This window comes from Delphinapterus leucas, chromosome 2 (genome assembly GCF_059928025.1).
Source record: "Delphinapterus leucas isolate spDelLeu-1000000601 "Yukka" chromosome 2, BTC_Dleu_Yukka2, whole genome shotgun sequence".
In the NCBI taxonomy this organism is placed as follows: Eukaryota; Metazoa; Chordata; class Mammalia; order Artiodactyla; family Monodontidae; genus Delphinapterus; species Delphinapterus leucas.
The window spans coordinates 64,845,109-64,906,056 of NC_143130.1; the positions used below are offsets into that span (position 1 = coordinate 64,845,109).

The 60,948-nt window shown below is 50.5% G+C and overlaps 2 protein-coding genes across 2 annotated transcripts in view; both read right to left on the reverse strand.

The window, feature by feature from the left end:
* Window positions 1-4,409, reverse strand: part of ISLR2 (immunoglobulin superfamily containing leucine rich repeat 2) — a 5,558-nt gene extending 1,149 nt beyond the window's left edge. The window contains exons 1-2 of the mRNA XM_022580004.3: window positions 3,757-4,409; window positions 1-2,317 (exon numbers count right to left, since the gene is read on the reverse strand). The exon at window positions 1-2,317 is cut by the window's left edge and continues 1,149 nt beyond it. Coding sequence (XP_022435712.1) covers window positions 66-2,309 — 2,244 coding nt within the window. The 5' untranslated portion in view covers window positions 2,310-2,317; window positions 3,757-4,409 and the 3' untranslated portion in view covers window positions 1-65. The remainder of the gene's footprint in view (window positions 2,318-3,756) is intronic.
* Window positions 4,410-15,939: 11,530 nt separating this feature from the next.
* Window positions 15,940-60,661, reverse strand: PML (PML nuclear body scaffold). Its single transcript, XM_022579998.3, is given in 10 exon segments — window positions 15,940-19,669; window positions 19,671-20,407; window positions 21,464-21,614; window positions 30,413-30,465; window positions 31,945-32,203; window positions 32,612-32,731; window positions 38,854-38,924; window positions 40,452-41,032; window positions 58,244-58,710; window positions 60,444-60,661. Coding segments are annotated over 10 exon segments (2,616 nt in total). The 5' UTR covers window positions 60,573-60,661; the 3' UTR covers window positions 15,940-19,621.
* Window positions 60,662-60,948: the final 287 nt, after the last annotated feature.

The following is a 60,948-nucleotide window of genomic DNA, read 5'->3' on the forward strand; positions in this document are numbered from 1 at the left end:
CCAAGGCTTCTGCTCCCAGGCACCCGAGGTGGGGGATGGGAATGGGCTGCCAGACGGGCTGGGGGTCAGCCCGCTGTCTGCCTGTAGTTGCCGTTAATCTCCTGGGCGATGTTGACCGCTTCGGCACCCAGGGGCAGCCGATCACTGTACTCGGAGCCCGCCTCGAACTCCTCTTGGTTGGCCTTGGACTGGGATTCCACCAGCGAGCAGGCCGCCAGGCTCTCCTCCCTCTGCAGGTCCCCACCTGGGTCCCCCTGCTCTGCTTCTTCGTCAAGGCCCTCCCCGGGGGTCTCCTCTGGCTCCTCGCCGCCCGCCTCGCCGCCTGCAGGGTAGCTTTTCTCGGACTCGAGGTAGGAGGCACGCGGGTCGAAATCGGCGGCGATGCGCTTCTCCATGGGATCCGGGGCCTGCGGCCTCAGGATAAGACGGTAGGGCTTGCCCGGGTGTTTGGCCAGCAGATGGCAGCAGGCGGCGCCCAGCAGGGGCACGGTGGCCAGCACCAGGAGGAACACGCTCACCGCCACGATAACCAGCAGTGAGGGCAACTCTTTCTTGGTGGCGAACACCACTTGCACGTGGCAGGCCTCGCCTGCCAACGCCAGGCACACGGAGTAGTTGGTGCCGGGCCGCAGGCCACGGAACCAGTAGGCGTTGACGCCCTCCTCTACACGCGACCACTGCACGGCTGCGCCGCCCCCCGCCGGGCACAGATAGAGCAGGCGCAACGGCCGCCGTCCGGGCCGCCCTGCTCCCGCAGCCCCGCCGGGCCCAGGGCCCCATCTTGCCGCCAGTGGCGTCAGCTGCACCCGCGCCTCGCGCTCCGCCACGTCCAGCGCGATGACGCCCAGCTCAAAGACATGCGGCTTGAGCTCGGCGCTCTGGTTGAACGCGTGGTTGGACACGTACCGCGAGGGGTCCCCGTGGCCACAGCGCTGCTCCTCCACCGGGTCAGCAGAGACCTGATCTTCCGTCTCTTCACCCTCACCTGCCTCCTCGTCCCCCTCCGGCCTCGCCTGTGTCTCCCCGAGGACGCTAACCCGGCCCAGGCCTTGGCTTTTGATTTTGCCCTCGGGCTTGGAAGGTAGGACACTGTTGCCCCGGGCTTTGGCTGTGGACTTACGCTCAGAGGTTGGAGCCTGCCCATCAGGGTCTCCCCCTGCGCCAGGAGCGTGCTTTGGGGGCCCTGCAGCTGCCACTGCCACGCGAACTGACGTGGAGTTGGCACCCAGCTCGTTGTGCGCACGGCATGTGTAGATGCCTGCCTCCTTGGCACTCAGGAGGGGCACCAACAGGGAGCCATTTGTAAGGGCCAGGAAGCGCGGGGTAGCTGGGGGCGCGGGCCAAGCGGGTGCTGGAGCCGGGGTTGGAGCCTCTGTCTGCGTTGGCCCGTCCCCATCTCCTTCCTCCTCACCGTCTTCCCCTCCATCCCCGTCGTCCTCCCCGCTCAGGATCGGCGGCACTAACACTACGGTGCCCCCCGGAATCTGAAGCTGCCATTGCAGGCGGGGCGTGGGGTGTCCTTCGGCGACGCAGTGTAGCATGAGCGTTAGGCCGGAGCGCAGGGGGCTGCCCGGCGCCTCAGGCGGCGGCTCAACACTCAGATGCACACTGGGAGGTGCACAGGACAGGGCGGGCAGGCGGTGCACCGGCACCCCCTGCAGAGCAGGAGGAGAGGCGCACGCGATGGAGTCGGGCTCTGGTAACGAGACCCGGGTGCTCGCCGCCCAGGCCTGTAGCCACACAAGGCTGCAACCGCAGTGGAAGGGGTTGTGATAGAGTTGCAGATGTGACAGCGCGCTTAGCGCATCGAAGGTGCCAGGAGCCAGTGTACGAAGCCGGTTGTTGTTGATGCGTAGGGAGCGCAGGTCGGGCAGTGCACCGAGTGCGTCCCGGGGCAATGAGCCCAAGCGGTTGTGGTTCATCTTAAGCAGCTGTAGAGCGCTCAGGTTACGCAGGTCGCTCCATGGGAAGCTGGATATGAGGTTGTGGCTCAGGTCGAGGTTCTTGAGCTGGCTCAGCACCGCCAGCGAGCCCAGCTCCACGGTGCGCACCTCATTGTGCGCCAGCCACAGCGACGTGACCTGCGTGACGTCGGCGAAGGCCCCACGCCGCAGCACGGTGATTTTGTTCGCCGACAGACTAAGCGTGGTCACGTTGGCCGGTAGTCCTTCCGGCACCTCGCGCAGCTCCTTGTAGGCGCAGTCGGCGAACTGGTGCGCGTACTTGTCCACACAGGCGCACGGCTCTGGGCACGCTCCGGCCACTCCTAGCAGCGCCCAAGCCAGCCACAGGGCCCTCAAGGGCACCATCGCGGATCCTGCAGGTGGAAGCCGGGGTAAGAGAGGAGAAGGTGACTCACTGAGCCCCAACTTCCCTTCCTTATCCATCTGCCTCCTCCGTAAACCCGTCTAGGGCAGGTCCCAGGGCTGCGGTAACTTTCTCCTCTGTGCCCAGGAGCCTCTCTTAGGCACGAGTTGGAGCTCAGTAAAAGTCTTGGGATTCAATGCTTGCTCCCTCTCAGGGCCCTGACTTCCTTTTCTAGCCGCCTCGTATCTTGCTCTTTTTTCTCTACCTATCCCATCAGCCTGGGGCTGAGCCCTCCACAGAGTGGGCCGCTAGCAGATCTGCCCTGGGCTTTGCATCGAGCCCTGACTATGTTTCTAAGCCTTCGTTCAACTCAGTGAAAGGGATACATAGAAAGGGTATTTTTGTCCGTGACCGCCTGTCTTCCCTTGAACTCTTTGTCCCATGGCACGGCACTCGCCCACACACGCCCATACACGCCCATACAAGCGCACAACAATACAAACACACGCCCAGGCACCTGCCATCAAACCAACAACTTCTGCAGGGGCTTAGGGGTTCACAACACATTTCCTAGACATACAAACACAAAGACGCCCAGACACAGACACAATATATCTGGAGACCTCATTGTTCTCTCAACTGAACACAGCATTTGTCCAGCATTCTCCACCACGGGGCAAAGTGCTTTCCTGTTCATTGTGAGAATTGACAGACACCAGGGCACAAGTCCTCACACAGACCAACCCACACAGAGGGACACAGGCGAGCACTTGCGCCTGTACACAGCCCTCTCAGACTGAAATCCCAGCGGATCAGCAAATGCTGAGAACTTGCTGCAGGTGGCAAGAGGCTTGTGACCGGGGAAACAGACTAGTCAGGTCCCTTTTCGGCCGCAGCTGAAGCCGCCTGCCCTGGGCTGCAACTCCTAGGAGGGGAAAACCATCAGGGCCCCTCGATCAACCTTCCTTCTGAGGAAGGAGGTCCTCCGAGCTGGGACCAAGAGCAATGGAGGGAGGTCACTAAAGATTCTCGCTCCCCCCTCTGCATCTTCCCAGACGGCTCCCATGGGGGCAGGGGAGTCCCTAGCCGATAGGTCAAGGGGGCTGCCACTAGCTAATCAAGTAGAAGGTTCAAGATTCTGCCTCTTTTCTGCAGCCCACAGTGCCTGAGGACAAATCCCCCCCCCAATAAAAGATTCGTATCCGCAGTCATACAAACGCACTTACAAACAGAGTCTCCGCTCCCACTTAGGGCTCCTGGCAGGTTCGGCAGAGCCCCTCCCACCCTCTGGTCTTTGGGACCCGCGTTCCCCACTCCCTCTCGCTCCGGAGGGAAGGACCCTCCCCTCTTCTCCCCGGTCTTGCCTAGAGAGAGCCGGCAGGGTCTGGCGCCCTGGACGGGATTTACCCCCATCTGGGTCAGCGTTACGGGGTGGTCTCCACTGCTTACCCGCTGCTCGCGACTCTCCACGCGCTGCCCTCGGGCTGCAACCCCTTCTCCAGACTTGAGGTCGCGGACCCAGGACGACAGCTTAAGGGCGCTTCCCACATCTGTTGCTGCGACTGTGGGGGAGATGGGGGAGAGGCAGAGAAAGGGACAGGTAAGTTGTGGACTCCCCTGGCCCTGAGGTCCCACTTCAGTTTTTCCTTTCGCCTCTGTTCCCCCCACCTCTCACTGGCTGCAGATTGAAGAGTCCTTGCGCGCTCCCGGGCTCAGCAGGGACGCGCACAGCCTCTCCCACCTCCCGCATCATCTACATTTGTTAAAGCCATAGAGACTTCCCCTGGCCAAGAGACGTTGGTCACAAAGGGGCGCCCCCACGCCCAGCGCCCCGGCTTGGCTCTTTCCAGTTCACCACACTCCCATAACCCTCGCCCCCCCCATTTACACATCTGCAGACATTGTCACTACCCCTAATCACACGACTCCCTCCCCATTCAAACGCGTTGGCACAGACACAGACCCTCGCACCCTCCACACAGTCGCTCTTCATATGTTAGAATTACCCATCATCATGTAATAACCGCATCAATGTGTTGAGATCTCGCTACGTTCACACACATTTTCAAAGGCACACCTTCACCCGGGACGCTCAGCATTCCCCCCTCCTGCACGCACACACATTCATGCGCACTCACCCTCACGCGCGGGTCCCGCCAGAGCCCGTTAGCTTTGGTACTTAATTGAATGCGAGCCTCTTTTACGCCCCGCAACACGTGAGACAAACCATCTTTAAAGAATTTGGGGGAAGGAAGAGCTCACGCCTGAAGGGGGAAAGCGTGTCTTTGCCTTAAAACTCTTTTTGCAAAGGCAGGCGGTGGCGCAGAGAGTCCTCGCGCGGGACCGGGTGAGCTGCGCGCCGCAGGGGTCGCGCGGACTCTTCCTTCCCGCACCCCCGCTGCTAGCCGCCTCCTCCCCGAAGCCACGTTCAACACGATGCATAATTGATAGTGTTAGCAGAGCGCCTCACCCTCCCTGCTATTTTTGCCTGGCTCTGGGCAGCTTTGAGCCCTGGTTTCCCCAGCTCCCACCTCACCTCTTGCCAGTCCAACCTGAAGACTAGAACGCACCGCCCTACTGGGCGCTGCCCTGCCCAGCCTCCTCAGGTCGACTCTGTACGTCTCGCCTTTTGTGGCTAAACCAGCGCTGGAAGCCCACCGCCCAGCTCGAGGGCCCGTGCGCACCGCTGGGTGGGGCAGGGCGCGTTGGTACCAGCCTCCGCTCCCAGGAAGCCGGCCCGGGCGCAGCCAAGCGCCTCGCCCTCAGGACTTGCCAGCTAGGGGCGAATGGGGCTCCGGGGCTGCAGCAGGCGGCGGTATGGAAAGGGATGGTTACAAAACGCCTGCTCCTTTTGAGCACTGTGGGTTGGAGACTTCAGGCTTGAGCATCTCTCTCCCTCCTCCGCCCCCGCCATCATCTTCACGGTCTAACGAGCAAACACACCATCAACCCCACACACTATCCCGCAAAGCCTCTGCGGCCCGATACCGCCCCAATGTTTCACACCCTCACACAACAACGGGCCCCAGCAGACTCGAATATTTGCTGTTCCGGACTCTCGCTTCCTGTCTCTGGCGAAACCCCGATATTTCTTTTGGTGACAAAGAAGTGGAAGCCCAGGGATGTCGAGGCATTTGTATAAAATACGATTTATGTTCCCCCTCAGTGCCCATGGCAGCCCTGGAGACAGAGTTGCTGACCAGAATCGGAAAAGGGGTGCAGGCTTCGGGAAACACGCAGAGCGCCTGCCTTCCCCGTTTTTTCCATAGACACTGAGCGCTCCGGGTGCACGTGTCCCCCCCAGCCCTCACTCGGGCTGTGGCAGTCTCTGGAGGTGGGTCGGTTTGGGGCCTCTGAGATCAATCTTCCGATTTCGGTGTTGAGCATTTTAATGAGCTGGGGAGGTGGGGGAGAGAGACGGGTGAGGAGCTCTGCCTCTAAAGAGACCACCCGATCGGGGTTCTGAGGAGCCTTTATAAATTAAATATGAACAGACTGGCGCACACACACTTCGCATCCTTCCCTCTCTTCTATTCCTGCAGTCGCTACAGGCAGCCCAGCCATCTGGGACCAGCGCATCTCGCTCAACCCAGAATTCAGAACCCAGAACTTCATTCCACCTGCCTGTGCCTGTAGTTCCCACAGACGCCCCGGGGGAGGGGCGCGGGGGCGCCCTGAGGGAGAAGGTGTCTTCGAGGAGGAAGGAGGAGTAAGAGGATCTTGACCGTGCGGTGGGGCCAACGAGAGCAGGTCCCGGGCGGTTTGGGCCTGACTGGGCGGGGGAATGGCGCGGCCGGCTGCCCTGGCACAGACTCTTTGTCTGCGGAGCAAGGGGGGCGTCCTGGCTGTGTTGTCCACGCGTCTTGATAATCCTGAAGGGCAATTCGAGGAGCCTTGGCCGAGGAAGAGGGATCTGGGGAGCCGGGGGCCCAGCAGCGAGGTTAGAGAATAGGGTCCTGTATAGGGTCCTGGAGACTTTCCCTGGCGGGGGGAGGGGAGCCTGGCGTAAAGGCAGTGACCGAGGCTCAGGCACGGAGGCGCGCGACTTGTGGACCCTCCACCCATTTTTCACCTCCCTTTATTTTGTGTGTTGGGGGGTTCTCTTTGCTTTCGGCTAGGAGGCGTACAGGGAGGCAAGCAGGGGATAACTTGGAAGGGTTGAAGGACTGGAAGACAGAGGCTGGGGAATGGAAGGAAAAATGAGCTCGCTCACTCTCAGTGGAGAACTTCCCGGACCACAGGGACCCCATCCGCCCGAGTCCGGGGAACCTTTGGGGCCCACTTTCCTTGCTCTTTTGCCGGGGATGCAGAAGCCAGGGGAATTCTGCAGGGAGACAGGGCGTCAGGCGCCTGGAGGGCGACTAAGGGCGCAGTGGTCACCCAGGCGAGTGCGCCGACTCCCGCGGACCCCCGCAGCTCCCGCCCACTCTCCAGCAAGCGCTTTTGTTCCCCAAGCCTGCCCTGGGGGGAAGCCAACCCTTACCGCCGCCTTGGACCCTGAAGAGGTCAGTGCCCACCCTAGCAGGGCTAGACCCCGAGTCGCCCCGGGCAGAATCCGCCGAGGTCTGGGACGGGAGGTACGACTCCAGGATCAGCCTCCGAGCTCAGCTAGAAGACTGAGAGCATCTCGACTGGCGCCGCCGGGCGCGCAGGGGCCTCTAATGTCTGTAATGTTGATAATGGTACAGTTACTGAAGGGCTGGGGAACCGGGAACGAAGATAGCACCCCCACCGCCGACCAAGCCTTTGATGGTTAAAGAAGCAGACACCTAATTAGGTGTGTGGAAGTAGGGGAGAGGAGGGATATGAGGTTCCAAGACACCAGCGTGGAGGGCCCAGATTTGGAATCTACAGAATCCGGGCTAAGGCTTTTTGACCAGGCTGGGGTGCCGACCCTAGATACACCCAGGGCGGAGAGCTGGAGCTCTGGGCAGCTTTTTGTGGACCTCTAACTTCGACCTTGCCGACCCGCACAGTCCCGAGAGTAGGGCGGGTTAAAACCCCCGGATCCCTGCACCAGCTACCCGGGTTCTGTCTATTCAAAGTCTCGGGCCTAGGCCTGGTTCGCGCGCTCCCCCTGCTGGAAACCGCCTGCCGGGCTCAGAGGCGCGTGGCAATGGCTGGGGTACCCTGGGCCCCGAGGATGGGCGGCTTGAGCCCGGGACCCAGGCGTGCACTGCTCCCGGCTCTGCATCCTGTGGCGCAAAGTTCCGAAGTGGGAGACGCTAAACCAAGGCACCGAAGCTTTCCTTCCCATGCCCACCCAGCGTGTGTCCCAGGAATCTGCAGCCTCCTCACCCCTGCCCAACACAGGCACAGCCCCGGCTTCACACCCCACTGTGTTTTCAACGCCCAGGGCACAGGGGGCACCCTCTGGATGCTCGTTGAGCAAAGCCAGTAAGTTTAGTTCTCCTGGGACGAAACCGTCCTGTACTCCTCCCCAACCTTCCCTGTGCGGCGTGAGTGCTTTCTCTTTGAGTCCAGTACACAGGCCTAGAAGGTAGTCCTTAAGTCTTCTGACTTTGCCAGGGACTTATAAAATGCCCGAGATCCGAAAAGGAAAATCTTTTTCAATCTCTAAGAGGGGAATAGAAAACTGCGAAGTTGGAAGTAATAGATGTTTGATTAAAGGTTTAGGACATGTAACACTGTGCAGACGATTCAGTTGCACCTGTGCTCAGAGCTGTACATGCCCTTGTATTTAACGTGCCAGGTGGGTGATTTAATGAATGAGGGAGAGCCCCTGAGAGTAAGGAAGCCGGGACCCAGGATGGCATCACAGATCCCCAGCATCGCAGCCTACTCAGCAGACCCTTCCCACCTGCCCTCCAGCCAGAATCTCCTAAACACACAGCTCCCCACCTTTCAGCTTCTGGAGTCCCGGTTTATAAACACCCCCCCCAACCCCTGCCAACTTCCATCTCTCCTTTCCCTCATACACATGCTACATAGTGGTTAAGAGGGAAGGTTCTAGCATGAGGCTCCACCATGTACTCACTGTGTGACCTTGGCCAAGTTACTTAACCTCTCTGTGCCTGGGGGTGGGGAAGGGGTATAAATGAGAATACCCATTTTATTGGGTTGCTTGAGGATTAAATGAGTCAATGCATGCAAAGCACCTAGTACCTGGTGCTTAGGTAGTGCTCAGAAATGAGCTTTTATTTTTTTCAACAATAGCTAGAATTAGCCATCATTATTACCTTGCAGCATTGGGTACAGGTATGATGAGATGTTCTGCTGAACCTGCTCCTACATGCTTGTGTCCTTCTTCCCCAGTAGGGGGAAAGACCTTGGCCCTTCCCCCAAATATCTCTCTTCACGCCCCCCTACACCTCCCACACACCATGGCATAGGTAAAAATCAGAATTACTATTATGATTTGTAAAGATCTCTAGTCTCAGATACTTAAACCCAGATTCTGATGTTTGCAGCTGTCACCAGTGTGCCTCTTTGGGAAGAGAGACCTGCAGCTGCAGGCTTGGAGAAAGGTTTTTAATTAAAACCGCAATCTGTTTGAGTATTTATTGGGCTCTGTAACTTTAATTATTTTCTAGGGAAAAACAGAAAACTCCACATCTGCATATGGGAAGACTGTTGATTTCCGAGGAGAGTAGCAACCTGTGGCAGTTTGCTGGAGGCAACTGGGAGGAATTTCCTGAATGGTTCAAATGAAGCTCCACATTATTAATAAGCTGGGATCCAGTTCATGACCTTCCTCCCAGTGCTTTCATGAAATTAGCTTAACTTCCTGGCAAGCCTCTTTATTGCCATCAAAATTAACGACAGCTCTTCCAGTGGCATCTCATGTAATTATCTGGCTCTGTGCTTGTCTCACCAAAGATGGGGAACTCCTGCCTGGAAGAGGCAACACTCCTGCCTGGGCAACGTGCTTAGCTATTCTACCCAGCCCAGGCAGGACTGGTTCCCCCAGAGTGGGAGTCCTGGGCAGCCAGCCCCTCCATGGCAGGGGGAAGCAGGGGAAGGGAGGTCAGGGAATTATTTATGATGCTTCCATCTGCAGATAACAAAATTCCTATCTCAGTGTTTTAAACTATTAAGTGTATGATCTCACAAGCAGGAAGCCAGGCTGGCGGCTCCAGGGCTGGTTGATTCAGTAGCTCAATGACATCGGCAGGCTCGGGTTCTTTCTGTCTCTCTCCTCTCCTTTAACAGGGCTTCAACTTGAGACTCATGTCCCTCGGTGTCATTGGAGGGCTTCAGCGGCAGCTGGAGTAACATGCTTATCAGTAGTAGATTAGTGGAAGAGAGAGACTCCATTCCCTTTCCAGAAGCCATCACCTCTCCTGAGGTCTTCTTGATACATATTGGCGTAGGACTCCCCATCTTTGAGCCAATCACTGGCAAAGGGGGTGGAATTGATTGGCTTAGAGTAATCATCTAGTCCTGAAATGGATGTTGAGGAGTCAATCCCCAGGTTCACTACAAGAAAGAAATCCCCTTGAAATAGAGGTTGGGGAGTTGCAGGATCAGAGTAATCTAACATTGTATCAAAATGAATTGAGAGTGACATAATTATAATGAACTGTAGTAGATACCCCCTTACCTGGAAGTTAGATCAGTCTATGGCCACAGTCCGTGACGAGGGTCAGGGCTCCATGTGTGACCAGGATCAGGGAGCTCTTTTGGGTAGACATACAAATGATTCTCTGCTTTCATAGAATTCTTGAAAGGATAAAAATCTGTTCTTGGAAATGCCTGTGCTGGGATCCAAAGCTATTTTGGGAGCAGTGGAAGTTTCAGTCGTTAGTTGGATATTTATGAACAGGAGACTTTTCTGAATTCAAAGATGTTCCTACATGACTTCACATCCTGAACATGTCACCGGGTCGCATGGCAGAGGAGAGAGGCACGTTACTGTCGAGGTGGAAAACAGGAGGAAGAATTCTACTGGTCTTATGAAGAATGCAGAGACAGCACAAAGGTGCCAGCTTCACAAATTTGCTGCGTGATCTTAAGCAACCCCTTGGCCTCTCTCATTCTAAGTCTCTACCATTGCGAAGGTAGAAGAATGGGCTAGATGTGCTCTGGGGCCCTTCCAGGGCTGCTGTCCTGGGGTGCTGTGGCTTGAGAAGCAGGTTTGCAGGTTGAATTGGGGCCTCTAGGGAGCGTCTGCCAGGGCTTCCTGCAGGAGGAGGTCTTCAGAAAGTCTGGGGATCACCGGTTACCCTCCTCCTCATGCCCCTGGGCAGTTTCTTTGTTTTCCCCACCACACTGCAGCCTGCCTCATCTCTTGAGACCATCAGCACACCTGGGCCCAGGAGCTAACCACCCCCCTTCCCCAAACTGCTACGCACAACTCTGTGGGTAGGGGGAGTCCTGCTACAAAACCCTTCCTTCGCATAGTAGGAGTGGGGGGTGGGGTGGGGTGGGCAGAGCAGGTGATGTGATTAGAGATGAAATCTGACCAATGAATGTTTCAGGAGCCTGGTGTGTAGGCCCAGGAAGAAAGGCCAAAGCTGCCAGGAGCTCCCTGGCTGCTGGGGTGGGGTATGGGGGGGCGTGATGCAGAAGGGAGACACAACTCTTCCAGAAGTTGAGGCCACTCCTCTCTGTTCTGGGGCCCTCGACTGTCCATTGCCTGGTGCCATCAGAGGACATGGAGAGAGGTCATAATAAATATGTAGTCAGAGACTCCCTCCCCGCAACCCAGTGTGGTCCCCAGCAGAGCCCACAAGGGCAGGGCCCAGGGAATCTCTTCCTCCATCCCTCAGACTCAGAGCTCTTGGAGGGTCACCCAAGGTCTCTGCATCCACCGTCCCCATCAAAGCCCATGGGGGCACATGGCGGCATGGACTAAATTGAATTTCCTCCTGGATATCTTCAGTCTCTTGCTGTCACCAGGCTTTTCATTTGTTTTTGGATGTGGTTTCCCAGAAGCAGAGCTGAGACAAGGATTCACCCACCAGTGATCTATTAAGGAAATGCTTTAGCAGAAACCAGCAAGGGAAAAGGGAAGCCACGGAAGGGGAGGAAGCCAAGCCAGGGTGTGATTTCAGGCAGTCTCGGCCTGACCCCAGGAAGCTCTAGGCATAATCACACCTCAGTTTGCCCTGATTTAGGTAGGGAAGCTTGGCTTCCACAGACGCACAGCAACCGGACATTCGATAGGGGCTGCCCTCGGGGATGGAAACTTCCAGGCATTTCCCTCTCTCTGTGCCTGTAGGCAATCAGTTCCAGTAGCTGAAGGACAGGCCTCGGAAGAAAGTCACAGGTATGAGCTGTCAGAAGTAAAGCACACAGAAGCAGAGGGATGGGCATGCAGAAACAGGTCTGCTACGCCATTCATTCCACAAATAGTAATTCAGTACCACCCCCCAACCCCCCCAACCCATGTTACCAGGTGCCCTGATTGGCCTGGGTGCCGCTGTGAACCAGGCAGAGAATGTCTCTGCCCTAAGAGAGCTTACAGGCTCCCGCATCTCCCAACATGTTCAGACATGCTGTGTGCGTGAACCTTGGGGCTTCTGAAAGGCTAGCGTCCCTTGGACAGGCTCCATCTCCTCCATCAGGTCACCTGGGGCCAAAGCCGGAAGGACTCTCTGAAACCTACACTTGTCTTAGACAAAGGACAGACAGGGAGTTGTCCAGAGTTGCAGAACATCAGAGCTCAGGGCCTGGAGGTCTTCTCTCCCTACCCCTCCGCTTTATTGGAGAGAAGACAGGCCAAGAGGGAGGTCACAGAGCAGGTAGGGCCGGGAAATGCCCCCAGCACTCAGCTTCTCTGAGATGCCCTCCCCAGGGCAGTCTGGTCAAAGGCAAGCTGACCTCAGTGGCCATCGCTGATCTTGCTGGTTAGGAAGCCCTTGAGACTCTCTGGAGATGTGGCCTCTCCAATGGCAGAGGGCAGCTGTTTCTGGCGTGGGACGGGTGCCCCTACTTCAGGTCTCTTGTATTAGCCCACTGCAGTCCTCCTCCAGGGCTCGTGGGCACCAGAAGCAGAGCCATGCACATGTCTGGGAGGGACGAGGTTGTGCCCTGGATTGGAGCAGCCCTAATCGCAGCACGCTGCTCCCCAGCCAGGCCGCCAGCTGGGGCAGAGGTTTGGAGGAAGGAGAGCCCCGCCTAGGGTGGGTCTTGGCCCGATGCAGACGTGCCTTCAATCTGCACCCGGGCAAATCCAGTTCTAATGGCCACATCTTGGTAACAACCAGGCAGAGTTCAGTGTAAGGGGATCCAGAGCAGGAGATCAGGGGTTGGGGGCTTTTCCACTGACTTCCTGTGAGACTTTTGGAAAAGCTTCTCTCCCTTCTTGGTTCCAGTTTCCTCTTCTGTGCCTTGGCGCTAACAATCCCTCCCCACTGGTCAGCTGGGACAGTAGCTCAGATCTGTCACATTCTCCCTCATCAGGCCTAACCCTACCCAAATTCATCCCCAGGAGGGACAGCCTCCCCCAACCCCCCCGCAGTTCTCTGCAATGTCCTCTTTGAAGTTCCCCCAATAGGCTTTCCTGCCGCCTGCAAAACCAGCATGGATAGGCTGGGAAGGGTGAACCGGTGCAGCGCCTGAGATACATCAGCCTGTCTCCCCATCCCCACCCCTCCCCCCAGCCCTTATCTCCAGACCCAGCTGGAAACCTGATGTGTTTATTTGCTTCTCCCAGGACCTCCTCTGTTCAACCCACATCTTTGTTGGTGCTGCCAGAAAGTGACCTGCTTGTAGATGGCTGTGTCTGGTACCCAGGTCGGGGCTGAGGAGGGAGGGGACCGTAAATCCCTCCAGCCTGTAGGGTGACCCCTACCCCGTCGGGGTAGAGGAAACAGTGGAGGAGGTTTGGAGAGATGGGGACAGAGGCACCAGGAGAAGGATTTAGGGACAGAGTTGCCCAAATCCTAAATGGACTGGAACCAGAAGGGAGGGAGGGGAGGGAGGAGATGAGGGGAGAAGGCTGCAGTGCTTTCCAGGAGTCAGCAAATTCCTTCTCTGTGGCGTTGGATGTATAGAGTTATTTTTTTTATTGAGGATTGCCAATTCACAAATTTTAGTGCTTTGTGTATCTCATTTAATCTTCACAATTTTCTAAGTATGTATTGTCACCCCCAGTTTGCCTATGAGACCACAGAGTCTAAGTAGTTTGTTCAAGGTCACACAGCAGAGCTGGGATTTGAACCAGGTCCCTCCAAAGCCCACGTCCTAACTACTACTCGGCATCCTTGCCCACCCCAAGCAGACTCTACGAGGGCACCACCACCGTGGGCCCAGCCTCACCTACCCACTGCCTCCTCTTTGGTTGGTCTGATTTACTCTAGAATCAGTCCACTGTGGTGTCAAGCCAGGGCTTTATGGCTGTAGAACTCCAGGAGAGTGTCAGCCCTCGGGTAAATTCTACCCCCGGGCCCTCTGAATTTGGTCTGCACAAAGAGCTCAGTTTTAGACAATCAGACAAGCGACACAGGATTTCACAATATTTCCCATCACACTGGTTTGGCTGGATAACTTTCTGGAAAATTTCTGTGGTTTGCTAGCTAGCTTTTGTAATCTGCTTGGCTATCAAGTTTGGGATATTTATAATATTTATAAACTGACTTTAGCAAAGTCCAGGCAGCTGGTCTTTAAAGAATTCTTCTGGGCTGAGTTTAAGGAAGTTCCTTGAGCCAAGAATGAAGGAATTTTTCCCTGTGTTGGCAGCAAATGCATTTTGTAGGAGTGGGTAGAGATTTTCAAACTTTTTGTTTTGTTTTTCGAGAGGGGGAGTCAGTTGAAATTCTTGATCCTTCTCTCAGTAGAGTCCCCACAGGCATTTGCTTTATTCAGGTCCAAAAGGTTTGGAGCTGACACCTGGTTTCCGAGACAAAAATAAGTGATGGTGCTGACCCCGTCCCTCCCTGTCCCCAGGCTCATCCTGGACCTGGGCCTGAGACTGAGTCCAGGACCAAGGCCACCCCGGGGAAGCATGTCTTCAGAGACCTTTGCCCACGTTCCCTCCCAGCTCCCTGTAGCCTATTCTCACCTCACCGTGACCTGTGAACTGAGCCACATGGAGGGGCTAACACCTACCATGACACTTCGTACTTGCATTATAACTGGGGATAGGCTTTTACCCTAAATCATGCATTCTCAACGGGGACATTGCCCCAGAGAGGATGAAAATTGGTCCAGGGTGGAGAGGGCACTAACAACCTTAGATATTCCAGTGGTTTCTGACCCTCCAAAGGACCACAGAACATAAACAGATATACAGTACATCTGTGTAAGGAAGAAGCAAAATGATCTCTATTTGCAGATGACCTAATCTTGTATATAGAAAATCCTAAGGAATCACAGTACTAAACTTTCATTGGGGGAGTCATGACTAGGAAAAAATTTGTCTAAAAAGGCTCCTCAGGGGGGGCAGTAATGGGCAAAAACGTTGGAGAAGCACAGTCCTTAAAGAAAAAAATAGAATTAGGATAAGTTCAAATTCTGGGACACTGGGGCCAGAAGGTTGGGGTGTGAGTTTGCTGGGCCCTGCATCATGTGAGATCAACAGACCTGGAGGGCACGGGAAGGAGAGGGTGGAAACCCCCCCCCCCCAAATGCATGGCAACTCGTCGGGCAGTGTGGCCCACAGAGGGCTCCAAGGTAGGCACAGTCTCCCTGTGGGGCAAATCCCAACTCTGCCACATTCAAGTTGAATGACCTAGAGCAAGGTACTCCACCTTCCTGCCCTAACCCCCATCCCATGTCCTGGACAGAACGAGGATGACGATGTAACCGCATAGGGTGTCTGGGGAGACTAAATGAGGTTAGCTGTGCTGAATGAGAAAAGAGTGTCCAGCACGTAGTTATCTTTCAGTCGTGTTAGCTGGGAGCTTTATTCACCTGGTTGTCCAGGAGGCTTTCACACCTGGATGGGATGGGTCATTGTGCTCTCTCCAGGGTTCAGTGAGCTCGGGAGGAACCCCTGATGGATGCTTCTAGAAGAGGATAGGGAGGGAGTCTGACTACGCTTGAGGCTCTGTATTAGGGGGTCCTCCTCAGAAGCTCCTGCCCATCTGTCCACAGTTTCATGGACTTTTCTGTTACTAAAGTGACACCTGTATCTTGAAGAGTGACTCTAACTCCATTCCTTTTTTTTTTTTTTTTTTAAATATATATTTTGGCCATGCCACGAAGCTTGCAGGATCTCAGTTAGTTCCCCGACCAGGGATTGAACCCAGGCCACAGCAGTGATGGCACCGAATCCTAACCATTAGGCCACCAGGGAACTCCCTATCTAACTCCATTCCTAATTAAATTCCTAACTCAGTTCCTAACCTTAATGACCAAATATGACCCTAAATTTGATATAACCCCAAATCTTAACCTTAGGCCTCACCCCAACTCCTAACCCCACCCCATCTTATTCCGGTTCCAATGTGGGCCCTAACCTTAGCTCTAATTCTCACTCGAATGCCCCTGGTAACCCAGTATTTCCCAAAATTAAGTCCCCCACTTCCACAGTCACAAGTTTTGCTATACCTGTGTTCCTTCTGAGCTTGTAGTTACTTCATATTTGTCTTTAAATTAGACCTGTAAAGAATCCCATTTTAGCGTCATTCTGAGCAACCATGTTCCAGAAATCACGGTGTTGATAGGCTGGCTCTATTTTTTCTAATAGATGTTAAAATAAATACAAATAATAAATACATCTAATAGATGTTAAAATAAATACAAATATATTTATATTATAAATATAAATAAAATAAATACAAATACACGTTAAAAATGTTTCTCCATGCACCATCTACCTAAAGATATCTCCCACACCACCGGAAGTATGCGTGGCACTTTGAAAAAGACTGCTGCTACCCAGAGCCTTTATCTGACACCACACCCCTCGCCATCCGCGGGGAACAGCAGCCTCGACACCAGGTCCTGTGGGGCTGCAGCGCCCTCTGCTGGTGAGTCTGGGAGCTGCTCTAGCTCAGCTCCCCTTCCATCTGGGCAGGATCCACAAGGTAGGACTCTCTCTGACTTGACATTTCATGTCACTAGCTGTGTAGTTCCCTTAATTGTGAGGACTGAAGAGAGGTGAGAAAGGACCCCTTCCTCTAGGCACAGGGCAGCCGGGGTGTGAGGTGGAGACAAGCCTAAGGTCAGAGGAGGTGGAGGGGGGAGCGGGGGGGGGGGGCGGGGCCTGCGGGAGGCGTAGGGTGAAGGGTCAACTCTGAATTATGGAGAATTGTCAAGGTTGGGACTAGGGGTCAGAGTGAGTCTAGGGTAGGAATAAGGGTGGAGGTGGGGCCGGCCAGGGCTGGATGAGGGGAGGGTGCAGGGTGGGGGAACAGCAGGGCCAAGCACTGGAGCAGGGGCTGAGTTTTGTGCAGTTAAAAGGAAGAGCACGGTTGAGGTTAAAGCAGATTTTCAAGCGACCTTCCTGGGGGGTCTCACTGAGCTCTTGGGCCTCAAAAAGGGGCCTGAGAGTAGGGGAGGGCTGGGAAGGGCTGAGCTGGGCTGCCACAGGAAAGCTGTTGTCTGCTCCAGGTCTGTGTGGCTGAAACCTCCCATCTGGGTATTTTTGGGACACAAAGCCACCTACTGCTCAACCACTCCAAGGCAGACTCCCCTGCTCTCCTTCCTGGCTCCCTGGGACCCAGGACCCTCCAGCCCCACTAAGTTGTCTGCTCCATGCCAGATCTTGTTCTTTATTCCCCTGAAGACAAGCCGAAGTCCTCTGTTTGCTAAGATCCAATATCTGTTTATTTTTCTATAACTTATAAAGCAATAACACTGTCATCTTTGTTGTCAGTAAAATAAGATCTTACATTTGTGTGGTTCTTCACACATTAAAAGGCTACTTTCAGAAACATTTTCTCATTGGTTCACACAAGATCCTATGAGGTAAAAACAACCCATATTATACCATTTTACAGAGTCAGAGCCTAAGCATCGACGAGTTTGATGCACCAGACTAGAGTCAGAGGCAACTAAGTGAGGATTGAAACTCAGCGTCCTGACTTCTAGCCCAGCAAGCTTGTGGTTAGTTGACATGGATAAACCTGAGATAGAATTCAAAGATGAAGCACAAGAGACATATTTGGATTTGCAATTAGACGCTAAAACTCCAGCACTGGAATTTGGGCACCTGGGACAGGTAGGTGGGGCTAAGGGCAGTGGCACTGCTCAAATCACATTACCTGGCTCGTCACCCAGGCCAGGGGGGCTGCTAATTCCTACACTGCCTGTGCCAGGGGAATCCCTGCAGGCACTAATGAGAACTCCATCTGTGACAACCAGGGTACAGGATTTTCCAGCAGAGGTAAAGTTCCTACAGACCCTGGTCTCTGGTCCCTGACTCCCTCTAGGGGGTAATTCTTGAAGTTGGTGCTTCTTTCCCTCCAGGTGGCTCCCCGCTTTGGACATGATCCCAGACAGGCCCACCCTGGTCTGCCCACTTGGAATGGGGTTTCTTATCCTTGAGGCCCATACCTGAGCAACAAGGGCCTCTCAGCTCTGCTAAGTCCTGAAAGACACCCCACAAAGAACAGCTATGCCAGCAAGTGCCCCTTCGCCAGGCAAGAGGCTGCTCAGTGGCTCCTGGGGTGGGTTGAGCAGAGTTTGTGATTGGTGCATCAGGCTTTGACGATTCACATCTTTATTAGAGGCTGTGACAGTGGAGAGAGGGCAGAACAGCCCTTTGCTGTAAAACCTGTGATCAACTCCATCTGAAGGTAGAAAGCATTGTGAGGCTGGGCTTGGCAGGCTCAGTCCCGAGGTGGGGCTGAGGGGAAGATGCTGTGAGGAGTGGTCCAAGCGCTGCCTTGCTGTTGCCAAGATGGTCATCACAGCCAGACTGAGGCTCCAGCCCCCTCCTCCCCTCACCCACCAGCCTGTTTTACTGAGCTTCAGAGCCAGCGCCTACTTTAAATCGGAATCTTATTTGAAATGCATCAGAGTTCACTGTTAGAGCCAGCACTCTCAACGTGGCGGCACGTTCCTGTGTGATCCCTCAGTGGGTCTTCAGGGGCCCCCCGCTGGATGGGGGCAGGGGTGTGGGTGCAAAGCCTTCACCCACGTGAAAGCTGAAGCCATGGAGGCATCCCAGTATCAGGGGGCCAAGGAAGAGGGATGGGAGAGGGGCAGAGGGGAAGGAACAGTGGTTCTGCTAGTCAGACGAGACTGGCCTGACCTGCCTGTGTTCTGCTGCTGACCTCTAGTGTGGCCACAAGGTTGGGGACCTTAGCTTAGGGCTGGGACCAAGGGTTCAAGAATGAAAACCTCCTTGACCATTGCCTCAGAGGCCTGCTGTCCATTCCTAAAACCCCAGAATGGCAGAGCTGGATGCGAGCTCTAGGACCATGCTGGCTAACCAGCCCATTTTATAGGTGGGGATGTGCGGGCTCAGGAAGGGGCCCTTCCCTGGGTTCCACTCAATGTACACAGTCAGGGCCAGGGCCAGGACCTTCTCTGCTTCTCCCTGGAGGAGCAGTCTATCAGAGCAATGGTTCTGAAACTTGGCAGGCATCAGAATTGTCTGGAGAATGCACTAAAGCAGCTTGCTGGGAGATTCCAATGCTGTGGGTCCCTGGAGTCCACTGAAAGCGGCGCTGGGTTGGAGGACACACCTCAGGAGGGCTGGGGGCCGGGGACAGTGCAGAGAACGTGAAGGGCAAAGCCTCGACTAAGGGGAGGCATCTGTGTGGGCAGGAGGAGGGAAGCAGGCTTGGAAGGGTCACAGTCTGGAAGCACGGACAGGCATGGAGCAGCAGCCCCTGTCTCTGCTGAGAGGAGGCCCTTTGTGGGTGAAAATACTCCAGAGGGGAGGTGAACAGAGCTGTCCTCCGGGCAGGCAAAAGCTAGGAGAACCCAAATCCCTAAGGGGTGGTTTGGTTTGAAAGGCACTTATGTACCCGTGGGACCACTGGTGTTGCAGGCAGTGTCTGTGGGTGCTGTCAGAAGGTCCCCCCTGGGACCACGGCCAGGGGTCAGGGAGGAGCGGCAAGGACACCCTTGGGAGTGGGAATCGGGTGGCTGGGGCAATACGGGGGCCACTTCGAGAGCCCAGCGGCCAGGCCTTCTTCACCAGGGGCCTCCCTGGTTCTGGCACCTGGAGGAGAGGGGCCAGGGGTCTGGTGAGCTAACTTTCCCGTGCTCCCAGGGCCGCACAGGGATCCGTGCGGTGGCTGCTTGGCAGGTGGCTGCTTGGCCTTGGAACCTTCTCTGTGGGATTTTTAGAGAAGAGGAATTTGGTCCCAGAGAAGGAAACTGATTCTGGACCAAATGACAAAGGAGAACTGGGGACCAGGACCTGGGAATGCTGTGATGGGCAGGGCCTGGCTCAGGGATCCCATCCCTCTCTGTCCCCAGAAGGGTCTGAGCCAGTCATCCCTTCCTCTCAGCTCTGCTGGGAAGCCCTTTCTGCCAAGCTATGGCCAGCCAGAGGGGGTAGCAATGCCTTCTGCCCCCGCTGAGGCCGGCCCTTCCAGCAGGCCTTCGAAGTAGGTGCCCAGAGCCTGCAGGTTGAGTGCAGGCTGGCTTGCGGGCAACGAGTGGGTCTGTAGGCTCAGGAAGCGGTTGTACTTCTTCAGGCCCCCCTGCGGGTCATGGCGGTGTGCGGTCAGCAGCTCCTTGAAGCTGACCAGGTGGAGGGCCAGCAGGCGGGCCTCAGCCCGGGGCAGGACAGCCGCCCGCACCAGGGGCTGCAGGGACGCAAAGCACTGCAGGCTGCTGAAGGAGTGGACGTGCGGGGCCAGCTGGGGGCCCGGGGACACCTCGAGGAGGCGGCACAGGTCACGCATGGTCAGCACGGCTGCCAGGGCGCTGCGTTCACTCATGTTTCTCGCCAGGTAGGTCTTGGCCAGACTCTTGAGTTTGAAGCTGCTGGCCCCGGGCACGCACTCCCGGATGAGGGGCAGGGTGGCCAGGAAGCCTGAGATGGCGTTCTGGAACTCCCCCAGCTTGTTCATGTTCTCCAGGGCCTGGAAGAAGTTGGGGAGGCCGGGCCCCCACAGCTTATAGCAGGCCAGGATGGGCCGGCGCATGCTGCCCAGGAAGCACAGGAAGTGCTGCAGCCCCACCTCCAGGGAGACGGCCTTGGAGTAGATGTTGAAGGCCTCGGGCTGGATGATCACGCGGAACTGGCTCTCCTGGTTCACGGCTGCCAGCTGGCTAATCTTCTGGGCTGGGCAGGAGAGAAGGGCAGCGTGAGGCCCCAAGGGCACCGCGAGGTACCACCGGGAGCAGGGGGTCCTCTAGGGCTGCCGATCCCCCCATCCAGAGACCCCACCTTGGGGCCTGCTGGCAGGAAGCAAACATCAGCCTCACGTGCAGCTCTGACCCTGGCTCGGAAGGGGAGGCGGGGCTGCCCTCCACGCCCCGCCCCCTTGCTCCCCTGCTGGGAGTCCAGCTCCCTCCTGCCCTGCCACCTTCCCGAGCTCACCAAACGCTTTCACTCCAGGCCCCTCCTGTCTGTCTTCTGCCAGCCTCCCCCCACCTGCACTCGAGACCCCTCGCTGCCTCTGCCTAGCCCTCCACTCCCTTTCCCCTGGCCTCCAATCCCATCAGTCACATAGCTAAGGCCCTCAGCTGTCAGAGCACTGGGTCAGACAGCACACCTGCCCAGTCCACTCCATGCAAAGCATGGCCCAGAATCTTCCAGTGAGGTCTGCAAACTGCTCCTCTGTCCTATGGAAACACCTGCTGCTTCCGTCTGCCTGGGCTGGCACCACATTGAGTCCAGGCCGCAGGACAGGGCCTGGCCTTCTGCAGGGCCAGGGCAAGCACTGTGGAGTTGAGGGAGAAGGGGTCATACTTCTCTGGGACCTTGGCTCTGCTGGCCTCCCCATGCAGCTACCGTGGAACGAATGGGCCCTGTATTCAGAAATGTGCAGTCATGGCCTAAGGCTCTGCTTGGACTGCTGGTCTCACAGCAGCGACTTTCACATCGTGCTTCTGTTTAGAAGCGTGTTCCCAAGGCTCCCTAAGATGGGGGTGGGGTGGGCGGGAACCCCTGGAGGCTCTTGCCTTAAGCCTTTAGGCACTGGTCAAAGCAGATGTCCTCATTCAAAGAACCAAGTTCAAATACCTGGGAGGCCCAATGCTCTGCCCACTCTCTGGCTGCAGCCATCGGCCAGAGCTCAGGGCTCTCCCGGACTCGCAGATGGCTCTGTCTGCACTTATCCTGGGAACTCAGGGACTAAGCTAGAAAGGGGTGGGGGGTGGTCATTGGAGAACCCACTTTCATTGTCAATCTTGAGGTCAAAGAAAACCAGGGGCCTGTCTTCTGCTCGGGAGTCCTCAAGGCTCTTGTCCAGGACCCCAAGGGATGTGGGGCCCTCCAGCTGGAGGTCACTGGACTCGCCGCTGCTGTCGGCCAGCTCTCGGGAGGACTGCAACACAGAAAAACCAACAGGTCAGGGGTCTGCGGGGGGCGAGAGGGAGTGCAGTGACGATGTGAGCCTGCGCCCGTGAGCAGGTGTGCATGCTTGTGCGTGCATGAGTGTGGCGGGGGGACTCAAGCACATGGGTATGGTGGGGGCATCTGTGTGCACCTGAGGGAGGGCATGTTACTGGGAAAGGGAAGATGGGTCTCCAAGTGAGCGCATGAATGGATGTGAACGTGCACGTGTGAGGGTTGTGCTTGTGAACCAGGACATGTGCGTTAGTGCGTGAGTAGGATGAGATCACGTGAGCGTGAGTGTGCGTGAAAAATGTGTGGGAATGAATGCAAATATCGTGTGTGTGTGCATCTGGGTGTGCACGAGGGGTGTGGGATTGTGGACCTGTGTTGACACAAGTGTGTGTGCGAAAGGGGTATGCACGAGGGGTGTGGGGCTGTGGACCTGTGTTGACACAAGTGTGTGTGAAAGTGTGATACTTTGTGGGTGAGTGTGTGCATGTGCGAGCAGGGCTGGGTGTGGAGGATTAGGGAAGGTGCCAGGGCCGAGGCTGGCAGGGCCCGACGTGTCTGCTCCTGACGTCGTCTCTCTGAGCAGACTCAGAACAAACATCATAAACCTGGGACGGGGGGGGAAGGAGGCTCATCTCGAACCTCAGGTGTTTCTCTGGAAGGGACAAGGTACCTGGCTTTTCCTGTCCCCCAAGCGAGCTGAGGTCCCAGTGTCCTGCACAAAGGAGAGGGGAGCGCTGCTGGGCCTCTGGGACGCCAGCCACATCTAGGGGGACACACAGAGCCTGGCTGTGAGAACAGTAGAGAGAAGACTCCCCAGGTTTGGCGTCCAGGAGACGGTGCTTAGGGAAGCCGGAGGCCAGGCCTCCTCCAGGCTGGCACCTGAGGGTCTGTTCTCTCCCGCGCCAAGGCAAGAACACTGTTGAAAGGCCTTGGGGCTGGGGAAGAGCTCTGGCTATAAGAGTTTAAACCCCGGGGCTGGAACTAAAGAGAGAGGTGGAGTCTTTCATAATGTAGAGTTAATTGCTTATCATTTGCACACCTGCCAAAGCCAGACGTTCAGTCTTTGGTGGCCTGCTCAGAACCTCCTGTGAATGCCACCTGTGGACACTAACCAGACACTGGGAGGGACATGGCCAATGTCACAGGGCCAGCTGGGGGCACTGCTGGGACAGAGTCCAGAGAAAGCCTCCATCGTTCCCCCTTAGGGACTGTCCCTGGTGGCTGGTGGAGTCAGCCTCACGTGGGGCCATCTGAGGCCTCCCTGAACTCTGGCCTCTGGCTAACGTCCCTGGTCTGGGGCAGAATTAGCATACTTTCTTAGGCCCTTCCACCCTCCAGGTGAAACATTTGTCTTACCAAAACTTCAGCCAAGAGCAAAGTCTTTACTAATCACAATTAAAATGTGCTTCCTGAGAGGGGCTGATCTGTATTTGCCTTTCACAGCCCTACCCCAGGCTCACCAACTTCCTCCTAGTCACTGATAGAAACAGACATTCACTACGAGTCCATCTAGAGCTGGTGTTTCTTACAGCAGCCTGTGAGTTCTGGGACTTTATACCTGAGGCCCTAATTTGACAAAAGATATGCCTTGCATATCTGTATTCTCGATTTGACCATACATCCATTTGGCCTGTCTTGCTCTGAGTCTCTGTCTCGCTGTCACGGCTCCCTTGCCTCCCTATGAGGAGCCTTCTCCAGGAGTCTTCCTTAAAGTTGCTAGCCTGTAGACAGGAGACGCCGCCTTCTTCCCCCATGGGAGAATCAAGTTGTTTTCTATCTCCAATCTTCCAGTGCCTGTTCTGATCACAAGGCTGGGGTGCTCTCACACTTGGGCTGGTGGAAAGAGCTGGACTCCCCTTGCTATGGCCTCCCCTGGGCTTCGGCTGAAGAGCTGTCCCCTTGGCCAAGTCCTCTCTGCCACCCACTGACACAGTACGCTGGGCTTTCCCTTCTTCCTTCTTCTCTTTGCTCTAAACTGCAGAAGCCCTTGCAGTGGCCCAGGGTGCTTCCATCTGTCTTCTGGTACTGTCTCTTCAGGCTGTAGGGCCAGAGTCTTCTCTTCAGATATTCTCCTCCAAGGGTTGAGCTCCCTGGCAAGCAGCACAGCTGCATCCTTGAGCTAACTCCCCCATCTTTATACCAGGGTCATTTATGATAGCCATGAGAACCTCATTTTTTAAGAGCCTCCCATGGTCCTGGGGTCATTTTCTCTTTTATAGTCATGGAAATATCCTTCGTCCTGAACTTACTGAAGACCTGCTGGCTCCCTTCATAAAAGGACACCCCTTTCCGCTGAGTTGTCGAGGGAGGGAGGGCTGAATCTTCCAGCCGTGACTCCTTTTCCTCCCAGATTCCTCTGGGAAGTCCTTGGGAACTTCCATAAAGTCTGGCTACCCCATGGGACTGGTCTCACTGGAATGCCTCCCACTGAGCTCCAGCCAGGTGTAAAGGGAATTCCCCCTCCCTGCCTTAAATCCCAGCAGTACAGCTGGGAAGTACTGACACAATTAAAAAAGACTTTTTTTTTAAAGACCCAGACTTAACAGAATCAGCACATAAGAGGCTCCAGTGAAGGATGGCTTTCTGGCCCTGCTCATTTTCTGCCCCTGTTCCACAGCCCGACACTGCCACTTCCCGACCTTATTCCATAATCAGGATAATGGGGAGGCGGGGGATAGAGAGGGAGAGTGGCAGAGACCAGAACCCAAGAATCTAGGAGAGGGCCTTTCATTGGAAAAAGCTGAGATTTGCTTGGAAGGGAAAGGAGTGGCAGCAGAAGGAACTGGAGTGGGGAAGAGACCAGAGCCCATGTGTGAGGACTCTAAGTGGAAAGTGGGATGAGGCTTTGAGGGGCCAGGGATTGGCACATGATGGGGCTAGAGTGAAGTGGTGGAGGATTTAAGGAGCGCTGCTGTGAGGTGTGAGTTGGATCCCCTGCAATAGTCTTTGAAAGATGTGAGTAAATACTGGACACTTGGTTAATGGACTGTGTTTCTTTGACTGCAAAACTGTGTTCAGACCGAGCCACGTGGGATCTGGGATTTTTTTTCGGGATACACAGGCAACTAGGACACACAGGCGATCAGGTTCATGAGCTCTATTTCACTTATCTTCATCACAGTCAACTTAGCAGATCAATCACATCCCAACTCAACACAGCAGGTGTAATGGCCATTCCAAGGTGCTCATAGGAAGCAGCTGGGTTGACATCACCTTCCAGAAGTCTAGGAGGTTTATCTGGGAAGAGCCAGTATTTCCCCTCCACACCTGGATCATATCCCAGCGATGTACACCTCGCTTCTGCTCAAGGCTGATACGTATACAAATGGGCGGCATTTCTCTGACACAGATGTGCCATTGACTCCCCCAATTTAGTGAGTCTCTACCTTGGTTGTGCATAGCAGCTTAAAAAAATCTTGATGTCCAGGCTGCACCCCAGACCAAGTCAGTTAGAATCTCTGGGGGGTGGGACCCAGGAATCCGTCCTGGGTAAAACCCCCCAAGTGACACCAGTGTGCAGCCAGGATTGGCAACCACTGTCCTAATGACTGATTTATTCCACGTTCGGGCATCAGCAAATCAGACAGGAGCCAAACTCTTTGATATTTAACATCCCCACCTGAAGATACCTATCTAGTATCTGACATTAATACTAATCAAGAGTCCCCAGCTCCTGAGGAACTTTCTTAGCACCCGAGCTTAAGCAACAGCTGGGATCAGTGCGGCAAGACGCACACTGGTGTGTTTTGCAGACACAAAACCACAGCTCTTGCGAAGCCTGAAGGCCCCAGAGACACTTCACATGTTATCTGTTAACCTAAATGGTCCCATTAGCCAGCCTGTGGCCCCTACTGCCCTCTGCCCACTGCTCTGCAGGCTGCTGCTGCCCATTGGAGGACACGGCTCCCATCTTCGCAGCTGAGCACCTGTTTACTTTTCTGATACACTCATTCACCAGCATCACGGTCCCTCCCCTGGATCAGGTGCTCCCCACAGGCCTCCCTTCCACTGCCGGTCACCACTGCCACTTCTGCCAGGGGCTGCCCCCTCGGCTAGGCCTCCTGCTGATTCCACTTGGTCCTGCTGCTATCGGGCACTGGGGTGAGTCTTCCGTCCGAAGAGTGGATGAGAGCATCTATCTTTTTCTGCTTCGGATCCGTTAACACAGGGCCCGCAGCAGACATGTGTCTGACCCACCTCATTTTTAAGCACAGTCCTCTCACTCCAGGTCTCCAGCATCAGACCTGTGTCTCGCCCCTCCACCCCAAGACTACAGCCCCACTGCCTCTCCCAGCAGGGGCGAGGTCTCCTACAGAGCACCCCTGCTGCCCAGGCAGCCTCTCCCCAGCCCTGCCCACCACGCCAGGTCTGTGCCAGAACCGACCTGCCCCCCGCGTCTCGAGTCCAGCCACTGACACAGCTGCAGCCCGAGCAGGGGGCCTACACACCCTGGTACACTTGGAAACACACTATCTTAGCAGACCAGTTTTCTACAGCTCTCACACACTGGCAGGTTAGATAAAGGCTGCAGGGAGGGGAGGACAGGGGAGTCTGGAGCACCCTGCAAATGTTGCCCTGCTCCCTTCCTCCAAAGAACTCTGGGAGCACCAGGGATCTGGAAGGGGGTATGGAAGGTGGGTGAAAGATGCACCTACTTAGGGGGATCTAATTTGTGTTCTTTTTAATTTTTTTTTTCCCCAACAAGTTTTGGACTCGTGTAATGGTTGATTTGAAAAACGTCTGAAGAAGCCCTACACAAAGGCAGTGATCCTCTGGCTCTCTTGCCTCCAGACTGGCTCGCCAAAGGTGAGCAGCTGCTTCTAATCGTCTAATTCTTCCTAACCTGAAATGTGCTTCTCCTTCCTGAGTTGATCAACCTCAGATATCACCCAGTGGCTCCTTGCTGACAGCTGAGCACTAGACTAACCACCCCTGTCCCACCCCACCCCCAAAATATTGCTGGTATCAGTGCCTCCACCTGGCACTCATGACGTCTGACAGGACTAAGGGCGTTCCAATCCTTTTCTCGCTCTTTCCTTCCCAGGCTTCTGTCTCTACCCAAGGTCAGTCTTATTTTAATTTTATCAAGATTATGGAATAGAAAGAAGTGTCCAGATTTCAGAGGAATTTAGAACATGGAAAGACTCAAAAAGTGATTGGCTGTGAGGAATAATAAAAAGCACAGGGGGAGTCCTGGGCAGCTCTGGGGTCTTGGCTTCTGTAACTAGGCAGATGGTGCAATTTACTGAGAGGAGAGGAGGAGAGGCGAGTTCGAGGCTTCTATGGGGCATCTGAGTGGAGCTGTCAGGACGCCATTGGCTCTATTGGTCCTGCGGGCATGAGCCCATAGTGAAGACGTGGGTGTGGCTGAGATCACAGGGAGTGGTGTGGGGGCGGGGGGAGTACACAGACTAGAAAGAGAAGAAGGCCCAGACCTAAGCCAGAGAACAACAGTTAAAAGAACACGGAGACCTGAAGGGGGAGTAGGGAGGAGCAGCCAGAGCTGCAGGAGGAAGTGTCCTGAACCCAAGGGAAGCAGAGTCTTTCGGGGAGTTAGGACTGAAGGCGACCACTGGACTCGGAGGTGTGGAGGTTACCTTGGCGCTGGTGGCAGGGCTCACTGGCATGGTGGGGAAGGGCAGGGGAGTGGGGTGAGGAAGGAGCACCAAGGGGGTGAAGGTCCGGGGTGGGGGTTGCAGAGATAGGAAAGACTTTCTTCAGGGTGCCTAGCTGTAGCCCATAGAAAGTGTTTGAAGACACAAATGAGCATGGGGAGATGCAGTAGGCTCCCAAGGAGACAGGAGGGCGGGGCCAGGAAGAGGGGAAGTGAGTCCTACAGGGAGGTGGCCATCCCCACCACCCTAACAGAAGGAACGGGGGAAGGATGTAACCAGGTCGGGTCAATCTGTCATCAGAGAGCGAGACGGGGGCTGCTCCCATGCCACCTGTCAACCTCCGAGGGCAGAGGGTGCAGCCACCTGGCAAGAGCGAGCAGGGCGGGGATGAGGGACCAGAGCTAGGGAAGTGGAGGTGCAGCGAGGGGCCGTGGAGAGCAGAGGGGCGTGCTGAGGCAGGAAGCCAGGGAGCCCAGGAGACAATCATTTGTAGCTTTCCTCGCCTTGACTTTTCTCCAACACAAGTCGGCCTCCTGGTGGCGGCGTGGAGCAGGGGAACGCTACCAAATCCTTCCAGGGCTGTCTTTGGAGGGCAGGCTACCAGGACGCCGGCGGGTGGGGGAGGCAGGGCACTGAGATCCTGGTGAAAGGTTGGCTGAAATGGGGGGCCTTGCTGGCTGGTGGGCAGGAGGCAGAGGCAGAGGCAGAAGGAGCTGGGAGGGAGAGGGCAGAGGTCCTGGAAGGAATGGGTTGAGAGCTCAAGCAGGAGGCTGTGGTCAGAGTCTGCGTGGGACAGTTTAGAGATGGAAAGTTCTCAGTGATGGCGAGGTCTGGTGGGAGGGGGCGTGGGGGATGGGATTGGCAGCTGCAGGGGAATGGGGCAAAGATCCCTGAAAGCTCAAGGTGAGGAGAGCCCAGGGTGGTGGATGTTGAAGCCACCCAGGAAGGCTGGACCTGCGTGGGGAGAGGAAACCTAGGAGGCAGTCTTCCTACGTGGGGGAAGGCAGGAGGATGTCTGAGATGAGCTGGGGCAAGTGGGGTTCATCTGGAGAGCCCAAACCTCAAAGGCACAGGGGATCTTGCCAGACGGTGGGACCCAAACAGGAGGCACAGAAGGCCTGGAACCTACCTCCCACCTCTGATGCTCCCAGGGTGTGGGGGAAAGAGGGACATAGCAGCCCCACAGGTGAACCAAGCAGTCAGTGCAGGGAGGAGAGAAAAAACACCTGCAGGGAAGGGCTAAGCCCAGCAGGGAATCTGATGGTCATGGAAGAAGGGTTTGCAAGGGTGATCGTTCAACAAGTATTTATTGAGCAGCCGCACCTGCCAGGGCCTGGGAGCGACACAGTCCCTGCCCTCAGTGGGCTTACATCCTGGCAGAGGCCCAGTGGGAAGGCTTGGGGTGGGGGGATGGGGCAGTGGGAGGTGCAAAGGGTGAGAGAAGCTTCCTTGTCTTGGGCAAAGAGGCCTGAGGATGTGAGGAACAAGGGCCTGAATCTCAGTCACAACCCCCTGGCTGGGGAGGACTTGTCTCTTTACCCAGAGGTCCATGGAGCCATTCATTCCCTTGTTCACTCTCTGATGATGTACTGGATGCCTACTGTGTGTAGGGCTTTTAGGTGCGTGGGCTGGGCTGGGCAGCAGGGTGGAGGGGCTTGGGGAGCAGAGGGGGTGTGTTGGCCACATGGTTACAAGAGGAAGGTGACCAGGGTCAGGGCTGCAGAGGAGGGAGGCACTTGGGCTCTCAGAGGCTTGTCTGCGGGGGGCCCGTGCTTGTGGGAGGCCTATTTGCAGGGTGGGGTGGTGGGAATGCATTTGGAGGGACTTCCAGTGGGACCTGGACTTGGGGATTCTCCATGGGGGCTCTGCCAGAGTCCCCAGGAGAGACTCCTGCTCCAAGAGTCTGGGGTGCTCTGCCTCCCCCGAGCCCCCCCCTGAGAGAGGCATCAAGTTGGGGAGCCACAGAGGAGAGCGGAAGGGCAAAGAAGTTGTTGAGCCACTGGGCCACACGCGGGGAGCCCCGGAGGGAGCGGCCGCGGGATCGTGCTGCCCGTCCCGCCCGGCGGGGTTGGCTGTTGGCCGTTGTTAGGCGGGCGGGACACTCCTGGGGACCGGCAGGTTGGCTGGGAGTCCCGGTGGTGGCCGGGGTGGTGGCCTGGACTGGCCCTTGGGAGGGAGAACAAGTCCACATGGGGGCACAATACACTCTGAGGGGCAGGCGGAAGATATGGCGAAGGCGCGGGTTTCTTTGTGCTCTGCGTGATAGGAAGTTGATCCCACGGTGGACGGCAGCTTGCTCCTGGTGAGCGGCAGGCTGTCCGGGACACTCAGCATCAGGGACGGCAGCTTGCTCTGCAGGATGGTGGGGAGGCCAAGCGGGGGGTCGGCATGTGCCACGGGGCAGATGAGAGGCCCAGCAGGGGTGGGACGCTTGGCGAGCTCTCGGCGTAGGCTGGGCTGGCGAGGAGGGAGGTGCGACGGTCTCCGTGGGCTCCATACGCTTTCCAACACAGAACCTCAGACTGAGGGCTGGAAGGGACCTCAGGGGCCACCCAGTCCAACCTTCCACTCTATTCCGATCCCTTTTGCCCCTGGACAGGTGACAGCCCAGCCTCCATTAACAAACCTCCAGGGACAGAAGGGTCACAACCTGTAAGATCACTTGTTCCATTGTGGGATGGCTTTAAAGAAGTTCTTCTTACATGGAGTCACCACGTGCTTGTTTGGGCCCTGCATGGGGCTGCCCTGTGCCCTCACACCCCCAGAGCCCTCAACAGCTGCCATTAACCAGGGAATGAACGCTTGTCCGCCCTCCTCACCGAGGACTTAAGAGGGCAGAAAATGCATAAGGAAGCTCCAGACACAGGCATTGGCTAGTCCAGAAATGAGACAGAGCCCTGGAAGGAAGCCCTCTCCCAGCTTTTCAGAAGAGTACATGTGATTACTGAAGGCTCCTGCCCTGGTATGGAGGGAGGGTCAGAGTGATCCAGACCACAGCTGGCATTTGGAGACTATCCTCTGGACAGCTCAGGACTCACTGCCTTGCTGGTAAATTCCCCAGGCGCAACGCGAGTCTGAGAGTCACCTGCTGGGGCTGCGCCCCCTGGGGCCTGGAATGGGGGGAGGCAGGAGTCCTAGGCCGAACTTCTGAGCCACTCACCGAGTTTTCGGCATCTGAGTCTTCCGAGCTGCTGATCACCACGACACGCTCCTCTGAAACGGGGTAGGGGAGACAATGTTAGGGCCTGCCAGGGATGCCCGTGGATGGGGCCCAGGGTGTTCTCCCGTGGGAATCCTTGCAGGCCAGTGAACTGGGTGGGTGACGTGTGCCCTGCAACGGGGGATGTGAATGTCCAGCGTGTGTGCCAGTGTGGCTCTGCTTGTGCAGAGGGGTTATTCATGGTGGCTTTCCATCACTGCGTACTGTGCCTTGCCTGTGAACACTTAACTCAGCTGTTGGCCCTGGAGTGATTCAGAATTTACTACCTGTGGAGGGGGCGTGACAAGCACCACCTGGTTTGGAACCTTTTGCCGTCCTAAAGCGGCACACTGGTTTGTTCCACTTCTCAGCTCCGTAAGCCACAAGATGTTTGAGTTAAAAGATACTTTATCGGGCTTCCCTGGTGGCGCAGTGGTTAAGAATCCGCCTGCCAATGCAGGGGACACAGGTTTGAGCCCTGGTCCGGGAAGATCCCACATGCCCCAGAGCAACTAAGCCCGTGCACCACAACTACTGAGCCTGCGCTCTAGAGCCCACGAGCCACAGCTACTGAGCCCGCGTGCCACAACTACTGAAGCCTGCGTGCCTAGAGCCCATGCTCCGCAATAAGAGAAGCCACCGCAATGAGAAGCCCGCGCACCAGAACGAAGAGTAGCCCCCGCTCGCCACAACTAGAGAAAGCCTGTGTGCAGCGACAAAGACCCAACGCAGCCAATAAATAAAGAAACAACTTAATTAGTTTTTAAAAAAGATACTTTATCTAGGTTAATCAAAACCTTCTGATGACCAACAGTATTTGTGAGCAAGGATTAACAGTCAGGGCTGAGTGTCAGTGTGACCAGGGTCAGGGTTCAGTGTGACCAGGAACAGGGGTCAGTGTGGGACCTAGAATGAAAATAAAGCTGGACTCTGGGTAAAACAGATCCAGGAAGAACTGTCTCGAACATTCCAGAATTCTATGGGTTGACCTCAACTCACATGAAAGGACTCCCTCTCTGGCAGGGGCCGTAAAAGGTATCTAGGACAAACGAGGTACCTTAGGCAGGTGGCAGAAAAATTTGGGAACCGATGGGTGTGGACTTTACCCAAGTCCTCTCCGAGCACATACCAGGCACCCACCAACAAACATTTCTTGGGGAGACCCACCCCATGCAGAGGCACAGTGCTGGGTTCTGTAAGAGTGCGAAGACTGTGTTAGGGGAAGGAACTAAGGAGGTGTGGTCTTTGGCCCGTCACGCTCATCTCACTGGCATCCCAGCAAAACACAGGCTAGCTAAACTATCCACTCTCATGCCCCAGACAAACCCTGGGCTTTCCCTTCCCTGCTTGGTGGCAGCTGAGGGCAGGACACACAGGGAACGCCGTTGGCTTTGGGCTCCGTGGGTAGGGTCAGGATGCAGAAGAGGGGTCCCACCCAGCCCCTGGAGGACAGCGTGCAGGCCTCAGCCTCTGCTGCCCACCCACCTCCCTACCTGCCTCCCCAGGGTCGCTGGTCGCATGGTTGCTGTCAGGCAGGAAGGTCTCATTTCCTATGACGGGGGTCTTAGGGCTGGGGGACCTGTCCAGGCGGGGTGGCGAGACTGCCTTGGAGGTGCTGGGCCTGGGCTGCTCAGGGGAGCTCCGAGCCAACCTTGACTCTTTCTCCTCCTCAGACTCCATCTTGATGACCTTCCTGGGGCACTCAGTCTGGCAGGACTTCCTCTTCTGTGGTGTGGCTGTGTTGGAGACCTCCTGTGCAGCGGGGAGTCACAGGGTAGCGTCAGGAGCCTCCCACTGGGGCAGCGGGCAGAGACCAGACCTGGGTGGCAGGAACATGTGCCCCCCGTGCCCTTTGCTCCTGCTCTTCTCTCTGCTATCTGCCACTCAGATCACGCCTCTCTATAAAGGATGCCCTCCCAGGTCAGCATGCACACTGGCCCTGCTGGTGACCACTGACCACCGACCTCTGCTGGCTTCTGACTGCCCTGGGAGGGGCTCATGCTTGGAGAGGAGCTTCCTGACAGGGCAACCAAGAGCAGGGAGAGCGTAGAGCAGGTGCCTATTGAGGTCTGGATTCTCACTTCAGCTCCACCTCTTACCGCCTAGGAGGATCTGGGCCCTCGGGAGGGGAGGGGAGGGGAGGGCGGGGAAGAAGCTTACCTCTCTGCAGGAGGGGTCTTTGATGGAGTAGGCGTACACTGGCACAGGGTGTGCCCCTGGCACCGGCTGTACCACAGTCAATCCTGGGGCCTGCACCTGGGCCCTCTGTGCCTCCTCTGGCTGCAAAGTCAGGAAATGAGGGTAGTCAGAAATGACCAGGCAGCAGGACAAGGGCCAGGTTCCCAGGCCTGGGGTCAGCCCAGTCCCCAAGGCCTCACCCAGAAACAGGTGCAGGCTGCCCAGTCCAAAGCCCAGAGCCTATTGGGGACCAGAAATCCTCCCCACAGCCTCCATGACTTCACTCCCTTGTGACCCTGAGATGCTGGCATCCAGGGACCACTTCAATGCCTGTGCATCCTAACGGGGCTGAAAGATGACCTCAGGGATCACACTGCCCAACAGCTCAAGGCTCGTGTGACAACAGGCCCAGCCTAGACAACTCCAGGGACAAAGTGCTCACTACTAACGGAAGCGGTTCGTCTCCAGCTGCAAAGTCATAACAGGGAGGAAATCCTTCCACTGAGCTGACACTGGCCTCCCTGTCACCTGTTCACAATAGCCAAAAGGTGGAAACAACCCAAATGTCCATCAGCTAATGAATGGATAAACAAAATGCGGGACAGCCATTCAGGGGAATATTATCCAGCCATAAAAAGGAATAAAGTTCTGACACACACAACGTGGATGAACCTTGAACACATCAGGCTAAGTGAAAAGCCAGCCACAGAAGAATACATACTGTATGATTCCATTTATATGAAATATTCAGAGGTGCCAATGCACGGAGACAGCAGATTGGTGGTTGCCAGGGGCTGGGGGAGGGGAAGTGAGGAGTGACTGCTTCATGGGTACTGGGTTTCCTTTTGTGGTAATGAAAGTACTCTGGAACTAGAGGGGGTGGTTGTGCCAGATTGTGAGTGTGCTAAATGTCACTGGATTGTACACTTTAAAATAGTTAAAATGGTGAATTTTCTTATGTGAATTTTACAATAAGATTATCGTTAAAGAAAAGAGGATGGTGCTATATTACGATTATTGCCTATCTACAGAGAAGGAAACCGAGGCACAAAGAGGTGAAGTGATTTCCTAAGGTCACATACCTAATAAGGGCCTGGACCAGGGCTTGAATCATGTTTTTGAAATGCAAGTTCCCTTCCTGCACCCACTGTATCCTTTAACATCCCTCTGCACCATCTTTCTCTACCGTGTGACACTGAAGAATAAGCCGGACCTTTTGCTGAAACCAAGTGGGTGACGTGGCGAGTGTCCCTCCGAAAGGGGAGGCCCAGCCTCCGGGGCTCAATCCAGGGGCCCTGGCCTGCCACTCCTGCCTGCAATCCTGACCCCTTGGCACCTCACAGGCCCTGTGCGCTCAGTGGATGACCATCCATCAGTAGCCTGCGGTCGGCCCACCCAGTGAAGGAAGGGGACTCCCACACAGCTGGAGGGGGCTCTGGGTTGAGCAGAGAAAAGCCAGGCACTGGGCTGTAAGAGGATGAGGCCAGGGATGTGCCTTCCTCAGGACAAGCTCTGTCCCTCCCATGTGGTGGGCGACATGGTCAGGCCCACCCTCACGGGGCGAACAGCAGGGATTACCTGGCCGAGCCCAGGCTGGGGAAGGCAGGGAAAGCCCCGCACGACAGGCCATGTGCTGGGGACCGGGACCCTGAGGTGGGGCTCTTCTTGGTATCGAGTGCTTTCATGTGAAATGTGGGCTCCCAAATCATTGGCTATAATGGACTGATTTCCTTCCCTCCTCCTTGTTTCCCGGGTTTCTTTTTCTCAACATCTTTACAGAAAGGGAGGAGAGCCGGATCAGAGAGCGCACCTGTGTGTGGGAAGGGGCGAGGGGATGATCTCCCAGGTCATATTCTCCCAGGCCTCTAGGGAAAGTACACAATCTCCACAGCACTCCCTGTGCCAGTGTTCTGCAAGCTACAGTTGTGACCCATGAGTGGATCATGAAAGCAATGTCATGACTAGCATTTTTTTGTATTACATAGACTAGTACAGAACAGAAAGTTAGAGTACCTCCCATGTTTATAAGCGTAATTTGTTTTGCAAAACTTCTGTTTTAGCTACAGGTATGTGCATGTGTATACCCTGTAGGTTAGATGTAAACTATATTTTTTACAGTGGGTGGTGGTCAAAAAAGTTTAAACCACTCTTCACATTCATTAAGACGGCCACTATTAAAAAAAAAGTGTGAATGAGAAATGTAGAGAAGTTGGAACCGCTGTGCACTGTCGGTGGTCATGCAGAATATGACGCAGCCACTACGGAAAACCGTGTGGTGGTTCCTCAAAAATTAAAAACAGAATTAGTATATGATCCAGCAATTCCACTTCTAGGCAAATTTTATGTTGTATGTATTTGATCACCGTTAAAAATGAAAGAGTTGAAAAGGTCCTGGTCTGTCCTTCATGTGTGTCTCTGCAAACTGCTGGCATGTAAGAGAACCTCTTTCCACCTGGGCTGTGAACTCCCCCAAGACAGGGCTGGGCTCCTCTCCACCTCTGTCCCATCCTCCCTGACACCCCCTGCAATGTTAATGAAGCAGGGGACACACATGAGGGCTCAGTAAAGAAAAAAAATCATGATGCCTGATTTATAGTTGTTTTACAGTTTTAAAACAATTTATTTTTTTTCCATTGTATTGTGACGTCATTGCAAAAAGAACCTGTGAGAAATAGAGGAGGGAAAATGTCCGAGCCACTGTCCCACCCACGTGCTCCTAGTTAAGCCTGTTGGTGTTTTTCATCCTCTCTGCCTACAGGCACAGGGTGGCGGTGAAAGTACACCAGCAGTTTCAAGAGGGGTGAGTGTTGGCCCTAGGAGCCCAGTTCCTGCCTCCTAAGGCAGGAATGTGGGTCCAAGAGTTGCCTTTCTTCTGGCACAACCAGACCATGCCTGCCACCCTCAAGCGGCCACACCTGTCCTTTGCACGCGTGGTGTGTGACCCACTTCCATTCCCCAGCTCTATCCACCCTCACCCCCAAGCCTATTACCAAAGTGAAAGCAAGAGACTTTTCAGGAAGAGGATTCTTCTGAGGCTCCAAGTTCAAACTGCTTAGTAGCTGGTAGTGAGAGGTCACAAGACAAGACCTGGCAAAACGCCTAGACCTTATTCACACAAGAGTACGGGCTCTCTTGCTGTTCATTAACCAGCGACTGGCACCTGGAAGACAGTGCAATCTGTGGACCCAGGGCACTTTCAACTATCATTCATATGATTTCTTTGGGGACATTTTTCATTCTAGCACTGTTTGTAATGCCAAAACAACCTAAATAGCCAAGGAGTCAGCTAAAAATAAACCATGCTACATCCACCTAATGGACCACTGTGCAGATGCAAAAAGGCATCAGGAAGCTCCCTGTCTACTGATAAGGTAAGAATTCCCAAATACTGGGGCTTCCCTGGTGACGCAGTAGTTAAGAATCTGCCTGCCAATGCAGGGGACACGGGTTTGAGCCCTGGTTCGGGAAGATCCCACATGCCGTGGAGCAACTAAGCCCGTGCGCCACAACTATTGAAGCCCGCGCCCTAGAGCCCGTGCTCCGCAACAGGAGAAGCCACTGCAATGAGAAGCCCGTGCACTGCAACGAAGAGTAGCCCCCGCTCGCCGCAACCAGAGAAAAGCCCACACGCAGCAATGAAGACCCAAACGCAGCCAAAAAAATAAAATAAAATTAAATTAAATTAAAAAAAAAAAGAATTCCCAAATACTATTATGCCTAGGGCACAATACTATGTATATGTGGTACTGTGCTACTTTTGTACAAAAAAAAAAAGGAAAGCAAATATATATAGTCATATTTGCTTGTAATAACATAAAGAAATTTTGGAAGGATATGTAAAAATTAATAAAGATAGGAATATGGGTATAAGAACTGGACAGACAGGGGACAAGGTGGGAGAGAAACATTATTACTTTTAGGTTTTTGTTTCTGACCATGTGATTGTAGTGCTTATCCAAAAAATGGGCTAACTGAAACTTGAACCATCTGTGCCTCTAAGAGACTGAGAATGGGAGAGTTTCAGAAAATAAGGAGTGAAGTATGCCTGCAAGTAAAGAATTGAGTTAGTGTGCAAAGCTTATTTTCTTTTATCTGGGCAAAAATTAAAACACATTCCTTGGAACAGAGCTGTTGCCACCTGTTCTGCAGAGAAACTTTTCTTTTTGAGGGCTGTGGTGAATGGATGAACATACATAATAAAACTCACAAAATATTTTAAAAATATATAAAAGAAAATTAAGTTGCTGGTCAGTCTTAGTGTTTTACAGTATTTGGGAAAACAACTGTTACAGTTTTATTGCTCTGAGTAACTGACAAAGCAGAAACTATCCAGTTTTTGTGGCAAAGGCGTCACACGCAAACAAGCAAAATGAATGAAAAAGTCAAATGGTTTGCCTCATTCTCCAAGAGCCACAACTCAAGCTGAACTGTGAAAGTGGTTTAACACTATCCTAGGTGATCTTTTTTTCCCTCTTCTGGTTTATTTTTTTGTTTGTTTTATTTATAGTCTGATTTAAAACAATCAGATTCAAGTTGGTTAATTTTAGTTATGTAACAACCTGACATGATGGAGGAAAACAACCTTTAAAGGGATTGTGTCTATGGTTTGGTTCACTTAGAAATTTTATTTTCTTATAACTTAAGTGCAATAAAATGTGTTTTTTCATGTTAAAAAAAATGGGCTAAAATGTCCTTTTTTAAGTTTTTTTTTTTTTGGCTGCACCATGTGGCTTGCGGGATGTTGAACCCAGGTCACGGCAGTGACAGCCTGGAATCCTAATCACTAGGTCACCAGAGAACTCCCCTGGTGTTTTTTTGTTTTATTTATTTTTTTTAATGGTTTTTGTTTTATTTATTTATTTATTTATTTTTATCGTTGTTTTATTTTTTTTTTTAATGCACCATCTTATTTTATTTTTATTTATTTATTTTTTTAGGGTGTGCTGCGAGGTACATGCAATCTTAGTTCCCCAACCAGGGATCGAACTTGCACCCCCTGTAGTGGAAGTGTGGAGTCTTTACCACTGGACCACCAGGGAGGTTCCCCCCTGGTGTTTTTTACTTTTGTATATGGGTATATGGGAATGCAGTACCCAAGGCAGTTAGGAAGTGGCTTCAAGTCCTGCCCCTAGCTTGCTGTGTGGCCTCAGGTTAAGTCACACCCTCTCTGGGAGCCTTAGCTTCATTCTCTGTACAAGAGAAGGTCAGAATCCAAGATATCTCCTAGCTTTGAAACTCTCAGATCCTAAGTTCTGCCTCCTAACAGGAAGCCTCTCCTGATTGCCTCAGCGTACAGCAATCTCTCTCTCCTATAGGCCATGCCATGGCAAAGCTAGAAAGGCTGAACACCCTCACCATAAGACTTGCTTTCCATGGAGGACCAGTCAGTCCTGGGCCCAGATCCTCAATAGGCACGTACACCTGCATGACCAGGATGGGGAGCAGACCAGATGCCCGGTCCAAGAAGAAACTGAAGAAGCTTATCCTGGCAGAGAGGAGCCATGCATGCAAGCACCCAAGAGGACAGGCTAAAGGGATGCCGTTGCATTTCCACCCAGGGACGCACTCTAAGTCAGAGCAGTCCAGAGATGGGAGTGGCTGCCTCAAGAATGAGTGAGCTTCCTGTCCCTGGAGGGTGTGCATGATAGCTGGACAGCCACAGGTCAGGGGTGCTGCAGAGGTAATGCCAACATTAGAGGGAGTGTGGGCACTTCCAAACCCTGAAAACTATGGTCCTTGGAACTATGCTGGCCCTGAAATCACACCGATAGAACCCAGGCTGCTATGATCACTGTCTGACTCCTGGCCCCATTCTCCATTTGTCTCCAAGATCCATGTGTGGGGGGAGACGAGGGGAAGGTCCACATACCTGGGGTGGGGCACACGGAGGGGAGGGTCATCTGCCACATCTATCAAGGGCCTGCCTACCAGCGACCACCTCCTTTATCTCCTGTCCATCCCTGGGCCTAACCCCTCCTGAACCCATCAAGAGCTACTTTGGCATTTAGGAGCCCAGAGCCAGCCAGCCAGCCCTTCCTTTGTTCCCTCCCACTGAAGGCTCCAGTCCAGGTCCTTGCTGTCCCTCTCTCAGGTGCTCTCTCTCCTCTACTGCCTGCAGACACAGGGAGAGCAAGACTCAGTTTCCTTCCTTACACAGGGGAACTCCCAACCCACCTGACCAGCAGGACATACCACCTCCCCTTCAGACCTCAAGCCCATCTCACCAGGTCAACGTCAAAAGTGTCTCTGGGAGTGCGGGCAGCTTCTGGGCTGGCTCTCCTGTTAACAGCTGCATCTGGAGAACACAAAGAAAGTCACAGGCAGGTCAGAGACATCCCTGGTGAGAAGCATCCTGTCTCAGGACAGTGACAAAGGAAACATCCCCGTTGCTTTTCCTGGAGACCCATTCTCCAGGGCCTCTGGCAGCACTGGGGAAGCTCCATGGAGGGGCTGTAATTGGAAAGAAAGCTCCCTGACTATAATGGGCATGAACTCAGCCAGAAGGAAGAGAAAGGTAGCACTAGAGAGTGCTTGCCTTTGGCTCCAAACCCCAAGCACAGCTCTCTCCATCTTGGGGCTACCACCAAGGCAAAGCATGGACAATCCTAACACCGTTTACTGCTCACTGATTTCTCTGCATAGTGAGAGCTCCGTGATACTCTTCTGACCTGCACACTGTTTTTATTAAATCTAAATCTCTCATGCTTCGGAATAAAATAACTCCTTTCTCTGCCACTTCCCGGTTACAACACCCAAGGCAAGCTGTTTAAACCCTATGCAGGTCATTTCCTGTACATGGGGTAACAGTCTCCACCTAGGCGGAGAAGGCATAAGTCCATGCTCACTCTAGTACTGCACTTTTATAAGCCCACGTCCACTGTCTCCAAGGGCAGGAGTGAGCAAGGTCTCCATCACTGGCACCTACCTGAGAGCTCTCAGATTCTGTAGCCTCCCTCCCCTTACCCAGTAAGGGCATCCTCACACCAGCTGACCAGACCTCAGAGTCCAGCCTAGAGATTTTGTCAAAGAGCCATTAAAGCCTCCCCACCCTGGAGACCCTCTAGTGTACCCCCTGTGTCTCTTGGAACCCCCCTGATATCTCCAGCTCCTATAAAGGTGCTGCAACTCCTGGATTTGTATTACAGAGCCAAGCACTGTCTCATTCCTCAGCTATGTAATGTGCCCCACCCAACCTTGTCTCCCAGTTGGACTGGACAACTCCAGGTCAGGAACTGGTGTGCTGTCTCCATACTTCCCAAGTGCCCAGTACAAGGCAGGGCCCATAAAGGTTGGCAGCTGGTCCAGATGGCGGGCCATCCCAGGGGAAAAAGGTCTCCTCCACTGAGCCCTAGCATGGTTCTGGGTAAGCACCCAACCACAGGGGATGGGGGAGTGGTTTTCAGCTCCTCTGCCCATACCTCATGTTCAAGTTAACTTCTCTGTTGCTGGACACAGGTGGCTTAAGAGAACCTCCTAAAGTGGTTGGTCCCTCTGGGGCTAAAATGATACAGGGTCTGGTTCTCAGCTTTGTCGTTTCTTAACTTCCTCTAGGGTCACAAGATCGCAGCTAATCCATAGGACCTTGTTAATCAGTCAAACGTGACCCCTCTGGGTGGCTTCAGCCTCGTGTCAGTGCCTCCTCTCCCCCAGATTTATCCTGCACCCTGTAACCTATGATGTGATCAAACCCAAGAGACAATAAAAACCCCAGTTTCCTTTCCTGTCATACGGAACTGATCTTCTCTACCCCGCCTTTCCCAAGGGACAGTGGCAAGGCCCAAGCCCTTAAACGATAAACAGGCCAGCCATGAGGGTGGCTTACCTGTGCCCTGGGTGATACAAGAGGCGAGATCCTGCAGGCGCACCTTGAATTCGTCGAAGCTGTCCGTGCGCACAGCAGCTCGCAGGCTCTGGGGCTCCTCCTGGCGCAGCTGGTGGAGTGCCTCACGCAGGAAGCCGTGCATGTCCAGCACCTCCTGGTCGGAAGCATAGAGCTTCATCCTCTGCACAAGCATGCTGCCCGTACGGATGCGCTGCAGCACAGCATCCAGGCGGCCCAGTTGGCCTGCTATCTCTTCGTAATCACGCTGGTACCGTGCATTCACCCCCTCCAGCAGTTGACGCTCCAGCTCCAGCACGTGCTCCACCACCTGGCGCACGCGCGCGCGGATCAGCTCCTCGATGTCCGCGCGCACGCGGCCCAGCTGGCTGATGGCCGAGGTCATTTGCGCCTGCGCCGCGCCAAAGGCGCGGTCCTGCTCCTGCAGGTCCTGGGTCATGACGTCCAGCTCCTCCTGCCGCTGCTGGATCTCCGTCCTGATGTCGCACTTGAGCTCGCTGTGGCCCCTATCCAGGAGCGCACACGAGCAGCACAGCGGCTTGGAGCAGCCTCGGCAGTAGATGCTGCGGACACATAGGGCTGGCCTGATTTAGGGCTCGCCTGCTTTTTTTCTCTTTATATTTGTTATTAAATTCCTCTTCAAAAATTACAAAACTTTGAATCATGGTATGTTTCTACGTTCGTGCTTTTCTCAATTCAGTGTTTGTGGTTATGGTGATAGTATCCAAACCACCAATAAAACGTATTAGAACATCAAAAGTTACTAAAGTAATAATAGCTAGCCTCTATCCGTGAAACAATGCGAAGACGTACAACAAGAAAGTTAATCATCTCTTCCCAGCCTTTCCGAATTTCCTTTCCCCACCTCACCTCGGAGGCAACTAGGTGAGCACCCTGGGTGCATCCTTCACACCTCTCTCTATTCAAACAGCTTTACATAGATATGCAGATTATGGGGCTGCTAGCAGAATTCTAAAGACTTGATACATTTCATTCCACTTAATCCTCCGTAGAGTTTCTTAAGGGAGAATTACTGTTATCCTCATTTCACAGATAAAGAAACCAAGACATTCAGAGTTTAAATAATTGGCTCAAATATCTACAACACTTTTGGGCAGGTTGATGTTCTTAAAAAAAAAAATAAGAGCATGCTAAACCTTTGTAACTTCCTCCTTTAATTGAACTTTTGTTCAGGACACTCCTCTAGGTCTACAAGTATGGATCTGCTGTATTCTCGTTAATAGCTTCTTTACATTCCAGATGGACCACACTGATTCATTCATCCTGTTAATGGACATTCCAGTGATTTCCTGTTTGTGCATTTCTCCCCAATATGCACAATGCTTTCTGTAGCCTAATGCATGCATCCTTTTGTTTCTATGAAATACATTACAAAATAATAGGATTGCTAGATCAAAGAGTATGTACATTTTTATCTATTTAATATATTTCAGCCAGCAGACACTTCCATAGCATTTACTATGTGTCAGACCCTATTATGAGCATTTGACAAATATCAACTCATTTAATCCTTCTAACAATCCTATGGAGTGGGGATTATTATTATCCCTATTTTAAGGATGGGGAAACTGAGCAAGAGGTACAATAACTTGTCCAAGGTCACACAATTAGTAAGCGGTAGAGTCCAGGTGCAAATTGTAGTAGGCAGAATAATGGCCCCCATCTAAGTACTAATTCCTGGAACCTGAATATGGTACCTTACATAAAAGAGACTTGACAGGTGTGATTACATTAAGGATCTTGAGATGGGGAGATTATCCTGGATTATCTGGGTAGACCCAATGTAAGCACAAGAGTCCTCATAAAGGAAAGAGGCAGGAGGCAGGAGAGTGAGAGAAGGGAGAGGTGATGATGGAAGTAGAGGTCACAGTGACACTACCCTGCTGGCTTTGAAGACGGAAGGGGATCATGAAATACAGAACGCAGGCAGCCTCTAGAAGCTGGAAAAGGCAAGACAATGGATTCTCCTCAAGAGCCTCCAGAAGGAACACAACCCTACTGACGTCTTGATTTTAGCTCAATGAGACCCATTTCAGACTTCTGACCTCCAGAGGTACAAAACGATATATCTCTAATGGTTTAGGTCCCTAAATTGGTGGTAAATGTTACAGCAGCAACAGGAAACTAATATAAAAACCCAAGCAGCCTGGCTCAGAGTCCATGCTCTGAAACACTGCAGTGCTGCTTCTTCAAATATTACCAGGAAAAATATTAGTTACTTCCCTAGAAATACTGCTGTAATTTACTCTCACCAGGAATGAAAATAATAAGTTAGCCCACCTGAGGCCAGGAGAAAGGATTTTAGCTGGGGCCACTTTGGCTTGAATTACTGAGATCAACTTGTCCCAGAGAGCCTGCTGGCCGACCCAATTCTAAAATCTTGAAACCAGGTACTAGTCCCTCAGCTTTGCCAGCTCTCAACCTTCTCAAGTCACCCAAGGTGGTAAGGTCCCAGGGCTTGACCCTCCTGCTCAAACACAAGAGACTTATGCCACGCTAGCAAAGCTTTTCTGGAGACAGAAAAGTGTGTGGAAAGTGGGATGGGGGTTGCCACTGGGTCATGAGCCTGGAGCTCCTCCAGCCTCAGGAAATCGGACCCACATCACCCAGAGGCAGGGCCAGTGGCTGTGGTAAGTGGCAGGTGGAACAGAGAAAAAAGCTGGGCAGATGTGGATCTGACCTCAGCTCTGTGCCCTTCCTTGGCAGGTCATTTAACCTCTCTGCACCTCAGTTTTCTTACCTGTAAAATAGGGATAATTCCTACCTCATATGGGAGTGCTGGAGAGGATCAAATGAGGTAAGCCCTACATGAATGTTTTTTTAAAAGACTATGATTATAATTGCCTGAAATATTAGTGCTCCCTAATTAGACACTACTAATGAGAAATGTTAAGCAATTATGAAAGGAATGAATAACTCTACAGAGGGCAATTTGGCAGTATTCATCAAAATTACAAATGTATTTATCCTTTGACCCAGCACTCTCCCTTCTAGATATCTTTTCTGCAGCTCTATCTCCATACATAAAAAATAACATTTGTACAACGTAACACAGTCCATAATAGCAAAGAATAGAAACAACCTAAGTGCCCATCACTAGGCAATGACTTACATAAATTACAATGCACCTGTACAATGGAGTACTATGCAGCTGAAAAAAACTGAGAAAGTTCATTATATGGAAAAATCTCTCTGGCAAAATAAGGATGATAATAGGAGTATTAGGAGGATTCGATGAGTTAATATATATAAAAGGTTAGAACAGTGACTACCATATAATGTGTTCAATTATGACAATGTATATTTTAAGTAAAAAAATCAAGGCGTAGAAGTGTATTATAGGGGACCTCTCCTGGTGGCGCAGTGGTTAAGAATCTGCCTGCCAAAGCAGGGGACACGGATTCGATCCCTGGGCCGGGAAGATCCCACATGCCGTGGAGCAACTGAGCCTGGGCGCCACAACTACTGAGCCTGCGTGCCACAACTACTAAAGCCCGTGCGCCCTAGAGCCCGCACACCACAACTACTGAAGCCTGTGTGCCTAGAGCCCATTCCCGCAACAAGAGAAGCCACCGCAATGAGATGCCCGCACACCACAATGAAGAGTAGCCCCCGCTCGTCGCAACTAGAGAAAGCCCGCGTGCAGCAACGAAGACCCAACGCAGCCAAAAAAACACAAAAGTGCATTATAGGATGCTGCTTTTTGTGTAAGAATGGAAAAAAATAAGAATATATTCATATTTGATTGCATTTGAATAAAGAAACCTTGAAAGGATACAAATTAATAAAAGTATTTACAGGATGGGGCAGGGAAGAGGTGGAGTGAGGCATTTCACTGTATGCCTTTTAGGTTGCTCTCGCGTTTGAACCTTGTGAATGTATTGATATTACCTATGTTTTTAATTAAAGAACAGAATTCTAATAGATGTGGGCAATTAGATAGGCTATAGAAATAAAGGGAGAACTAGAACCAGTTGTCATTTTCCTAGCTTTGGACCCATGGGAGAGGGGCTGAGACCGAGGTGAGTGACCCTTCTTTAGAAAGAGTGTTCCAGGCCTGGGAAGGGGACCCCTAGGGTGGCCTGGCTGGAGGGAGAGCAAGACTTGCTGGGGGGACCACAGTCTCTGCTGGGTCCTCTTCTTAAGCCCCTTCTGCCCCAAATGGGGTCTCCCCAGGGAAACCAGCCACCCCTGCCCCTCTGGATGGAAGGAGACAATTGGCTTCAGGTCTCTATTGAGGGGCCTACATCAGACGCCCTGGGGTCCAAAGCCCCCAACTTTCTGATAAGACTGAGATGCAAACCCTGAATCAGAATGACCCATTGTGGGCCTGCCACCCAAGACCAAGGATGACCTCCTTGGCCTATGGTTCCTTCACCCTCATTCAAAGGACACTTACTGAGCACCCACTGTGTGCTTGGCACTTTTGGGGGAGACAGAGGTGAGGTGGGCGCCTACCCACAAGGAGCTCCATGACAAGGACCCAGACTTAACACAGACAGAGAGGTGTAGCTCTGGAAAGCAAAAGGGCACTTATTTGCTTCTGGAACACTCGAAAGAATGAACTAAAACACCACAGAATCAATAAGAAGTTGCTCAGCAAAGTGGCTGGATTATACCAGAATTAAGAGAAGAAAACAGCTTAATTCTATTCCAGCAGAGCAAATGAAAAGACATATGGAAAAATTTTCCATGTTCTCATTCACAACAGCAATTTTAAAAATGCTAAAAAAAAAAATACCTAAAAAAAAAAAATACCTAAAAAAAAAAAAATACCTAGACATAATCCTAGCAAGAAATACACAGAACTTATATGGAGTAAATGACAAAAACCCACTAAGAGAGAAAGTCTAAAAACAGAAAATTGTATCAAGGTCCCGACTGGAGAGACTAAATAGTATAATATTAATTTTCCTCAAGTTAATATAAAGGTTTAAAGCAACGTGAGCCAAATTAAGAGTGAGATTTTAAAACTTAACCAACTGATTCTAAATTTCACATGATGAAAAAAAAGAAAAAAAGAAAAAAGAATAAATTTCACATGAAGTAGAGTAAACAGATCAAACAGCGAAGAAATTGTTTGAAAAATCAGTGTAAGGAAGGGGATTTTCTCTGCCACTGACAACATTATAGAGCTACCATTATTAAAAGTGTATATACTAGTCTAATAGTCAAGAGAATAATCAGCACAACAGACCAGATAGTCCCGAAAGAGGCCCTGGCACCTATCAGAATGTAATATTTTATATAATAAAGAAATGTCCAAACTAATGGACATTAAAGGATTTTCAACAATTAGATCATGAAAACTGGCTACGGGGGGGGGAATAAATCAAGTTAGAGCTTTGCTTCATACACTACACCAAGATATATTTTTTGTTTTGTTTTGTTTTTTGGTTTTTTTTGCGGTACGCGGGCTTCTCACGGTTGTGGCCCCTCCCGTTGCGGAGCACAGGCTCCGGACGCGCAGGCTCAGCGGCCATGGCTCACGGGGCCCAGCCGCTCCGCGGCATGTGGGATCTTCCCGGACCGGGGCACGAACCCGCGTCCCCCGCATCGGCAGGCGGACTCTCAACCACTGCGCCACCAGGGAAGCCCCACCAAGATATATTTTTGATGAATCAGAGTTAAATATGAAAAATAACACCATGGAGATATAATAGTTGACTATTTACTCTCATGACGGTAAAGACCTTATAACCACTGAAGACGTGGAAGAAATCATACTATTAACAGGTGCAGCTGCATGAAAATTCAAAACTAGTTTTTGGAAAGACGTTCATGACCTCCTATTACAAGAAAAGCGCACTTTGTAACGCTAAGTGTTGTTCATTCTGTTTTAGATGATTACAGAGACAGCAGGAAGGAAAGGAAAACGTCTAGACTGATAGTAGTTACCTCTTTCTCTTCCTCCCTCCCCCTTTTTACTTATTGAGATTTTCCAAAAGTTTCCATAATCAATTCTAAACAAACGAGTTTGGACTTTAAATAGGAGGCAATGGGGAACGGTAAAAGAACATCCCCTCTAGGAATTACAGCAAGCTCTTTCTCTTCTGCCTTGTGATATATTGTTTTGTTTATCCCTTTATGACTGTTCAGCGAATTGACTGCATGATTAATATTTTAGTAGAAACCCCAACATGTTTACTGGGTTCTCGGTCTTCCCATCCAAAAGCTGCCTGTGTCTAAACCACCATCCCAGAGGCCACGTGACAGCAGACAGGATATGGGGTTCTGGAGGCAGCCCGACCTAGGCCTGAATCTGAGCTCTTCCACAATTCCTAGCTATGAGGCCTTGAGTAAATTACTTTCTCTCTCTGAGTCTTCATTTCCCCATCTATACAATGGGCATAAGGATGCTCTCTCATAGACTGTTACAAAGACAAGGGGCTGGTGTATGTGAAGTGACCAGCACAGTGCCAGATACACATTGGACATTCTGGAGCTGTGAAAGAAGAGGGGGCATTAACCACATATGTACACGTGGCAGGGGAGAGCCCTGCTGCTGGTGGGTGAGCCTCTCAACCTCAGGCAGTAAGGAAACATCACCACTGAGTGTGGTCTCTGCGCTGTTCCCTTCCCAGTAGGGACATGCCGCCCTAGACCAGCCACACTTCCCAGTAGGACCAGAGCAGCATGGCACTTCTGCTGTACTAGGAAACAGGGTAACTCAGAATGCAGGAAGCAAAAATCCTATGAAAACAGGACTAGTGGAGGAGAGATGGCCCCAGAGCAAAACTCCAGGGCAGGGCCTGGCTTGCCTGAATGGTGACGGAAAAACTCTCCACTTCACTGCCCCCATCTCAACAAGGGTTGATGGGAGCTCTCACTTTGGTGGAGTATGGAAAGGAGTAGCCTCCTTTGGAAATTCAAATTAGCTAGAGGGTAATTAAAGGGATCCGTCAGTCATTTACACAGTAGTATGGATGCATTTAATGAGGCTGGTTTCCTGCCATCTCCAGGGTGACACAGTTGAGGAAATAAGATTTCTGAAACCAGGAGAGGAGATGAGTAATTGTAGAGACTGGGATGCTCAAAGAGAGTGAAAGCATTATTCCTGTTGATCTCCCCTCCTCCAACTATTCATTAATTGAGAAGGTGGTGACAGAGATAGGAAAACCTGCCGCCTCAGAGAGGAAGATAACAGAAGTTAAGAGAAGCAGCAAAGAGGGGCTTCCCTGGTGGCGCAGTGGTTAAGAATCCGCCTGCCAATGCAGGGGACACGGGTTCGAGCCCTGGTCCAGGAAGATCCCACATGTCGCGGAGCAACTAAGTCCGTGCACCACAACTACTGAGCCTGCACTCTAGAGACCACGAGCCACAACTACTGAGCCCACGCGCCGCAGCTACTGAAGCCTGCACACCTAGAGCCTGTGCTCCTCAACAAGAAAAGCCACCAGTGAGAAGCCCGCGCACCACAACGAAGAGTAGCCCCCGCTCGCCGCAGCTAAAGCCCACGAGCAGCAACGAAGACCCAACACAAACAAAAGTAAAAAAATAAATTAAAAAAAAAAAAAGAGAAGCAGCAAAGAAAGAGGAGAGGAGGAAGCCTTGTCTATTTCACACTATGGTCTTATGCTGGTCCCACACCCAAGAAAGAAGAGAAAGTTTGTAGTTTTTCTTCCCCACTCTTTTCTATGTAGGTCTCTGCTTTCAAGACTGGCACATCCATGCTGGACAGTGTTCTGCTGGGCCACGTCACTCATTCAGTAGGTAGCAGGTGCACTGCTGCATGGGTGCCCTGCCCCTCCTGCCCTCTCTATGGCAGTGAATGGCACTACTGTTCAAAGGTCACTCAAGCCAAAGATCAAGGGGAATTCCAGATTCCTCCCCTCTTCGACTGCTTCAACAATAACTCATTATTAAGTCTTGTTAAGGTCTACCTTCGTTTACTTAAAAAAAATTACTGAGTACCAGCTAGGTACACGTATGGGGCTAGAATGCAGAGATGATTAAGGTAGAATTCTGGTTCCTAAATCTGTCACATCAGTTCCCATTGATACTGCCTTTGTTCTTGCCCCAATTATGGCTTATCTCCTTTAGCACTGTCCCCTAATAGGCCTCCTTGCCTCTGGTCTCTCCAATCAACCTTTCCCAGTGTCACCACATGGTATTTCTAAAATGTGATCATCTGTGAATTCCCTGGCAGTCCAGTGGTTAGGACTCCGTGCTTTCACTGCCAAGGGCCCTGGTCTGATCCCTGGTCGGGGAACTGAGATCCTACAAGCCGCGTGGAGCAGCCAAAAAAAAAAAAAAAAAAAAGTTATCACCATACACTGAGGTGACTGCAATGATGCCCCTTGGAAGTACAGTCAGAAGAGAATCAAGTGCAAGAAATATCTTAAATAACACATAAGTAATATGTTAATGAAGGCGATTCAATTTTTGAACAAAGATCACTTGGGCAAATTCACTGAGTTTTATAATAATGCACTATAATTATATAGTATTGGATGTTAGTGAACAAGAACACAATTTGGATTTACATGCCAGTAAATGTTGCAAGAGGACAAGGCAAAGTTTACATACAGTGGTTACTTATTAATCTGATTAAGCTATTTCATTTAAATCCAACCTAATTTCAATAAATAAAATGGCAAAAGAGATGGAAATAGCTGAAACAATCAATTAACTAAAGCCATGAATAAGAAAAATGCTATTGGATATTAAGGTAACATTAACGTAATACTGTATTAAATAACATATGGTATAAACAGACAGCTCTTCTATTTAGTTGTACCTATCTCAAAATACCTCCCCAACTCTAACAGCTTTGGCAGAACAAATCCAAACTGTAAAACATGCCAAAGCGGGCTTCCCTGGTGGCGCAGTGGCTGAGAATCTGCCTGCCAATTCAGGGGACACGGGTTCGATCCTTGGTCCAGGAAGATCCCACACGTCGTGGAGCAACTAAGCCCATGTGCCACAACTACTGAGCCTGTGCTCTAGAGCCCGTGAGCCACAACTAGTGAGCCCGCGTGCCACAACTACTCAAGCCTGTGCGCCTAGAGCCCGTGCTCCACAACAAGAGAAGTCACCGCAATGAGAAGCTCACGCACTGCAACGAAGAGTAGCCCCTGCTCGCCGCCAACTAGAGAAAGCCCGCGCACAGCAACGAAGACCCAACACAGCCAAAAATAAAGAAATTAAATAAATAAATTTATTTTAAAATAAAAAGCCAAAGCAGGCATTTGTTACAAAATTCAATGACTAGAAAAATTAATCATTAAATGTTAATAGAATCTGGTGACATAGGAAACAAGTTTGTGTCCTTATGTGACACAAACAATATTGATATTCTCCAGAAGTACTTTTATTAAAATAGGTATAAAATGATTTTATGTAGCTCTGAGAGTATACTGTGGTTCTGATCTTTGTTACTCATTCAATACTCACTAAATATTTAAGTTTCCCCCAAACTGTGGTAATACTCTTAAGATTACTAATAAGAAAAAAAATAAAATCAGAAATTAAAAACTGTAATACTAATGGTAATAGAGCAAGAGGAAAATGAGAAGGAAAGGAAGAGGAAGAAAGAGGAGGAGGGGTTATGTAAGAAAATTTCACTGAAATAAACAGAATTTTTAAACTAAAGGAGCAAGCCGGGTTTCAGAATAATTTGATACAATACGCTCCACACCAAGACAGCTTGGTTAAATTGATAAACTTAAGGAATGAAAAATATCTTTAGGCATTGAGACAGAAAAAGCAAATAAATTTGGCCTCAGGCCTCTCCTGGTAGACGTTTGATGCTGTAAGATAATACAGCAAAGTCTACAAAGCTCTAAAGGAAAGACCGTGATCAGGTATATTACACCCAGCCAAGATATCATGCAAGCATAACTGACAGACATTCTCAACACCACTCTAGGAATTCAGAACACAGAAGTCCTTCTTGAGAAAAACTGCTAATTGACAGCATCCGTCCAACCAAGAGCTGAATCAAAACAAAGAATCCATGAAAAGTGGTGTTAAAGTGAAAGGACCAGTGCTGTGCATTAGAGCCATTGTGACATGGAACCAAGACTACAAACATGGGAGTGGACCATCCTGATATTTCACGGCAAAGACTTTGTTACTGTCTAAAATGGATTCATTTCATTAAAAACAAACTATAATGACTCCAGCCTCTTGATGCCTTAGTCATTTTTTTGCTTAATCTTAGAGAGGTCTTTTAGGAAATGTTTTAGGATGAAGAAATATTTCTTTGAAGTTTAGCGAGTCTAACTTTACTTTAGTATCTTTTTCTTTCATCAAAGTCAAGGAAAATTAAATTTAACATTGCTTAAATAGCATGCTTCCTTTGAATAAGCTAATTGTAAGGGAAGATACACTCTGAGCTTGAAACAAGTAACTTGTAGAATCCTTTTTTTTGCAACTCGGCCAGGTTGTTAGTTGAAAACTACCTGTATGTGGAGGCCGGCAGCACCAGGACAGACTCTGCAGAGCGCAGTCAGGAAATCCTGCGTCCTGTCCTGGCCCTGGCTCAGACAAGATCTCCTGTTTGGGGATGAGCTCCCATTAATGTTTGGGCCTCTTGCAACAATTCTCTCTTCCTCAATAATCTTATAGGAGGGTCTGGGAAGTAAGGTAATAGCACAGGAAAAAACATCTCAAAAGACAGGAAAGTGCTTTATTGTGTTAAGAAGAGGTCAGATCCAACCAGAAGAGCCCATTCTCTGACCATATTGGAAAAGGTTTCAGTTTCCTATTGAAAGGCGCTGCCCAGGTACCAAGGGATCGGGAAGCGTCACTCAAGGCTGGTTTCAAGCCTGTCCCCTGCACTCTGGTTCCTGCCACCACTGCGTGATGTCCACCTCTGCCCTGAACCCTCCCCTGGGCTGCCCAGGATGCCTCTCCCCACCTGTTGCCAATCATTCCAACTTCTGGTCTTGGGATCTCTTTTCCCAGTTTATGATCTCATCATACGTCTCAAACTTGAATAACAGGTCTTTCATTTTCCCCACTCAACTGTAACTAAAGCTCTTCCCGCTACAAGTTTTGATGGTCCTGGATTAATTCCCCTACCCCATCCAGCCAAGCTTTGGGATCTGACACCCCAACATGGGTCTCAGCTCCATCAATAGTCCTAAACCCCCATTACCCTTGGCTGCAAGGCACTCCCGAGCGTTCCCCAGCACATGTGATGAAAAGGCTGGCAGCCACCTTGACCTCCAGGTCAGGCAGGCCATGGCCGTGTGACACTCTGGCCTTCTCCCCATGCTGCCACCTCTGCATTCTTGCAGGCCTCACCCCCACCTGCACCATGGCTCAGCCTCCTAATGTGGCTCCCTTTCCCCAGGTCCAGATTCTTTGCTTCAGTGCCGCTTGGGTCATATATCCAACAGTAAGGTGGTAAATCTCAAATTCTTTACGGAATAGGGTAAAATGTAAATAAGCATGCAGCCAAAGAAAAAAAATCCTGGTCTCCTTGCTCCTAAACTTGCCCAGTTCAGTCAAAGTACCAGAGTGCATAACTGAACACACATGGGATGTCAGCCGTCTGGCAAGGGAAAATATGAGGGAGAGGATGGTGTCTTATCACACTGTCCTAAGGGCTACTATTAGCACAGAGTAACGATGGTGAGCAGGCTTCCTTGAAGCACTTTGCAGCCTTGATTGTTAACTGCAGATCTGGTTCCTCCACCAGACTGTGACCTCAGAGGGCCAGGGCTGTATCTGTTTGTATTTATACCCTAGCACCTAGCAGAGGGCTTGCTACATAGTAGGAATGTGGGCTGAAAGAATGGACTCCACAGGTGTGGTGATCAAATGCCAATGGCCCCAGGGAGGACACTCCCAGGCTGAGTTTGAAAGTTTAAAGCCACTTCTGATGCTGCTCCCCACTGTGAGCCCTAAGTCAGCTCAATGTCAAAGGATGGAACGGTTTATTACTGACTTGTAACTTGCAGGAAGTTGTGGGTTATTTATGACACTGAGGTTTTGTTTAGAAGAAACAAGTTGAGTTTTTCCAGTAACCACCGGTAGATTGTGAAACAACTGTGAATTGTGACTGTGTGTGTACAATTTTTAAGCAATACTGTCAGGTTTTTGAAACCATCTACCATGCTCAAGGGAAAAGAATCCTGTCCTCTTGCTGGCTGGACCTCCTTGCCCCTTGTACCTTGCCGACTGTGGAGAAATCCACTCCCCACACTAGAGGTGAAGCACTCTGTAAGCTACCACCGGCTGGGGCTCTGGGAGAGGCCCCATCCTCACTGCAGGGTAGGAGATGTAAACTGTGGTTTATACAGTTGCTGCCAGCCCCTATCAGCTACTAAGACTGTGCAGTCTAGATGTCCACATTTACATGTGAGCAGACAACACAGAACTACAGGACCTATAAAGAGAATCAGCAGGCAAAATGGGGACCAAACTGATCCCTGGCTCACACTGAAAAAAAGGGTAATATAGTAAACATAAACCTTCTAAAAATTATAAGTTTGTTTTTCAGGGAGATTTAAGAACATACACTGAGAAAACAAGAACAGGCTGACAAGAAAAAGCATCCTGAGAACACTGACCTTGTTTGGCAATTAAAAAAACATGATTGCAATTGTTGCAGCACCATGGATGGACCTAGAGACTGTCATACTGAGTGAAATAAGTCAGGCAGAGAAAGATAAGTATCATATGATCTCACTTATATGTGGAATCTAAAAAAATGATACAAATGAACTTATTTACAAAGTAGAAACAGAGTCACAGATGTAAAACACAAACTTAAGGGTTATGGGGGAAAGTGGGGGAAGGGTTACAGGGGAAAGTGGGGGAGGAGGGATAAATAGGGAGATTGGGATTGACATATACACAGTACAATATGTAAAACAGATAACTAATAAGGACCTCCTGTATAGCACAGGGAACTCTACTCAATACTCTGTAATGACCTGTATGGGAAAAGAATCTAAAAAAGAGTGGATATATGTATATGTATAACTGATTCACTTTGCTGTACAGCAGAAACTAACACAACATTGTAAATCAACTACACTCCAATAAAAAGTTCATTTAAAAAAAGCCACACACACACAAAAACAATAGTTATAAAAAGAAAAAATAAGCAAATGAACAGAAATCAATATACAAAAAAGTAGAAGATAATTTCTTTGAGCTGAAGAAAGACTTGAATTTTCAGTTCAACAATGTCAGAGAGGATTACTGAAAAAAGAAAAGACCTATAGCTTGATCAATCATTTGCAAGAATAAAGAAAAATTATATAAACATCCTTAGCAAACAAAAACAGATTACCCACGGGGCAAAATAATTAGATAATAATTAAATTTCTCATCTGCAGCACTGGAGGCCACAAATTTATGAAGCAATGTGTATATGCTCCAAGATGAAAGATTTGTGATTGTGACCTCAGAATTTTTACACCTAGCTAAACTTTCCTTTAAATGTGACAGCAGAGAACTCCCTGGCGGTCCAGTGGTTAGGACTCCACGCTCTCACTGCTGAGGGTCCAGGTTTGATCCCTAGTCAGGGAACTAAAATCCCACAAGCTGCGTGGCATGGCCAAAAATAAAAATAAAAAATAAATTAAAAAATAAATGTGACAGCAAATGAAGGACATGCAAGTTAAGACAATCAAGATTCCAGAAAGTAAACTCTGAAAAGCAACCAAAAAAAATTACTTGAAGTATTCCAGCCAAACGGGAAATTAATAACATTAAATAATTGAAGAGGAAGATATGTTATAGAAAAAATTACTGTGAGCAATGAAACTAATTAAAATCTAAGATTATAGATACCAAGTGGGTTATAATGTGACGATGACACTTAATAACTGTCAAAAAAGGATGCTTAGAATAGAAAAGACAAAATTTGGTAATATCTAGAACTAAAATTTCATGTTATTTCAATTATATCTGAATGTGGGAAGAGAAAGAGGGGAGAACAAAAAGTATGCTAAAAGTTTTATCTTATCTGGAAGAACAGTTGTAATCTACTCTTGATGGTGAGAGATACAGACACACACACACACACACATGCGCGAGCACGCGTTCTAATATGTTTGTTAAAAACTTAAACCAGAATAGAAAGGGGAGAGATATATATGATATATCTCTACAAAGAATACACATTTAAAAAAAATCCTAGGAATATGCTAGTCCACAGAATATGGTCCAAGGCCCCAAAGAAAACATCAGTATAGTCCCAGATATAACTCAAATACTAGGTGACCATACTGTAGAAATTAACATCAAATATTTAAATCAAACATCACAAGCCACTTGAAAATTTTAGAAAACTCCCTCCCCCAAACTCTTCTATCAAAGAAAAAATGTTTAAGAAGAGAAAAGACTGAAAGTATAGATATTTGAGAAATGACTTACTATGATTACGCTACATCAAAGTTATGGGATGCAGCCAATGTCATACTCACAGGAGAATGTATTAAACAATAAGGATAACAAATAAATGAATTAAATGTTCAGTTAGATGATGAATAATGAGAGACAAGTAGAAGAGAGAAAATAATGATGATAAAAACAAAATGATTAATTAGAAAAAAGGAAAACATTAATATCAGTAAGCCATAAAAGGAAAGACCAAAAAGCTAGTGCTTTGAAAAGATCACTAAAATAACCACAAATATACAACATTAGAAATAAGAAAGGGGGCACAATTACAGGTATAGAGGAGATTTTTAAATTATAAAAGATAACTCAGGATGAACTAGAAAACATTCCAAACAATCTGATTCAAGATCCAAAAAAAAAGGGGAAAAAACCCTACTCTTCAAAAAAGGTACCTGTATCAGATAGTTTTTCAAGAAACTTCTATAAGCTTGAATTGCTATGTTCTTTAAACTAGTCTACAGCAGAGAAATTCTCAGAGTAGCATTTTAACATTTATTGAGTATTTAATAGGTGCCAGGCACTATGCTAAGTAATTTATACATATCATCACGTTCAAAAAAGCTTGCAAACTCATTGAAAGAGTTGTCTTATCAAATGAATAAGAAAACTTGCCAAGGAAATCATACATATTCATAAAATTTGATCACATTTATAAAAATAGATAATAGCCTAAATAATAGGCTGAACAGTACTAAATGGAATCTAGCTAGAAATTAAAATAATAGTATATCATGACCAAATAGACTTTTTCCTCCCAGGACTTAAAGAATGGTTCAACATAAAGAAACCTATTGATATAATTCATCATACTGAAAGGTGAAAGGACATCTTCAGAGTCCAAAAGAACACCTATTCCTGAGTTAAAAATAAAACAAAATAACAGCAACAACAAAACTCTAAGAAAACTAGAAGTGGGAGGCAACTTTCTTAATGTGATTTTTAAAAGTCACCTAAGGAAATCAATAATAAGCATCATACTAAATAAGAAACTTTCTCATGAAAGATAGGTACAAGACAAAGTTGCCTTTTCTAACCACTGCTTCACATTATTCAATACTGTCCTGGCAGTTCTGGCCAATCCAATGAAACAAAGCTACAAAGAGGTAATATGTATAAATACTGGAAAGAAAAAAGTTTCATTATTTGTAGGTGATATGACTGTTTACCTAGAAAATCCAAAACATCAACTGAAAATCTTACAAGAATAAAAGAGCCCAATGAGATGGCTAGATGTAATATAAATATACATAAATTAATAGCATTAGTGAATGTTAATGATAACCAGTTAGAAATTATAATGGAAAAAGATTCCATTCATAATATTATTACATATTATAAAGTTAACTATAATTTAAAAGTTCAAGATGTTTGTGAATAAAACTATAAAACCCAAAGATATAACCAGAGATGAGGACAATTCTTCCAAGATTTAATGTCATCTCTGTCAAAATCTCAATGAATATGTAACTTCTGAAACTGCATGAATTGTAAGAGCAAAAGCAACTGTACAAATTATCAAAGTAAAATTATTTTTGAAAAAGAATGGGAATTCACCCTATCAAATAAAAAGCTACAGAACTCCTTACAGTAGTAAGGATTAGCATAAGAATAGTTTGGTGCAGAACAGAGATTTACAAACATATTCATGACTACATGGACATTTAGTACAAGATTAAAAGGGCATTTCAGATCAAAGCAAGAGTGGAGTATTCATAAGCTACAAGGATATATTGTACAACATGGGGAATATAGCCAATATTTTATAATAACTATAAATGAAGTATAACCTTTAAAAATTGTGAATAACTATATTATACACCTGTAACAAAATATTGTACATCAACTACACTTCGATTTTAAAAAATGGGAAAAAACAAACAAAAAGAGTGAATTATTCAATAAAAGTTGTTGAGAGAACTGGCTTTCCATTTGGAGAGAAATGCAAAGCAAGGGTTCTTACCTTATACCACACACAAAAATAAATTCCATGGGAATGAAAATTTTTACTATAAAAACAAATTATTAAAATAGAGTATAAGTAAATACTTTCAACATTGGCATAGGAAAAATCTTTCCTAGGATGATCAAAGCCAGATACCATAAAGGAAGAGATTGAGGGATTGGACTACATAGCACTAAAAACTTAAAACACAACACCTCATATTGAATGAATGACCAAGGTCAACACAGGAAAAATATCTGCACTATAACAAGCTCTTACAATTAAAGACTAATTCCTAAAAGTAAACAAACAAACAAGCAAAGGACCTCAGGAGGCAATTTACAAATGAAGAAGCTCAATGGCCAAAAAACATATGAAAAGCCACTGGACCTCAACCTTAACAATAAACAAAGAAATCCAAATTCAAACAATAGTATCGGCTGTGGAGGAATCTGGTAGTACAGGTGGTAAATCTCCAAGCAGGAAGTAAGCAAGCCACAGTCAGTTTAGCAGGAATGGAGCTCTGTCTGAGTGTGCCCCCAACGGGCAAAGAATACTTTCACTTTGCAAGCAGATCCCCAAGAATCTTATACAAGCTATCTATGCAGGGCGAGGGAGGATTAAAAGTTCACGTAGGTATGCTACCTTTTTGCTTAAAGGGGGAAAAATAAGACCTGTAAGACTATATACTCCTACCTGTGTGTATATTCACAAACTCTGGAAACATTCAAAACTGGTAACCATGGTTAAACGCGGATGGGGGAGGGAGAAGTGGTGGGTGTTAGGCAGATGGGGGACAGAGTGGAATGGAGACTTTGTTCTCTCTATAAATTTTGTTTGTAATTGTTTGCACCACATAAATGTATTATCTATCCAAAAAATCCTGAATTAAAATCCTGTGCTGTTTAGTAAAAATCATTAATATTGGACATGACATTTTTTTTTCTCATACAGACACTCCCAGGAAGTGCATTGTTCCGGTTTTGACTTTTCAGACAGAAACTAACTACCCACATCTCATCCTAGAATCCAGCTATACTGAGACTCCATGGCAATGCTTCTGGAAAATTCCACTATAAGACTTTCTAAAGGGCAGTTTGGCAACATGTATCGAAATGTAAAACTTTCATAACCCTTCACCTAGAAATGGCATTTCTAAAAATTTATCCTGAAGAAATGACTGGATATGGGTGAAAAGATGTTTCTGCAGCATTATTTCTTATAAGGGGAAATTGGAAACTACTGCTATCCATCCATTCGCACGGGACAGCATAAATTGCGGTCATCGCTATCGATGCTGCTGGTCTGTGGACCTTATTTTGAGTTGCAAGACGTTAGAAGCTCCTTGACCCACGTTCCCGGCTGTGAGACTTTGGATCTCTGCTCCCCGCAGCCTCTACCTCGCTCTTAGAAGCTTTATCCCACCCTGGGCAGGCCTGCTTACCTGGTCAGCATAGGGTCGCGGTGGTTAGGGTTGGAACAGAAGATGTTGTTGGACTTGCGCGTGCCATCCAGAAACTCCCGCGCCGACTGGCTGCGGAGTTCCGCCAGTGGCCGGGCCTCGTGCTTGAGGAACCACTGGTGCGCCTCGATGCACTTGGCACAGAGGAGCTGCTCGCACTCGAAGCACCAGTAGTCGGCCGGCTCTTTGCAGCGGGTGCAAAGAGCCTGCGCGTCCACGATTTGCCGGTACACATGCAGGCGCCGCTGCAAGCTTTCGAAGAAGACGTTGTCCAAGGCCTGCGCATCAGGGCCTGGGGGCCAGGGCGCCTGGCAGATGGGGCACTGCCTGCCTGGCTCCTCCAGGCATCCTGAACACAGCGTGTGCAGACAAGGCAGCAGCTTGGGGCACTTGGCTTCTGCCCGGCAGCCCTGGCAGTGCAAGAACTGGAACTCTTCCTCCGTGGCTTGCTGGGGGATCAGAGAGGGAGGTGAGATCTGAAGTCCCAGGAGTCCCCACCCAATGGACACCCGCCCCTATGGCTGGAGGCTCAGAGTGGGACTTCCTATGCCATACCAGGCTGTCATTGGATGATGCAAAACCCAGGCTTATCAGTACCCCAATCCTCCACTTACTCAGGCCTTCCCACTCTCACTCCACAATTTACTGAGCATCTACTTCTCCTAAGACACAGTACTAGGCCCTGAGATAAAAGGATGTATAGGACAAATCCCTGCCTTCAAGGAACTTAAGTTTAAAAATGAGATTCATTAAGTGTACATCACACAACCGCACATAAAGCGCTTAATACACTTTGATACTTCCTCAGAAAGTTAAACATAGAACTACCATATGATCCAGCAATTCCACACCTAGCTATATACCCAAAAGAACTGGAAACAAGTACCCAGATCCTTGGACACTCATTATTCTGTACACAGCATTATTCACAATAGCCAAAAGGTGGAAACGACCCCAGTGTCCATCAACAGATGAATGGATAAACAAAATGTGGTATATACACACAATGGAATATCATTCAGCCTTAAAAAGGATATTCTGACACATGCTACAACATGAATGAACCTTGAAGACATTATGCTAAGTAAGATCACGCAGAGACAAAGGGGCAAATATTGTAGGGATCCACTTATAGGAAATATCTAGACTAGGCAAATTCACAGAGAAAGTAGATTAGAGGTTACCAGCCACTGGGGGAAGAGGGGAATGAGGAGCTATTGCTTAAAGGGTACAGACTTTGTTTGGATAAAAAAATTCTGTAAATAGACAGCGGTGAGGGCTACACAACATTGTGAACGTCTTTAATGCCACTGAATTGTGTACACTTAGAAATGGAGAAAACATACATAATATATACATTTGATAACATTTTACCACCAAAAAAGTGCTTAATACGGTACCTGGCCCATGAGAAATATTCATAAATCTTAACTAGTATTGTTAATATTATTCTCAGGTGTAAATGCAAATAATGAAAGTTACTGCAATATGGTGTTATTTGTACTTTCATGAAGGACAGTAAAAAGGGCCTGGAAGAACATAGAGCAACTGATCTAAGTAGTTCCTTTGGGGGTCGGGGGTGGCTAGGGAGTTTGTGCAGGAGAAGACTAATAAACCCCTAATAAACCCCTTGGGGATGGGGGTTAGGGGAGCAGGGTGCTCCAAGAAAAGGATCCAAGAAGCTTCCTAAAGGTGAGACCACGGGAACTCTGAGGCCTTAGCCAAGGCAAGACACCTCTCTCCCACTTTCTGATCTGGGAACTAGGGTTCTTGTTTTTCCACACCTGGGACATGTTGGGGGTTCCCAGGCCAGTGCAATATGGCTACTACTCTCCCTAACAGGTGGTCCTTCGTCTGAGGCAGGGGACGTCTGAGGCAGGGGATAAGAGGCGTGGGGGCGGAAGAGCCCGGTCCGGGGTGTCACTGACCCTCAGCATCTTACCCCTCTGCTCGTGGAGAATCGCAGCCCAGAGAGGCCCCCCCCCACTAACTTATCCTCGTCCCATTTTCTACTTTCCGTGACCGCTACCCCAAACCGAGAAGGTCAGGACCTCATGCCTGGTCTTCCTTCTTTATGTCACTCTTTAAGGTGCTTGGCCAAGTTCCCCTGTCCCTCCCCACATCTCCCCCAACCAAAATCAACAAAGCCTGAACCCCATCTCCCCAAACGCAGTACTAGTACCTCTGTGGGGCTGTGGCTGGGCTCGTGGCCTTCGGAGAGGGACTCCGGGAGAGGCATGGTGGGGGCGTGGGGCAGTGCGGGGTCCTGCTGGGGCCCCGGAGATCCGGCGGGTTTAGCCTCCTGCTGCATGGAATCCAGTGCAGTTTCGATTCTCGGTTTTGATGCTGAAGGGCGGGAGAAGCTGAACCAGAGGCTTGCGCCTGACGTCTGAGCTCCCGAAGCGTCCGAAAGGGGAGGGGCCCCCAAGCGTCCGCCTCCCGAGAGGAAGTGAGACACTAGCTGTGGGCGGTTCTAGGGGCGGAGAAGTCGACTGTGGGTTCTGAAGACTCGCCTCGAGCAGGGAGGAGGGAGAGGGAGGAGAGGAGTAGCCGCACAGCTGGACAGTGTCAGAGCTGACCAGGAAGGAGGCAGCCCCCGCCCTCGGTTTTGAAACATTCATTCATCTCACACTGGCACAGCTTTGTGCCAGCCCTCAACTGGGAGCCGGAGACGCAGAGGTGAGCCA